General features: G+C 42.1%; 1 pseudogene; it reads right to left on the minus strand.

Annotated features, from left to right (window-relative positions):
- Nucleotides 1-7,101: 7,101 nt before the first annotated feature.
- On the minus strand, nucleotides 7,102-35,619 carry LOC125518379 (annotated as a pseudogene).
- Between the last annotated feature and the right edge of the window lie 36,470 nt (nucleotides 35,620-72,089).

Here is a 72,089-nt window from a genome sequence, read left to right on the forward strand (position 1 = left end):
GATTGGACCATGGACATATCACGCGGATCATGCTCAACCACCGTCGGATGCTTCCGGATCCAACGGCCCAAACCCACCCGAGCCGAAACCCTAGGTCTGTACTATGGACATTTTCCACCCACCCACCCACCCCCCCGCCTCCACTATTTCCCTCATTCCTCCCTCCCCCGCCTCCATTCTTTTGCTCCAGATCCGCCACCCACCCCAATCCCTCTCCCCGATCCAGATCGACGACGACGGCCCCCCGTCGCCGCCCCCCCCCCCTTATCCCCTTCGCCGCTGCCACTCACGCTCCCTTTTCCCCATCGCCGCCGCCACCTCTGCTCGCTACACCACAGCCACATGGCCATCCCCATCCAGATCGAACCGCCGCTGCACGTCGACGAGGCGGCGGGCGGGCGGGGCGCGCCGGCGCGGCCCTCCGTGCGTGCGCATCGGCAGGCCCTCGAGGCGGCGCCATCGGGGTCCGTCTTCGGCTCGACCTCGGCCGCCTCAACCCCTCCCGCGCCGGCGGCTCGCTCCGCAAGGTCGCTGCCGGACCCGCTGGATGAGGAGGACAGGGCCAAGTGCCCGCACTTCATCATGCTTGCCGGCGACGAGTTCCGGGCCCGGGGGCGGACCGTTGAGCTGCCGTGCTTCCGTGCGGGCTCACGCTGTACCCCAAGATCGCGCAGCTCAGGGAGGGGGAGGAGCCGCTCCTGGTCTCCCAGTTCATGATGGAGCTGCAGGTCGGCGGAGGAGGATTTGGCTGCAGGTCTCCTCGTCCCACCCACCCGCCGTTGTTGGCCTCCTGCATCACCCGTATCCAGCCGTCCAGCCTCTGCCTCGCCCGCATCCAGCCGCGTGGTGTCGTGCCGCTTCGTCTCGCTGCGGGTGGAGCTTGAGAAGTGCCATCTTCATCCTCATCCAAGGGAAGAAGCGCCGGGGACCGAGCGAGCCGTGCAGGGGCGCCTCCTCTACTCCCTCCACACTCCCGCCAATGCTCTCTTTAGCTCCTCCTCCGTCCTCCACCTCCTCTTCTTCCCCGGGTAAGCAAGAACCCCCCGCTCCCCTGGATTCGTAGCCTTTTGCTTGTGCTAAGATATACTGGAGCATACATTCTCTATCTTTGTGCTATGTGCTATTGAGTCTTTCTTCAAGAACAATTCACATTTGGCTGATTGGTGCTTAACCGGATTGAATGTATCACCAAATAATCGTGTAATGAGTAGGTTTGCTAGGAGAAGTACCAGTACCATTTTATGGAGTCCGTCAGTTCATAGGCTGAGCAGCTTTGTTCCAATGTGTGCCTCCTTTTATGCTGAAGTGTACGTTTCCCGTTGCACGAATAGTAAGACTGCGTAGAAGCACAGAATGATCTGTTTTAGCAAAATACACTGTCAAGTCAGTCCTCAAGTAGTCTTTTACGGCTACATAACTTTTACTCCATGTCTTGGTCCATATGTTGCAGAAAACTGCGGCTCTGTGTTTAATTTATTTCTTATACATCTCTATTAATTAGTAATAGCAGTTTGGATTGCTCTGTCTTCACAGTGCTCGAATGGACTAGATTTACAAATCAATGGTGAACACTAATCTAGTGAACGAAATAATGGAACAAAAACATGTCCCCTTTTTCTTCAGAAGACATACTGAAGTAAAACCAAACTGAAGATGAACTGTTCATGTTGAGGGATTAAACACAGCACGCGCAGTTTTCTGCTCCGTTTAATATACTTGTGCATCGTGTGCTTATACTACCATTTGCTTGGTTCTTAACACAGGTGAAGTGTCCAGCTATGCTTCTCACTGACCAGTCACACTGGCAAGTCGAACGTGCAGGGTGAGAGGTGAGACGACCCTCGTTACCACTCTGTATGCTGATCCTGATTTGAGGTATGGCTAATGTTTCCCCTCCCTGCTCTTAGTTCTTCCTTGGATCTTGTGTTTGTGTGATGATTTTTTGAGTCTCTTGCAGACTGGGGTGTGCAGTACGTCCGCAGGTGCCACCGATCCGGAGCCTGATGTTGCTGCTGAAGAGTAGAGCGATCAAAGCTGCCCCAAAGGGACATCTGGAGGGCCTTACTCATCAGGTGAGCTGATGTTTGCCCGAGCGCTTTGACTAGCGATGTTTTTTTATGAGAGAGAGGGAAGTGATATTGATGTTGTGGTTGCTGTTTCGTGCTTCGTGAGATGGTAGTTGGTAGTGGGATAGGCTGTTGTCCTCGTTGGGTAGAATGTCTGCCTCGCTGGGATAGGCTACTTGTTACTACAAGCATGTGGAGTTTTACTTCGCCTGATCTCATATACATAGATTACATTCCTCTGGTTATGCTTCCCTGAATCAACCATTTCTTATGTTGTTTCTTTTGACTGACCGGGTCAGTTCCTCGTTGTAGAAGATGAACAAGTGCCTGGCCTGCTATATAATTCCTGTTTGTTCTAAATTTTTGTTTGTTCTAGAGTATAACTGTTTGTCCTGTCTCCTCTCTTTTCATCTTGAGTATGACTTGGTCAATGTCTATATAGCCTGAAAAAAATCTGGCTCGCCTTTGGTTTGTTGCGATCCCAAGCATGGAGTTGTTGACGTTATTACTCCTACTTGTTACTATATGGAAAGGGAGCATCTTGTCCTGACTACTTAACTGAATTTCGACCTGTCTGAATATAGTATGTTAGTATGGGCAAGCGTAGCATTTTGTGTTAATGGCACAGCCCATGCACTGAAACCTGAAGATCAGCCAAAACTTATGTAATAGTACAAATTAACTGGGATGGCCATTACATTGACTTACCAGTACTTATTACATTGACTTCCCAATACTTATTTATGTAAACATGTTCTTTTTACTGCTACATTATGGTTGAAATGTCAATATATTTAAACTCACTGTTTAGATTCTGCAATCATAAGCATCACTTGTATTCTGGTCTTAGACAGATTATTGTTTGAGCTATCTTCTCCGACTAGATAAGTGTACGGTCTATCCCATTATTTTCTTTTGTTACTTGGTCTATGAGCCATGATGGCATGACATATATTATTGTGTTGATTCCCTATGTGATGCAAAAGCTATGGTGTTTTGTTTCGAGTCTGTTGTAAATTGTAATTGATAATGATTTGTGTAAAATTAGTGTAGAACATATGTCTTGTTATCTTAAATCGTTCGTGCCGTGCTCAATGAACCATCTAAGATTGAACCATTTTCTGCATTCAACATCTAGAACCATTATGGGAGTTTTGTTATTCACACAACAACTATGTGTTCTTATCTCTTGTGTTGTTTCCTTGAGCTAATCTTTGTGGTTATTACTGTTACATGTTACATGTAGAGATGCTTCATGATTTAGTCCCTAGCTGCTTTCTATATTTTTTTTTATTTTGTTTCTAACTCTTTTGATTTATTGGTAGGTGCCTTCGTTCAGCCTGTACGAACATATCTAGAAATGGTGTTTCCTCTCACTTAAGAAGCTCCCGCCTGAAAGTGAAAGTGAAGAAGTCAGGAGTATAGTTGTAGTAGTTATATGTTGTGATAGTATCACATGTAATGGTGAAATGAATTATGTAAAGATTGTGCTCTTAACCAAAATTGGCATGTGGTTTGAAAATGTTCATTTCTTTGCTGTTCTGACTGAAATAATTGTGTGGAAATTGAAACCTGGATTGACTTTAATTATAACCTGACAAGTGGGACCTAATAGTATTTGGCATCTAAAATGGGCATTTTCCAAATGATATTCATAGGGAAAAAACTAAAAATTAAGGAAATGGACCGTAAAAAGGCTGAGGCCCAATTGAGAAATAGATGCGACCCAAAAAATAAATGGTCTAAAAAAGGATCACTCCCTGGAAATAAAAAGGCTGCAATGTTGGGCTTGGCCCATGAAGTCAACCCAAAATTAATAGAAAAAATACATTAAAAAGGCCGAATTGTTGGGCTAGGCCCATGTAAAACACCGAATTGGACCGGGCTGATTCTTGTGCCACGTCAGATTGCCACACTGGATGCCTACGTGGCCTGGGGAGGTTGCTAGTGACCAAAACGCCACAGTAGACGTATTTTGGTCATAAACGTCTTCGACCATTCCAGAAGAAAGGTCGCTATAGTCAGTTTATGACGGCCAGCTTTTGACCTTATGTTTTTGGTCACAAAAAGGTCATAAATGGAAATTTTTGACCATTCAGTGACCAATAGTGGTGGTCACAAGTTGACATATTTCTTGTAGTGGAGGAATGCGGCCTCCAGATCTTCCCAATAGCTAATGGACTCTGCTGGCAAGCTGTTAAGCCAATGCTGCGCTAGTCCTTTGAGCTTTAGTGGGAGGTATTTGATGGCGTGTAAGTCATCACCGCAGGCCATGTGGATGTGAAGGAGGAAATCCTCGATCCATACTGCAGGATCTGTAGTGCCGTCGTATGATTCAATATTTACAGGTTTGAAACCTTCTGGGATTTGATGATCCATTACTTCGTCTGTGAAGCATAAAGGGTGTGCGGCGCCTCTGTATTGGGCTATATTGCGACACAGCTCGAATGGGTCTTGCCCGCTGTGTTCGGCCCGGCCGGATTTACTTTTACTGTATCCGGCATGACGTTTATCGTCTCGCATGGTGGCGCGCCCTCGTGATCCGTAGATCGACCTTGCATGCTTTGCTTTGTCCTTCAATATGTCTCGCAGGTCTGGCGTATCTCCCTATGCCTTTTTATTTGAATGGCGTCGGAGTGCGGCTGAGTTTTTGGCTGGAATGCCTCTCTATCGCGGCCACGAGGTGGCCGATCAGCCGCGTCATATGCTTCTTCCTCCAGTCGGGGTAGCAACCTGCATTTTGGGTAACTCTTGGAGGGGCACTCGAGTTTATATTCCTCGGCCGTGAGGACTTCAGTCCATCTGTCAGCTAGCACATCTTGATCAGCTTGAAGCTGCTTCTGCTTTTTCTTCAGGCTATTTTCCGTGGCCATAAGCCGGCGCTTGAAGCGCTCTTGTTCGACGGGATCCTCTGGTACGGCGAATTCATCGTCGCCGAGGCTTGCCTCGTCTTCGGAGGGGGGCATGTAATTATCATCCTCCTCTTCTCCGTCTACCACTCTCTCAGGAGGGCTGGCTCCTCCATCCTCCTGCTCTAAATCTTGCTGGAGGGGATTTTTGTTGTCTTCGGCACTATCCGGAGTGTTATTATCTCCTATGCCAGTATCACCACTTTTGCTTTGGCAGGACTTAGAGCGGCACCGCTGACGTCGGTGCTTGGGTTGCTTCTTGGAGGGGTCATCCTCCACTATCTCGTCGCCATTGCCTTCTTTGGGTGTATCCACCATGTATATATCGTATGATGAGGTAGCTGTCCATTGCCCCGTAGGCAGTGGTTCCTCTTCGTCTCCCGCATCGTCGTCCATACCATCGATGTCTTCGGAGTCGAAGTCGAGCATGTCGGTTAAGTCATCGACTATGGCTACTAAGTGGGTGGTGGGTGGGTCACGAATTTCTTCGTCGTTCGCATCCCAGTCCTGCCGGACATAGTTCGGCCAAGATCCTCCTGATCAGGAGAGAGACCTTAACGAGTTCAGTATGTCGCCAAAGGGCGAGTGCTGAAAAATATCCATGGAGGTAAACTCCATGATCGGCGCCCAATCAGATTCGATAGGAACGGGCGGTTCGGAGTCTGTGGTCGGAGAAGGATCCGGCAGTTTATCAACACTGCTCTCGTGCAAGGTAAGGTCCATGTTCGGCTTGATCGCCGCTGAGGATAAGGCCTCCATCCACCCGTCCGCGGAAGGCGCAACTAGCTCCGAATTGAGGGTCGGAGCGGCTGCCGGTGCGATCTCCTGAACATTGTCCGATGGTAGAGCTAAATCGTACTCATCGTGACCGCGTGACGCACAAGGCAGAGGCTTGAATCCGTCGAAGATCAAGTCTCCGCGGACATCGGCCGTGTAGTTTAAGCTTCCAAACTTGACCTGGTGGCCAGGGGCGTAACTTTTGATCTGCTCTAGATGGCCAAGCGAATTGGCCTATAGTGCAAAGCCGCCGAACACGAAGATCTGTCCAGGGAGAAAAGTCTCACCCTGGACTGCATCGCTATTGATGATAGTAGGAGCCATCAAGTCTAATGGCGACGACACAGAGGAACTCTCAATGAAAGCACCAATGTCGGTGTCAAAACCGGCGGATCTCGGTTAGGTGGTCCCGAACTGTGCGTCTAGGCCGGATGGTAACAGGAGGCAGGGGACACAATGTTTTACCCAGGTTCGGGCCCTCTTGATGGAGGTAAAACCCTACGTCCTGCTTGATTAATATTGATGATATGGGTAGTACAAGAGTAGATCTACCACGAGATCAGAGAGGCAAACCCTAGAAGCTAGCCTATGGTATGATTGTATGTTGTCCTACGGACTAAAACCCTCCGGTTTATATAGACACCGGAAAGGTTAGGGTTACACAAGGTCGGTTACAAAGGAGGAGATATACATATCCGTATTGCCTAGCTTGCCTTCCACGGCAAGTAGAGTCCCATCCGGACACGAGACGAAGTTTTCAATCTTGTATCTTCATAGTCTAACAGTCCGGCCAATAGATATAGTCCGGCTGTCCGGAGACCCCTAATCCAGGGCTCCCTCACTCACTAATAGCAAATCAACCATCATGCATAATATTTATTCATATCACTAATAGCAAATCAACCATCATGCATAATATTTATTCATACTTTCAAAATTCTAGATGCATTATACTCTACTCTACTCACTATTGTGAGCCGCTTTGCAAAGGTATTGTTTCACGGGGGTTGGTCTAAGCGCATATTTATTGATAACGAATGAATGGTAGCTGGTTTTGGCCAGGTGGATAAGACACATGAAACATATTTGTGTAATGCCCCTTTGTGCGGTCAATGGAATTGAATATAATGAAATGAATGATGATATGCAGACATTTTCATGTTGAACACATAATCATGAGTTCAGGTTTCCTCGTTCTGAATGAAAGATCCAAGAGATGCTCCAAGAAAAAATTATTTATATTATAAAACAATCAAATGACACATAATTACTTACAAAGTAACAACTCCTCACACGTCACAATAAAAAAGCACACATGTATCGCACAAATCAAAGGTAAGGTAACCCTCTCAAACATCACTCTTCACCGAAGAACTGTAGCCATCTTGGTCATCATAGTATTTGGACCACAACATGATCCCTCCATACTTCCCTGTGCTCTTAATCAATGGGAGAACATCTGACTTTAGATCATTAGCTGGGATGAATCCACTCCCGGTAGCATGAGGTGACGCCGGCAGGCCGAGGAAGATCTACTTTGCTGGAGCTGTCAACCACTGCTTCCATGCGTCAGCTAGATTGATGGTGCTACCTGAGGTGTACTGACAGGGTGCATTGTTGTAGAATTGCACCCACACATAGTCAAAGAGGTCGGTGTTAAGTGCGCCACCCACTCACGCGTCAGGGAAAGGGCATTGTGGTGCGGCAGTCAGGTAGACTCTCCTGCCGAAGTTGCTATGTCCTTTGAGGAACCTCGCAAGATCGTCCTAGTGGAGGGGTGTGCCGCCTTCAATGTCGAAGTCGATGCCATCGAGGACTGCATCGTTGAGAGGTCGCGAAGATGACTTACCTCCCAAGAAGTTGTTCCACAGGTATGTCGCGACATTCTTGGCATCCTGGGTCGAGGAAAGGTAGTAGCTGCCCGCCCCGCCACCGATGGAGAGTATGACCTTGACACCACGGCTCTGGCATGACTTTATGTCGGAGCTCAGGTTGGCGTAGCCACCGTTGGTCGGGTCGCAGTGGCCCGCCAAATTGAGGACTGGCGGTTGTCCATTGCCAAAGGCGGAGAGGAAGGCGATGTTAACGAATTTGCAGTTGCCGGTGGCGCGGGTCTCCGCAAGCGTGCCCTCGCCACCATTCTGACCCCAGTAGATGAAAATGCCGCCGGCTTCTGACCCAAGGAACTGCGCCGCCGCTATTGCCGGTACCAGCGGTCGCAGCAAGGATGATGATATGCTAGCCCTTTGTGGAGCAATCCGTATTGCTTATGTGTATGCCTTCTGCTTTTGCTTCTGTGTATGTTGATCTGAGTTTGGGCTCGGGTGGGCTGGCCTATATACGAGGGGATTCGTAATGTGAAATTCACATATTGTTTATGCACATACGTGGCTTGTTGGGCACATGGATGGATGAACATGTGAATGCGTTGCGCTCTCAGCTTCGAATCAACGGCAACGTAAGAGATTCCTTGTTCTAGAACGGAATAACGTGCAAGGCAACAGTGTAGAATAAGAAAAGGCGACCGGGCTGTTGATTTATTATTGAACACAAAAAGCCAAATGGAAAGGTGATGGCGATCGATCGTACGAACGACGCCGGACGGTGACGTCGACCAACCGGGCACTCGCAGGCTCGCGAGCGGAGCAGAGCACGTAACGACTGCCAAAAGTTTTCCACGCTAGTTTAGGATCTAAACCACGTTACACTCTCTCTGTTCCCAAATATAAGTCTTTTTTTAGAGATTTCAACAAATGACCATATACAAAACAAAATATGTGAATCTACACTTTAAAATATGTCTACATATATCAGTATATTATAGTTTTTTGAAATGTCTAAAAAGACTTATATTTAGGAACGGAGGGAGTATTAGTTTACAGAGAGAGTATTTATTTTCTCTTTTGAGCAACAGTTTTGCTTCATTGTCCGCTGGCGAAAGCGAGCTCGACGTACTCCTATATATTCTACGCTTGAAGCGTAGGATAGGAGGGCAAATCGCACGCCCCACTCATATATGGGCTGGACCAGTTACTGTGTACAAGTGCTTTCTGTCGGTTTTTATTCCACAGGTTTTCCACTTCGTTACGCAAAAAAAAAGGTTGTCCACTTCGTGGTTTTGCAATTCTGCACATTTTCTATCTCGTTTCCAACTGTTTTCCTTTTGGTTTGTTCATTTTTGGAAAAGGTAATTAATGTCTATGAATTTAGAAGGGTCCAAATTTAAAACTCTTCATATTTTGTATAAATCACGAGTATCAAAAACTAATTGCAGATTATTTAAAAATTAATTGTTTCTTCATATTTTCAGAATATGAATTTATTCTAAAATGAACATAAAATATTAAAATGTCTAGAAAATGTTCATCTATTTCTACAAAACACGTATTTTTAAAAATCATGTATTTAAAAATCATGATAATTGAAAAACTAAAACACAGAAAATAAAAAAAAGGGGAAAGAAAAATAGGAAAAATACTAAAATAAAAAATCCAGAAAATAATGGCAAATCCTCTTAGTCGCTTATGCGACAAGATGTCAGCATGTCAGACACCCCCTAGCTGCTATAGGTCGGCCCATATACTTGGGTTATTTTTTCCGTCTGTTTCCTTCGTTTTCTAGCAGTTTTCTTATTTCCTTTTGATTAATTATTTTTAGTTTTTTCTTTCTGTTTTTCCTTCTCTTTGTTGTTTTTAATGCATAAACATGTTCTTAAATTCATATGTATTTTTGTAAATCACAGAGCATTTTCTAAAACACATGAAAAAAATTCACATTTTGTAATTTTCATGCACATTTTGAACTTGTTGCGGGTTACCCATGGTAACCACCTCCAGAGACACGGATGGGGCGGGCCTGGAACGTGGTGCTTATTAAAGGGTGCGCTTTTGGGAGGAGAAATTTGTGAGTTTTCCTATATTTTCCCCTCTTGTTTTTCCTTTTTTTTCTCCTGTATTGGTAGCACCTGGAGTATGAGTTGTACTGTCCGTGGAGTACAAGTTACACCATCCAAGAAGAACTGGTTGCACCACATGCAAGTCAAGGTTGCATCAGGGATACACGTTGCACTGGAGGGAACACATGTCGCACCTGTCAGGAGTACAAATTACACGAGAGAGTACAAGTTTGATGTGTAGGAAGCGCAACCTGCATTACGTGGGGGAGTACAAGTTACATCTGAGAGTACATGTTATGCCGGGGAGTACAGATTGTATTACACGATGATAACATGTTGCATTGTGCGGAGAGTACAAGTTGAGGACAACAATCGTAAGAAGTACATGTATGTTATATTGGGAGTACAATATGTTATTTTGGGGAGCGCGAGTTTGTTATATTTGAAAGCACAAACTGTGTCCAACAAAATGTTTGTTGAAACCTACCAACACCGGATCAAATTTCAAATTTCGAAGATATCGACGCATGGAACGCAAACGTGACAATGATTAATATTTTGGACGCCCAATTTAATAAATTTCCATTATGGAAATATATCTAAAAAGAGGACGTACAACAACCCTCACATCCCCTCCAATGAAAAAACCTTACCAAAATCATTGGTGGTGACAAGTGGCGCACATACGATGCACCACTTGTCACCACCGAGGAATTTGGAAGCAACATTTGCAAGTGATATCCCTCAAGTAGTGGTTTCATTTTTTTCATGATTTTCTAATCTTTTAGTTACTTGTTTTTTTAAAATATGCAATAGAATACTACAACCGGTTTTTTTCTGAAAGAAAGTGGAAGAACTGAAAGAAAAATGCAATGTCCTACCTTCAAAGTAGGCCAACCTAGCCACTCGCCTCCTATGTGATTGTTCGCCAATCTATTGAAACATGCAATGTATAGGAAGACTCGAAGATCACGTATGACAAACCCTATTTGACGCTCCCTGCGTCAAAGGGTCGACAAATCACACACGCATGGTCGATCTTTTGAGTAATTGGGCCGGCCCAAGTCTCACTTTACACATAGATCCCAGTTCAGGTTTGGGAGCCTTCTAGAAGATCCCCAGCCATTTTTACCAGTTTTGGGAACCTTCTATAAGGTTCCTGAGCCCTTTTTCACTTTTTTTTCTTTTTTTCTAGCTCCTACGGTGCCTGGGTGGACACACCTTGTCGACAATTGGGTGCCTAGGGTCTCCGATGACTTGCTCACAGGGAAATAAGGATGTATGTGTTAACTCCATGATGCTATCTTAAATAGAAGTTTTAACTAGTATATGTTTGAAAGGATTGGCATAGTCAACTAGAGGGGGGTGAATAGGTGACTAACAAATTTTAACTTCTTTTCCAAATTAAGGGATACAACAAGAAAGTAGTTTGTCTAGATATGCAACTAGTTGGATAACCTATATGACAAGCTTAACAATAAGCACAATCTGGAGAGTAAACAAAATAATACACGTTTGCACAAAGTAAGTAAAGGATATAAGTAACCGCAAGTGGAGACAAAGATGTTGTTTCCGAAGTACTCTCCTTTGGGGAGATATGTCTCAGTTGGAGGGGTGTGGTGGCATGATGCTCCCCAAGGGCCACAATGAATCTCTCTATTCACCTTACACCCTTGCACAGCGCAAGGTGCCATGAATACACTATACAATGCCCTTGAAGGTGGTAGCTGAAACCTTTACAAACAAGGTTCAACACTTTTCACAACTTAATTAGAGGATCCCAACACCAGCACGAAGCTTCACCACAATGGAATGTGGGTCTGAGGTGACCCCTACAGTCTAGGGTGCCTAAACAACCTAGAGTAACAAAATCCACAAGAGAAAGTAGGGGGAATCAAAAATTTCTTTCGTGGAAGTGTAGATCTAGGTCGCCTCTCTCAATCCCTAGCAAATCAACAAGTTTGGTTGGCTAGAGAAGGAGATCAGGCACAGAAAAGTTTGGGCATTATATTAATAGAGGAGAGAGAGGGAGGCAAGAAGTAGGTGGGAGAAGGGAGAACCCCTCCTTTTATAGGTCCATCCAATTCTAACTGTTATGTTCGTAGAATAATACTAAGAGTTAGTACCGCTCCTGAGAGTGGTACAACCGATGTGCCATAGAGCAGCCAAACCAGCGAGAGCGGTACAACCACCTGGGTGCCCGGTAGTACTGGCTATATAAATATGGTATGAATAACTGATGGGCTACCGCCCTTGTTCTGCTCCGTATCCAAGGGGAATGCTCCCTCGCATGGATGGTTTGCCTGGTACATGGAGCGGTAGTGCCGCTCCAAAGTGAGAGCGGAACTACCGCCCATGTAGGCGTTACAACCGGTTGGGTGACCAGCAAGAGTCTCGCTCCACAAGGGAGTCGTACTACCGCTGGGTCAAGCAGTACAAATGGGCTTGTAGAATTTTTTTCTTTCCTCTAAACCATATAGGAAGACTATGTAGGTGCAATATGAGTTTTGTGTACGTGATTTGATTTAACCTATACCTTCCAACGCGGACCCCCTCTTAATAATATGAATTTCCTATGACCAAAGAAATAAAAGCATCATAAATGATGTCTTAGATCTTTTCCTTCCAGAGGGGTACCTAGCCATCTTGTGCCACTTGAATATGCATGTGTAGCTCAAGCACACGGCTAGTCCACAAATCACGTTGTCATCGACACCAAAACACTTAGGGAGGAAAATGCCCTTTCAATGTTCATGGCTTCATGCCCTGGACACATTTTTAAGATTGGCATTCCCTACATTAGTACATTTGACAAAGTTAACTAGTGGAAACTAGAGAAAAAGAAGGTGAACAAATATCACCGGCGGTAAATTGAGTGCCGTGCATAGTACTTATGCATACTTTCAAAATCCTAGATACACTATACTCTACTCTACTCACGGGATTGTTGGCTTTGCAAAGGTATTGTTTCTCGGGGGTTGGTGTAAGCACATATTTATTGATAATGAATTAATTAGGGGTTGCTAGATCTGGCCAGGTGGATAAGACAAATGAAACAAAGTTGTGCAATGCTCCGTCATGCGATCAATGGAATTGAATGTAATGAAACCATTGAACAAAAAATGATTGGCTCCGCTTTCCTCGTTTGGAATGAAAGATCCAAGAGATGCTCCAAGTAAAAAATATTTATATTGTATACAAAAACCAACAATCAAATGACACATAATTACTTACAAGTAACTATGAAAATGGATGAATCCTCAATTCGTCATACATCACAATGAAAAAAGCACACATGTATCTCACAAATCAAAGGTGAGGTAACCCTCTCAGACATCACTCTTCACCGAAAAGTTGTAGCCATCCTGGTCATCATAGTATTTGGACCGCAACATGATCCCTCCATACTTCCATGTGCTCTTGATCAATGGGAGAACATCTGACTTTAGATCGTCAGTTGGGATGAATCCACTCCCGGCAGCCTGAGGTGACATCGGGAGGCCAAGGAAGATCTGCTTTGCTAGAACTGTCAACCACTGCTTCCATGCGTCAGCTAGATTGGTAGTGCTATCTGAGGTGTATTGACAGGGTGCGTTGTTGTAAAATTGCATCCACACATAGTCAAAGAGGTCGGTATTGAGGGCGCCACCCATGATGAAACGTGAAAGGCGAACCAGTAATCCTGGGGACGAACGATCAAGGGGATCGAGAAGACAACGTTCTGCTTATACAACCGAAAGGAACGAAAGTATAGCTAGGAACGCGTATTCCGGCCGTGCTATTCCACGTCCACCCGTACGCAGCTATGCCGCAACTACATGAGCTGAAATCTTGTTATCCCACGAGCTCCCACAACACCTAATCTAACTAACCTAAAACTGAGCCAAGACGTGGACATGCTCACACATGCACACGTTTAGTTCGTCAGTTAAATATGTGCTATCAAACTTTCAAAAAAATCAGTTCGTCAGTTTCAGAAAATTCAGTTTGTTAGTATCGTCAAACTTTTAGCTGTTAGTTAGTTTCTCACGCTCGTCCACTTCATCAGACTAGTCGCGCACAATCACCGATCTCTTACATATGCTCATCCTCTCCTTTGCACAGCTACCTCCGCTTCTTGTTGCCTCTACAGGCAATAGCGAGCGTCATGAGGCTCGCGTATGATGGGCTCGTCTCGGCCCAGCTCCATGCACCACCTCAACGAGCGCACTTCGCACTTGTCTCGCTGGACTGGGTATGTCCTAAACCCAATTTAGAGCAATTTTTTCTGTTTTCTATTCTTGTTTTTTGCTTTATTTTTGTACTTTTCTTTACACTTTAAAATGTTCTACATATATATATACAAAAATAATCTTCAATAAAAAATGTGAACAAGTATTTAAAGAATGTTGAATAAGTTTAAAGCCAGGGGAGGGGGGCATTGGCCCCCTCATCTTAACACACATAGCTCTGCATGTGCTAAATATATAGATATCTTTTATATATTTTTATGTAAACATTGTATATATCAATTGGACCACCCTGCCCGTTTCTTCCCTTTGAGTATAAATTTCTATTGTTCGTCTGTTGCTGTGCAACAGGATCAGAATGATGGCGTACAAGTTCGTTCAAGAGGTGCTTTGGGCCAGGGGAGGCGTGTGCTTTCTTTCCGTTGTTGCCACCATCTGCACTTTGATGCCGGCTTACCTCAGCTTCTCGGCCATTCTATAAGGTTTCATGCATTACTTATTTCTTTATTGCACCCCTTGGGTAAGGTTGGACAGAACGAGCAAAAACAAATTGGGTTTAGGATGCAGGGCGCCTTTGTGCTTTATTTTTGTACTTTTCTTTATGCATTACTTATTTCTTTATTTGCATTACTTATTTCTTTATTGCCTATTATACAAATAATATTCAAAAACAAATTCGAAAAATGTGAACAAGTATTTAAAAATTGTCCACGAGGGTGCAGGGCGCCCCCCCCCCCGGGGCGCGCCCCCTGCCTTGTGGGCCCCCTAAGGCTCCACCGATGTCAACTCCAACTCTATATATTCATGTCCGGGGAGAAAAAAATCAGAGAGAAGGATTCATCGCGTTTTACGATACGGAGCCACCGCCAAGCCCTAATCTTCATCGGGAGGGCTAATCTGGAGTACGTTCAGGGCTCCGGAGAGGGGAATCTGTCGCCATCATCATCGTCACCATTAACCTTCCTCCATCACCAATTTCATGATGCTCACCGCCGTGCGTGATAATTCCGTCGTAGGCTTGCTGGATGGTGATGGGTTGGATGATATTTATCATGTAATCGAGTTAGTTTTGTTAGGGTTTGATCCCTAGTATCCACTATATTCTGAGATTGATGTTGCTACGACTTTGCTATGCTTAATGCTTGTCACTAGGGCCAGAGTGCCATGATTTCAGATCTGAACCTATTATGTTTTCATCAATATATGAGAGTTCTTGATCCTATCTTGCAAGTCTATAGTCACCTATTATGTGTTATGATCCGTTAACCCCGAAGTGACAATAATCGGGATACTTACCGGTGATGACCGTAGTTTGAGGATTTCATGTATTTACTAAGTGTTAATGCTTTGGTCCGGTACTCTATTAAAAGGAGGCCTTAATATCCCTTAGTTTCTAATAGGACCCCGCTGCCACGGGAGGGCAGGACAAAAGATGTCATGCAAGTTCTTTTCCATAAGCACGTATGACTATATTCAGAATACATGCCTACATTACATTGATGAACTGGAGGTAGTACCGTGTCACCCTATGTTATAACTGTTGCATGAGGAATCGCATCCGACATAATTATCCATCGTTGATTCATTGCCTACGAGATTTTCACGTATTGATCTTTGCTTAGTTACTTTTTCGTTGCCATTGTTACAATTGCTACAAAAACTACAATTGTTACTTTTGCCACTGTTACCGTTACTTCCATACTACTTTGCTACTAAATACTTTGCTGCAGATATTAAGTCTTTCAGGTGCGGTTGAATTGACAACTCAACTGTTAATATTTGAGAATATTCTCTGGCTCCCCTTGTGTCGAATCAATAAATTTGGGTTGAATACTCTACCCTCGAAAATTTTTATGATCCCCTATACTTGTGGGTTATCAATCCACTCCTGGATCACTATTGTACCCTCTTGCCAAACTCATGGTGAGGTACACAATAGTTATGGTACATAGCATATCATACTTTATAGAACCTATGACTGAGGCATAAGGAATGACTTTTCATCCTCTTTTTATTTTCTGCCATGGTCTGGTTTTGAGTCTTTACTCAACTTCACACCTTGCAACACAGGAAAGAACTCCTTCTTTGACTGTTCCATTTTGAACTACTTCAAAAACCTGTCAAGGTCTTTCTATCTCATTGAAAAAAATTATCAAGCGTCTTGATCTATCTCTATAGATCTTGATGCTTAATATGTAAGCAGCTTCACCAAGGTCTTTCTTTGAAAAACTCCTTTCAAATTCTCCTTTATGCTTTCCAAAAAATTCTACATCATTTCCGATCAACAATATGTCTTTCACATATACTTATCAGAAAGGTTGTAGTGCTCCCACTCACTTTCTTGTAAATACAGACTTCACCGCAAGTCTGTATAAAACTATATGCTTTGATCACACTATAAAAGCGTATATTCCAACTCCGAGATGCTTGCACCAATCCATAAATGGATCGCTGGAGCTTACACACTTTGTTAGCACCTTTTGGATCGACAAAACCTTCTGGTTGCATCATATATAACTCTTCTTTAAGATATCCATTAAGGAATGCAATTTTGACATCCATTTACCAAATTTCATAATCCTAAAATGCGGCAATTGCTAACATGATTCGGACGGACTTAAGCATCGCTACGGGTGAGAAGGTTTCATCGTAGTCAACTCCTTGAACTTGTCGAAAACCCTTTTTGTGACAATTCGAGCTTTGTAGATAGTAACACTACTATCACCGTCCATCTTCCTCTTGAAGATCCATTTATTCTCAATGGCTTGCCGATCAGCGGGCAAGTCCACCAAAGTCCACACTTTGTTCTCATACATGGATTCTATCTCAGATTTCATGGCTTCAAGACATTTTGCGGAATCTAGGCTCATCATCGCTTCCTCATAGTTCGTAGGTTCGTCATGGTCAAGTAACATGACCTCCAAAACAGGATTACTGTACCACTCTGGTGCAGATCTTACTCTGGTTGACCTACGAGGTTCGGTAGTAACTTGATCAGAAGTTTTCATGATCATCATCATTGGCTTCCTCACTAATTGGTGTAGGAATCACTGGAACTGATTTCTGTGATGAACTAATTTCCAATAAGGGAGTAGGTACAATTACCTCATCAAGTTCTACTTTTCTCCCACTCACTTCTTTCGAGAGAAACTCCTTCTCTAGAAAGGATCCACTCTTAGCAACAAAGATCTTGCCTTCGGATCTGTGATAGAAGGTGTACCCAACAGTTTCTTTTGGGTATTCTATGAAGACACACTTCTTCTATTTGGGTTTGAGCTTATCAGGTTGAAACTTTTTCACATAAGTATCGCAACCCCAAACTTTAAGAAACGACAGCTTAGGTTTCTTGCTAAAACACAGTTCATATGGTGTCGTCTCAACGGATTTTTAGACAGTGCCCTATTTAACGTGAATGCGGCTATCTCTAATGCATAACCCCAAAACGATAGTGGTAATTCGGTAAGAGACATCATAGATTGCACCATATATAATAAAGTACGGTTATGACGTTCGGACACACCATTACATTATGGTGTTCCAGGTGGCGTGAGTTGTGAAACTATTCCACATTGTTTCAAATGAAGACCAAACTCGTAACTCAAATATTTGTTTCCGCGATCAGATTGTAGAAACTTTATTTTCTTGTTACGATGATTTTCCACTTCACTCTGAAATTCTTTGAACTTTTCAAATATTTCAGACTTATGTTTCATGAAGTAGATATACCCATATCTGCTCAAATCATCTGTGAAGGTCAGAAAATAACGATACCCGCCACGAGCCTCAACACTCATTGGACCGCACACATCAGTATGTATTATTTCCAACAAGTCTATTGCTCGCTCCATTATTCCGAAGAAAGGAGTCTTAGTCATCTTGCCCATGAGGCATGGTTCGCAAGCATCAAATGATTTATAATCAAGTGATTCCAAAAGTCCATCCGCATGTAGTTTCTTCATGCGCTTTACACCAATATGACCTAAACGGCAGTGCCACAAGTATGTTGCACTATCATTATCGAGAGAATTCCTTATTTAACACCGTGTCTAAATTTTATGCCCTATTTAACATCGACGAATAATTTCTTCCCTATTTAATAGCGAGTCTAAATTTTATGCCTTTTATGACACTTCTGTCCATTTTAAGCCTAGATGATGCATGAAAAGACCATTTTACCCTCATGTGGTATGTTTGAGTGCGTGTGTACGTGTACTATTGCGCGCGTGTGTGTGTGCACGCGTACATGTGTGCTATTGCCGCGGATGTGTGTGTGTGTGCTGCGTGTGGGTTGGCTATTGCGTGTGTACATGTGTGTGTGCGCGTTGCGTGCCTGTGTGCATTAATCTTGTCATATGTTATACAGTGCAAGTGTGGATCATGGGTGTGTTGGAACTTGCATGCCACGTTGAGCAGTAGAGATAACGTGAGTTAGTTAGTCTATCTTACTTCCAAAAAAACGTCTGATAGTGCTTGACCGCGTTTGTACGCGTTGCATGCAGGTCAGATTGTGTGGCCATTAGGGGAAAAAAAGTTAAAGTAAAATGCACTAGTGACCATTGAACTTGTCTTTTATGCTTATTTTGGTCATTGTACTTTAAAATACGGCTACTATATACGTGTTGAGATGATTATACAGTCAGATCATATAGCTCCATATTCCATCTATTTGACCGGTCAAACAATCCATAGACACCTACCATGTAGAGCCGAACTCCAAACCTCGCAATTGGGGGCGACCACGCTAACCAGCTGCACTTATCTCATCTAATGGTTGACTGGAGGGAGTAACCTTTTTATATTATTCAAGCATTCACGTGACAGCCATTGGGATTTTTTAATTTTTGCGTGACAGCTATTTTACAGATGACGCGTGCCACCTTTTCTGAACATATCATGGTGTATATAGATGTACATGTACATTCCCGCTGGCCGTCGACGTTGTACCAACCCCTCTTTCTCTTGTTAACCCGATCTGTACATGCAAAATAAGAGTAATAACGCAAACTTTGAAAAAAAGTTGTACGGATAAAATCTAAAGACCATCTTTAACCATGCAAAGTGTGCGTGTGTATGTGCTGCTACGTGTGTGCTACTGTCATCGCACTGATGTTGCGTGTGTGTGCTACTGCCCCGCACACACACATATCACATGAGGGGCAAAAGGGTCCTTTCAAATCCTATTTAGGCTTAAAATGGACGAAAGTGTCGTAAAAGGCATAAAATTTAAACTCATTGTTAGATAGGGAAGAAAAAGTTTTTAGTGTCAAATAAGGAAACATAATTTAAGATAGTGTTAAATAAGAAATTCTTTCATCATTATCAACTTTGCATCTTTTGGCATCAATATTATGAATATGTGTATCACTACGATCGAGATTCAATAAACAATTTATATTAAGTGTATGACCATAGAAGGTTTTATTCATGTAAACAGAACAACAATTATTCTTTGACTTTAAATGAATAACCATATTGCAATAAACATGATCCAATCATATTCATGCTCAACGCAAACACCAAATAACATTTATTTTAGGTTCAATACTAATCCCGAAGGTAAAAGGAGTGTGCGATGGTGATCTTATAAACCTGGAATCATTTCCAACACAAATCGTCACCTTGCCCTTAACTAGTCTCTGTTCATTTGGCAACTCCTATTTCGAGTTACTAATCATAGCAACCGAACCGGTATCAAATACCCCGGGGTTACTATGAACACTAGTAAAGTACACATCAATAACATGTATATCAAATATACTTTTGTTCATTTTGCCATCTGTCGTGGAATTGTCACGACAGATATCCTTAGTGTCAGGACTTAGTCACGAGGCCAACGCATCTATGTGGTAGCTTGAGAGGGGTTGAGCGGGACGAGAGACGCGATGTTTTTACCCAGGTTCGGCCCCTCACGGTGGAGGTAAAAGCCTACATCCTGCTTCATTGATATTGATGATGATGATCACAATTACAAGAGTGCTCTATCTCGAGAGCTATTGTCTAAACCTAACTTGTCCAACTTGTGGAACTTGTTGATCTCCTCCCTTTTGGGGAGCCCTGCCCCTCCTTATATATGTTGGAGGGGCGTGTTACATGTAGAGTCCTATTAAGATTAGGACTAGTCTATCTCTAATACAAACCAGATATAAGTCCAGGTCTTAACTCCTTGTAGGACAAATATTCCTCATGCCTTTCCTCTTAAACCGGCCCACCGTTAAATGTGAACCGGCCTTCTGGGCCTTGGGCCTTGTCATCCGTCTGTCCCGCACGCCGGATCACCAGTGAGTCATAATGACCAGGTGGGTTGCTTGTAAACTGCCAGGTCAGGGCGGGCCGCTAGTAACTCGCCAAGTATCAGCGGGGTCTTCAGATAAACCGCCAAGTCCGGCCGGGTTAACTTCCGGCCGGTTTACACCGCGGGGTATATCCCCGACATTAGCCCCCAAGTTTAGCTTGGATTTATTCATGGTAAACTTATGCTGCAAAATAAACACAAGAACAAATTTGACAGGCTATGCTCCGGGTTAAGAATTTTTGTAAACCGGTACCTGATCATCCTTAAGTCCTTGTTATTTCCTCCTTCTAGGAAATCTGGGTCAACAGATCAGCTTCATAATCAATTTGCCGACATTGGTTTCTCACAGAGAAATATTGTGAAGAATAATCCACTTGAATCGGCTTCCAAAGCGCCGGTTTAAAAAATATGGGTCTTGAAATACTTATCTGATATTCAGCCGTCTTGAAGATGTAAAACTTGCCGGTTTAATATTACCAAACTGGTCGGTTTATAAATATTGATGGCACCGGGTCATAATTGTTGTCGACACTGGGTCATGTAATTGATCTTCCTGATTTGCTCAAAACTGATAACATGAAGATGTTCCCCCTTATATATGCATAATACATGTAGCCCCCAAGTCTTAAGAGGACAACATAGTGATAACTTAAGACTTGCTCCAATAAGTGTTTCAACCTTGAAGAAATCCGGTTTGTTCATCTCAATCATATAAACTGAATACTCCGTATATGTAGCCCCCAAGTGCCGGGTTGTCATGCTTGCAGCAACCTGGGACTTGTAATTGCTTATAAAAACTTCAATCAGTGTAGCCCCCAAGGGCCGGGTCAGTAAGATAATATTGAGCTGGGACTTTATATATACTTCATTGAAAATGACATCATATGATGTAACTCCCATCATAGGGCTTGAACCCACGTCCACAAGGTTAAGAGCTTTGTGCTTTATCAACTGAGGAGTGGACCCTTCAACATAATGGATAAAAACTTGTGTACCTTGAATTGTTGACAGGAGCAATTGGTAGCCCCCAAGGGCCGGCTCATTACAATGTGATGAGTCAGGTCTTCAATGAGCAAAAAATGATTTTGCATTAGCCCCCAAGTGTCATGGTGCATGCTTGCAGCGACATGAGACTTGCATATTTGATGAAATCTCAACGTGAATAATGTAGCCCCCAAGTGTCGAGTCGTAAGCCTGCAGCAACTCGGGACTATTCCTTCAATAAATCATATCCATTGATAATATAATAGCCATTGCGCTAACGCGACTTTGAAAACCTTAATCATAATACTGGTTACTGATAACCATAATAAAATCCAGCCATGTTGGCTATTTAAGATAACATAATCCGGTGAAAACCTTATTCATTCAATATCATAATGAAAATTCAGCCAAACTTGGCTATTTGAATAATATAACCCAATGATTTATGAGCGCATGATTCTAATGGCGCAATCCAAATATATATATACTAGCGACTTATAGTCCAAAGCCAGGCCGGTTTAACGAACCTGTTTCTGCATACAACAAGTTTAAAGTGTCCTGGCAGTTTACCGCCGGACGGGTCATAATGCCCAACATATAACCCGGGTTTATAACCAAGGCTGCACTAAAGAATAATCAAATATGAAATATATCATACCTGTGACATTGAATCACATTGTTGGTTTTACCAACTTTTTGTAGTAAGGGTGATAACCCAAATCTCGAGTACTGATAACTCCTTCCATATTGTGCCGGTTTATGATAAAACCGTGCCAGTTTGTGATAAACACCGTGTTACTCCATAAGAGGATGTTAACAACAAGGATCAAACCGGGCAAATAGTCTCCGGATTGACGTGAACTGTGTTCCGTCAATTGATTGGTTGAAAACTTTGTTGGTTTAAAAAACGCAATAAAAAGAAAGCAAAATCTTTCAAAGAAAAGTGTGAAGCAAAGGCAATGACAAAACCGTTTGCAAAAAAGGTTTATTTGAGCTGATCAGATGGCGTTACCATGGCCGAACACGACCAAGCTCCCGTTAGGTGTAACTATGGTTCTAGTCAGCCAGGTCCCCAAATGAAACCGTGGCATTTATGCCGATCAAGTGGCATGACAATGGTTCGGGTTCGACCAAGCCCCCAAGTGAGTCTATGGCCTTAAGTCGATCAAGAGGCATGACTGGTTCAGACGTGACCAAGTCCCCAAGTGATCTGGTGGCTCTCGCCTATCAAGAGGTATGGTATTGGTTCGGACACGACCAAACCCCCAAGTGATATAACATGATGCTTTTAAAAAGCTAACTCAAGGGGTAAACCGGAGGCCGCTTTAGAACAACTCCGTGTAACCACACATGATGTAAAAGAACAGAGACCCCGCTTTATGAAGTAGAAGCCCCCATGTGATCAATAATATGTCAGGCCAGTAAGGCGGGATACCCATGTTTGAACCGCGCATCGTGGCAGCAGGTCCTCTTCCGCAATTTTTAACTTTTGCAAGAGATAAATTCTTCTTGAACCGGGATCTTGAACCGGATATTGAGAGCTTCAAAGCTTTGTGGGAGACATCTTTCCCTTGAACCGGATTTTAAACCGGAATCTTCATTTTTAGCCGGAAATTTTTTTGGCGGCCTTTAAACTCGAACTTGCGAGAAGTTAATTCCTTTTTGAACCGGAAATTCTTAAACCGGATTTGAGAGCTTCAGAGCTTTGTCGGAGAACAAATTTCCCTTGTACTGGATTGTAAACCAGAATCCTTTTCTGATGACCTGAAACTTCTTTATTGAGCCGGGATTTTGTAACTATCATATACTTTCTAATCCGAAAATCTTCTGACAGCATGATGTGAATCCGGGACCGGGTTATCTTTCCCTCCAACGTATTGGGGTTCTTGACTTCACTGAAAACCGGCAACATTTGCTAAGTCATATCATTGTAGCCCCCAAGTCTCAAGGTGACTCGAGGAGTTGGCTTGAGATTCTCCATATTTGACCGTGATATAAACCGGCATAACTTGTATATCATTGGTGTTGATAGCACGATGTGAATCCACAGAAGGTTGAGGTGACTGTGGCGGGTTGTAAATGATCCCGTATGAGCCGTGTCAGCAACTCGGCCAATGGTTCCTTCCAACTGGTGATTTGAAGTTAACCAAACTGTAGTGGCGGCGATTTGTGCGCCTGCCCATTGAACCATCCAGTGCAGACGGTGGCTGAATGATAATTTGCCTTCAATTTATTGAAAGAAATCCAGGCTACGCAAGCAGTGACTTGCTCATACTCAATAAACAGTTCATGCAAACAGGTGCGGTCCCGTATGTCGATGTAGACCGGGCCATGAGAGACGGACAACAAAGATGACCGCAGCATCAGAGGTAGTTCCGACAGATGAGTCGGCCGCGGCACTGTAAGCCGGTGCGGACGGAGAAGATCAGCACCAATGTCGTAAACCGTCACAGACGGGCGAGTTAACCGCGGGCGCGGTCCCAGCAAGCTGATGTAAACCGATCCAGCTGGGACAGTAACTTGCGCACGTTCATTCACCGGGTGGTTGATACAGACGAAACGCCGGTGCAGAGCATTGCTAGCGCGTGCTACGTGCCCGTAATATAACGCCTCATTTGTAATGAACAATTGTCCTGCGTCAAAAAATATCACATGCCAAAGTAATTGTTCTTTGATAAAAATGATATATATAAAAAAATAATCAGAAAAAATAGCACCTGATATTTCTTGTCGGATGAACGTGGATACTGGATCAAAAATATATTCAATGTACGATGTGGCCCTTGCACCGTATCCCCTTTTCTGAGTAATGACCGCGTTTGAGTGCTTTGAAATACTGAATGCACCTCAAGTGTTCCTTGCTACTTGGTACATGCAAACAGTACTGCTACCAGTGCTAGAGAGAATATTTTAAACGAGAATGCCCCGTATCCCTTAGTCTGTCTTGTCCCCACAAGCTCAGCTCAAGTTTGACAAAACGAATCCAGTGTGGTAGAGAAGCAGTACATAGCGCGCATATACATCAAGCGGGCCATCAGGTGCGATGGCAGCTCAGCAGTGCCAGCAGGTTAGAGGGGGTGGAGCTCCCGCGAGTCACAGCACATCATAGCGGTAGCGGTGGTAACAGGTTTGCGGCGATTTTGTAGTCGTATAAAAAGGCAGCAGCATGAGTAGCGGCTTCGGAGGACGGCTCCGGTGGCGGGTTGAAGAAGCGTGGCTGCGAGTCAATGATGACGACCCAAAGGAGGCAAGGCGCGGCTTGAACCGGCGACGGGTTGGAGTGGCGCGCCTGCGGGTTAATGATGACGACCCAGAGGAGGCGAGGCACGGCTGAACCGGCGACGGGTTGGAGTGGAGCGGCTACTGCCGTTTCAGCGGGCACGGGCGCCGGCAGGCACGACGGATTAGAGCAGCGGCGACTCGAGGACGCTCTAGCAACGGCGGCGCGTGGGGGATACAAGCAGCTTGAGTGTAGCGGCTTGAGGCCAGTCGTAGGGGCGCAGACCAGCGGACCGATCGTGACACGAGGGAGGGCCACAACGGGTTGATGAGTTTGGAATGCGCCGGCAGCTTGGCAGCGGAGGCGCGCTAGCGATAGCGGCTCGAAGCAACACGCTGATGATCCGGCAGCGACAGCTTGAAGGCAGACTCGGCTCGAGGCGGACGCAGAGCGACACCGAGGCCGGGTTGCTGTGGCCGCGGCCATCCACGGCAAAAGGTAGCGGTCCGGAATCGAGGTGGAGGTGACGGGACATCGGACTAGCAGGCGGGTCTGGCGTTGGCGAATCCGGGTCGGCTCGGTTGACTCTTTCCGAGTCCTTATAATAGTCTTCTTTTCTTACTTGGTAATCCAGCCAGGCTCCTGTCTCATCGAGACTTGTAAAAAATTTGTTGTTGCGATGGTAGTCTTTTTGGCCGAAGATCATAATCCTGAGCCTGATTCGAACAACTTTATTATCAGCATACCTATTCAACCCAGGTGAACCGGCAGATGTCCTTAGTGTCAGAACTTAGTCGCGAGGCCAACGCATCTATGTGGTAGCTTGAGAGGGGTTGAGCGGAACGAGAGACGCGACGTTTTTACCCAGGTTCGGCCTCTCATGGTGGAGGTAAAAGCCTACATCCTGCTTCATTGATATTGATGATGATGATCACAATTACAAGAGTGCTCTATCTCGAGAGCTATTGTCTAAACCTAACTTGTCCAACTTGTGGAACTTGTTGATCTCCTCCCTTTTGGTGAGCCCTGCCCCTCCTTATATATGTTGGAGGGGCGGGTTACATGTAGAGTCCTATTAGGATTAGGACTAGTCTATCTCTAATACAAACCGGATATAAGTCCAGGCCTTAACTCCTTGTAGGACAAATATTCCTCATGCCTTTCCTCTTAAACCGGCCCACCGTTAAACGTGAACCGGCCTTCTGGGCCTTGGGCCTTGTCATCCGTCTGTCCTGCACGCCGGATCACCAGTGAGTCATAATGACCAAGTGGGTTGCTTGTAAACCGCCAGGTCAGGGCGGGCCGCTAGTAACTCGCCAAGTATCAGCGGGGTCTTCAGATAAACCGCCAAGTCCGGCCGGGTTAACTTCCGGCCGGTTTACACCGCGGGGTATATCCCCGACACCATCCTTCTTATCCGCCAAGTATTTGGGGTAGTTCTGCTTCCAGTGACCATTCCCTTTGCAGTAGAAGCACTCAGTTTCAGGCTTAGGTCTAGCTTTGGGCTTCTTCACGGGAGTGACAACTTGCTTGCCATTCTTCTTGAAGTTCCCTTTCTTTCCCTCGCCCTCTTACTTGAAACTAGTGGTCTTGTCAACCATCAACACTTGATGCTTTTTCTTAATTTCTACCTTCGCCAATTTCAGCATCGTGAAGAGCTTGGGAATTGATAACCCACAAGTATAGGGGATCGCAATAGCTTTCAAGGGTAAAGTATTCAACCCAAATTTATTGATTCGACACAAGGGGAGCCAAAGAATATTCTCAAGTATTAGCAGCTGAGTTGTTAATTCAACCACACCTGGAAACTTAGTATCTGCAGCAAAGTGTTTAGTAGCAAAGTAATATGATAGTGGTAGTAACGGTAACAAAAGAGTAACGGAAGCAAAGTAATGTTTTTGGTATTTTGTAGTGATTGTAACAATAGCAACGGGAAAGTAAATAAGCGTAAACTAGTATATGGAAAGCTCGTAGGCGTCGGATCAATGATGGATAATTATGCCAGATGCGGTTCATCATGTAACAGTCATAACATAGGGTGACACAGAACTAGCTCCAGTTCAACAATGTAATGTAGGCATGTATTCCGAATATAGTCATACGTGCTTATGGAAAAGAACTTGCATGACATCTTTTGTCCTACCCTCCCGTGGCAGCGGGGTCCTTACGGAAAATAAGGGATATTAAGGCCTCCTTTTAATAGAGAACCGGAACAAAGCATTAACAAATAGTGAATACATGAACTCCTCAAACTACGGTCATCACCGGTAAGTATCCCGATTATTGTCACTTCGGGGTTAACGGATCATAACACGTAATAGGTGACTATAGACTTGCAAGATAGGATCAAGAACACTCATATATTGATGAAAACACAATAGGTTCAGATCTGAAATCATGGCACTCAGACCCTAGTGACAAGCATTAAGCATAGCAAAGTCATAGCAACATCAATCTCAGAACATAGTGGATACTAGGGATGAAACCCTAACAAAACTAACTCGATTACATGATAAATCTCATCCAATCCATCACCGTCCAGCAAGCCTACGATGGAATTACTCACGCACGGCGGTGAGCATCATGAAATTGGTGATGGAGGATGGTTGATGATGACGACGGCGACGAATCCCCCTCTCCGGAGCCTCGAACGGACTCCAGATCAGCCCTCCCGAGAGGTTTTAGGGCTTGGCGGCGGCTCCTATCGTAAAACGCAATGATTTCTTCTCCTTGATTTTTTTCTCCCCGGAAGCAGATATATAGAGTTGGAGTTGGAGTCGGGAGGTCTCCAGGGGGCCCACGAGGTAGGGGGGCGCGCCCTAGGGGGGGCGCCCCCCACCCTCGTGAACAGGGTGTGGGCCCCCTGGTCTTCATCTTTGGCGAGGATTTTTTATTATTTATTGTAAGGTATTCCGTGGAGTTTCAGGTCATTCCGAGAACTTTTGTTTTCTGCACATAAAATAACATCATGGCAATTCTGCTGAAAACAGCGTCAGTCCGGGTTAGTTCCATTCAAATCATACAAGTTAGAGTCCAAAACAAGGGCAAAAGTGTTTGGAAAAGTAGATACGACGGAGACATATCAGGAATCGTTTCTGTTATCCCTTGCATATTATAGTTCATCACGAAGCTCTAGTAACTTGTTGATAGTGACTAGAGAATTCTGTCAATCACTATCTTATCTGGAAGATTAACTCCCACTTGATTCAAGTGATTGTAGTACTTAGACATTCTGAGCACATGCTCACTAGCTAATCTATTCTCCTTCATATTGTAGGAAAAGTACTTGTCAGAGGTCTCATACCTCTTGACTCGAGCATGAGTCTGAAATACCAATTTCAACTCTTGGAACATCTTATATGCTCCGTGGCGTTCAAAATGTCTTTGAAGTACCGGTTCTAAGCCATAAAGCATGGCGCACTAAACTATCAAGTAGTCATCATACCGAGCTTGCCAAACATTCATAATGTCTGCATCTGCTCCTATAATAGGTCCGTCACCTAGCAGTGCATCAAGGACATAATTCTTCTATGCAGCAATGAAGATAATCCTCAGATCTCGGAGCTAGTCCGCATCATTTATACTAACATCTTTCAACATAGTTTTCTCTAGGAACATATCATAAATAAAATGGGGAAGCCATATGCGAGCAATTGATCTACAACATAGATATGCAAATACTAGCAGGACTAAGTTCATGATAAATTTAAGTTCAAATAATCGTATTACTTAAGAACTCCCACTTAGATAGACATCCCTCTAATCATCTAAGTGATCACTGATACATCTCCAACGTATCTATAATTTTTGATTGCTCCATGCTATTATATTATCTGTTTTGGATGTTAACGGGCTTTATTTTACACTTTTATATTATTTTTGGGACTAACCTATTAACCGGAGGCCCAGCCCAAATTGCTGTTTTTTTGCCTATTTCAGTGTTTCGTAGAAAAGGAATATCAAACGGAGTCCAAACGGAATGAAACCTCCGGGAGCGTGATTTTTGGAACAAACATGATCCAGCGGACTTGGAGTGGACGTCAAACAATCAATGAGGCGGCCACGAGGCAGGGGGGCGCGCCTAACCCCCTGGGCGCGCCCTGCACCCTCGTGGGCCCCTCATTGCTCCACCGACCTACTTCTTCCTCTTGTATATATATATATATATATATATATCTACGTACCCCGCAAACATTCAAGAGCACCACGAAACCCTATTTCCACCGCCGCAACCTTTTGTACCCAAGAGATCCCATCTTGGGGCCTTTTTCGGAGCTCCGCCGGAGGGGGCATTGATCACGGAGGGCCTCTACATCAACTCCATGGCCCCTCCGATGATGTGTGAGTAGTTTACCTGAGATCTTCGGGTCCATAGTTATTAGCTAGATGGCTTCTTCTCTCTCTTTGGATCTCAATACAAAGTTTTCCTCGATTCTCTTGGAGATCTATTCGATGTAACTCTTTTTGCGGTGTGTTTGTCGAGATCTGATGGATTGTGGGTTTATGATCAAGATTATCTATGAACAATATTTTAATCTTCTCTGAATTCTTTTATGTATGATTGGTTATCTTTGCAAGTCTATTTGAATTATCAGTTTGGTTTGGCCTACTAGATTGATCTTTCTTGCAATGGGAGAAGTGCTTAGCTTTGGGTTCAATCTTGCGGTGCTTGATCCCAGTGACAGAAAGGGAAATGACACGTATTGTATTGTTGCCACCGAGGATAAAAAATGGGGTTTACATCATATTGCGTGAGTTTATCCCTCTACATCATGTCATCTTGCTTAAGGCATTACTCTGTTCTTATGAACTTAATACTCTAGATGCATGCTGGATAGCGGTCGATGTGTGGAGTAATAGTAGTAGATGCAGGCAGGAGTCGGTCTACTTGTCGCGGACGTGATGCCTATATACATGATCATACCAAGACATTCTCATAATTATTCACTTTTCTATCAATTGCTCGACAGTAATTTGTTCACCCACCGTAATACTTATGCTATCTTGAGAGAAGCCACTAGTGAAACCTATGACACCGGGTCTATTCTCCATCATACAAGTTTCCAATCTATTTTATTTTGCAATCTTTACTTTCAATCGATATCATAAAAATACCCAAAAATATTTATCTTATTATCATTATGTCTATCAGATCTCACTCTTGCAAGTGGCCGTGAAGGGATTGACAACCCCTTTATTGCATTGGTTGCGAGGTTCTTATTTGTTTGTGTAGGTACGAGGTGACTCGCACGTGGTCTCCTACTGGATTGATACCTTGGTTCCAAAAAACTGGGGGAAATACTTATGCTGCTTTGCTGCATCACCCTTTCCTCTTCAAGGGAAAACCAACGCATGCTCAAGAAGTAGCAAGAAGGATTTCTGGCGCTGTTGCCGGGGAGATCTACGCCAAGTCAAGACACACCAAGTACCCATCACAACTCTTACCCTTTGCATTACATGCATTATTTGCCATTTGCCTATCGTTTTCCTCTCCCCCACTTCACCCTTGCTGTTTTATTTGCCCTCTTTTCCTTTCGCCTTCTCTTTCCGTTCGCTTTTTCTTCGCTTGTCTGCTTGTGTGTTGGATTGCTTGCTTGTCACGATGGCTCAAGATAATACTAAATTGTATGAATTTTCCAATACCAACAATAATGATTTTATTAGCACTTCGATTGCTCCTCTTACCGATGTTGAATCTTGTGAAATTAATACTGCTTTGCAGAATCTTGTCATGAAAGATCCGTTTTCTGGCCTTCCTAGTGAAGATGCCGCTACCCATCTAAATAACTTTGTTGATTCGTGTGATATGCAAAAGAAGAAAGATGTGGATAATGATATTGTTAAACTTAAGCTATTTCCGTTTTCGCTTTGAGATCGTGCTAAAGCTTGGTTTTCGTCTTTGCCTAAAAATAGTATTGATTCTTGGAATAAGTGCAAAGATGCTTTTATCTCTAAGTATTTTCCTCCCGCTAAGATCATCTCTCTTAGAAACGATATTATGAATTTTAAGCAACTTGATCATGAGCATGTTGCACAATCTTGGGAGAGGATGAAATTGATGATACGTAATTGCCCTACACATGGTTTGAATTTATGGATGATTATACAATTTTTTTATGCTGGATTGAATTTTGATTCTAGAAATCTTTTAGATTCGGCCGTGGGAGGCACTTTTATGGAAATCACTTTAGGAGAAGCTACCAAACTCCTATATAATATTATGGTTAATTATTCTCAATGGCACACAGAAAGATCTACTAGTAAAAAGGTGAATGCAATTGAAGATATTAATGTTTTGAGTGGAAAGATGGACGAACTTATGAAATTGTTTGCTAATAAGAGTGCTCCTATTGATCCTAATGATATGCCTTTGTCTACTTTTATTGAGAATAATAATGAATCTATGGATGTGAATTTTGTTGGTAGGAACAATTTTGGTAACAACGCATATAGAGGTAATTTTAATCCTAGGCCGTTTCCTAGTAATGCCTCTAATAATTATGGTAATTCCTACAACAATTCTTATGGAAATTATAATAAGATTCCCTCTGATTTTTAATCTAATATTAAAGAATTTATTAATTCGCAAAAGAGTTTCAATGCTTTGATTGAAGAAAAATTGTCTAAGATTGATGAGTTGGCTAGGAACGTGGATAGAATTTCTCTTGATGTTGATTCTTTGAAACTTAGATCTATTCCACCTAAGCATGATATCAATGAGTCTCTCAAAGCTATGAGAATTTCCATTGATGAGTGCAAAGAAAGAACCGCTAGGATGCGTGCTAAAAAAGATTGCTTCATAAAAGCGTGTTCTTCTAGTTTCCATGATAATAATGATGAAGATCTAAAAGTTATTGATGTGTCCCCTATTAAATATTTATTTTGCAATATGAATGTTGATAATGATGGGACTGGAGATGAGTCAACTTTAGTTAGAAGGCGTCCCAAGAATTCAGAGTTTTTAGATCTTGATGCAAAAATTGGTAAAAGTGCGATTGAAGAGGTTAAAACTTTAAATAGCAACGAACCCACTATCTTGGATTTCAAGGAATTTAATCATGATAATTTCTCTTTGATAGATTGTATTTCCTTGTTGCAATCCGTGCTAAATTCTCCTCCTGCTTATAGTTAAAATAAAGCTTTTACTAAACATATCGTTGATGCTTTGATGCAATCTTATGAACAAAAACTTGAGTTGGAAGTTTCTATCCCTAGAAAACTTTATGATGAGTGGGAACCTACAATTAAAATTAAAATTAAAGATCATGAATGCTATGCTTTGTGTGATTTGGGTGCTAGTGTTTCCACGATCCCAAAAACTTTGTGTGATTTGCTAGGTTTCCGTGAATTTGATGATTGTTCTTTAGACTTGCACCTTGCGGATTCCACTATTAAGAAACCTATGGGAAAAATGAATGATGTTCTTATTGTTGCAAATAGGAATTATGTGCCCATAGATTTCATTGTTCTTGACATAGATTGCAATCCTGCATGTCCTATTATTCTTGGTAGACCTTTCCTTAGAACGATTGGTGCAATTATTGATATGAAGGAAGGGAATATTAAATTCCAATTTCCATCAAGGAAAGGCATGGAACACTTCCCTAGAAAGAAAATTAAATTAACTTATGAATCTATTATGAGAGCCACTTATGGATTGCCTACCAAAGATGGCAATACCTAGATCTATCTTTGCTTTTATGCCTAGCTAGGGGCGTTAAACGATAGTGCTTGTTGGGAGGCAACCCAATTTTATTTGTATTCCTTGATTTTTGTTACTGTTTAATAATAAATAATTTATATAGCCTCTGTTTTGGTTGTGTTTTTTGTGTTTAATTAGTGTTTGTGCCAAGTAGAACCGTTGGGAAGACTTGGGGAAAGTCTTTTTGGTCTTGCTGTTAAAAACAGAAACTTTAGCGCTCATGAGAACTGCTGCCATTTCTTTTTGAAGATGATTAATAGATAAATTCCTCACGTCCATAAATTTATTTTATAATTTTTGGGGTTCCAGAAGTATTCGAAACCTACAGATTACTACAGACTGTTCTATTTTTGACAGATTCTGTTTTTCGTGTGTTGTTTGCTTATTTTTGATGAATCTTTGGCTAGTAATAGAGTTTATGAACCATAGAAAAGTTGGAATACAGTAGGTTTAACACCAATCTAAATAAATAATGAGTTCATTACAGTACCTTGAAGTGGTGGTTTGTTTTCTTTTACTAACAGAGCTCACGAAGATTTTCTTTTAAGTTTTGTGTTGTGAAGTTTTCAAGTTTTGGGTAAAGATTTGATGGATTATGGAACAGGGAGTGGCAAGAGCCTAAGCTTGGGGATGCCCAAGGTACCCCAAGGTAAAATCCAAGGGCACCAAAAATCCTAAGCTTGGGGATGCCCCGGAAGGCATCCCCTCTTTTGTCTTTGTTCATCGGTAACTTTACTTGGAGCTATATTTTTATTCACCACATGATATGTGTTTTGCTTGGAGCGTCTTGTATGATTTGAGTCTTTGCTTTTTAGTTTACCACAATCATCCTTGTTGTACACAACTTTTGAGAGACAAACACATGAACCGGAATTTATTAGAATACTCTATGTGCTTCACTTATATGTTTTGAGCTATATAGTTTTTGCTCTAGTGCTTCACTTATACCTTTTAGAGCACGGTGGTGGTTTTATTTTATAGAAATAATTGATCTCTCATGCTTCACTTATATTATTTTGAGAGTCCTTTACAACAACATGGTAATTTTATTTTGTTAATAATAAAAACTTTAACATAAGTGCATTGAATACTATGAGAAGTTTGATACTTCATAATTGTTTTGAGATATGGAGATGGTGATATTAGAGTCATGCTAGTTGAGTAGTTGTGAATTTGAGAAATACTTGTGTTGAAGTTTGTGATTCCCATAGCATGCACGCATGGTGAACCGTTATGTGATGAAGTAGGAGCATGATTTATTTATTGAATGCCTTCCTTATGAGTGGCGGTCGGGGATGAGCGATGGTCTTTTCCTACCAATCTATCCCCCTAGGAGCATGCGCGTAGTACTTTGTTTCGATAACTAATAGATTTTTGCAATAAGTATGTGAGTTCTTTATGACTAATGTTGAGTCCATGGATTATACGCGCCCTCACCCTTCCACATTAGCTAGCCTCTCTATTACCACACACTTTTCGCCGGTATCATACACCCACCATATATCTTCCTTAAAACAGCCACCATACCTACATATTATGGCATTTCCATAGCCATTCCGAGATATATTGCCATGCAACTTTCCACCGTTCCGTTTGTTATGACACGCATCATCATTGTCATATTGCCATGCATGATCATGTAGTTGACATCGTATTTGTGGCAAAGCCACCTTTCATAATTTTTCCATACATGTCACTCTTGATTCATTGCACATCCCGGTACACCGCCGGAGGCATTCACATAGAGTCATATTTTGTTCTAAGTATTGAGTTGTAATTCTTGAGTTGTAAGTAAAAAGAAGTGTGATGATCATCATTATTAGAGCAGTGTCCCAGTGAGGAAAGGATGATGGAGACTATGTGTCCCCCACAAGTCGGGATGAGACTCCGGACAAAAAAAAAGAGAAAAGAAGCCAAAAGAAAAAAATAAAGAAGGCCCAAATAAAAAAATGAGATAAAAAGAGAGAAGGGACAATGTTACTATCCTTTTTCCACACTTGTGCTTCAAAGTAGCACCATGATCTTCATGATAGAGAGTCTCCTATGTTGTCACTTTCATAAACTTGTGGGAATTTTACATTATAGAACTTGGCTTGTATATTCCCATGATGGGCTTCCTCAAATTGCCCTAGGTCTTCATGAGCAAGCAAGTTGGATTCACACCCACTTAGTTTCTTTTGTTGAGATTTCATATACTTATAGCTCTAGTGCATCCGTTGCATGGCAATCCCTACTCACTCACATTGATATCTATTGATGGGCATCTCCATAGCCCGTTGATACACTTAGTTGATTTGAGACTATCTTATCCTTTTTGTCTTCTCCACAACCAGCATTCTATTCCACCTATAGTTCTATGTCCATGGGTCACGCTCATGTATTGTGTGAAAGTTGAAAAAGTTTGAGAACATCAAAAGTATGAAACAGTTGCTTGGCTTGTCATCGGGGTTGTGCATTATTAATATTTTGTGTGATGAAGATAGAGCATAGCCAGACTATATGATTTTGTAGGGATAACTTTCTTTGGCCATGTTATTTTGTGAAGGCATGATTCCTTAGTTAGTATTCTTGAAGTATTACTATTTTTATGTCAACAATAAACCTTTATCTTGAATCTTTCGGATCTGAACATTCATCCCACAATAAAGAAAATTACATTGAGAATATGTTAGGAAGCATTCCACATCAAAAATTTTGTTTTTATCATTTACCTACTCGAGGACGAGCAGGAATTAAGCTTGGGGGTGCTTGATACGTCTCCAACGTATCTATGATTTTTGATTGCTCCATGCTATTATATTATCTGTTTTGCATGTTAATGGCCTTTATTTTACACTTTTATATTATTTTTGGGACTAACCTATTAACCGGAGGCCCAACCCAAATTGCTGTTTTTTGCCTATTTCAGTGTTTTGTAGAAAAGGAATATCCAACGAAATGAAACCTTCGGGAGCGTGATTTTTGAAACAAACGTGATCTAGAGGACTTGGAGTGGACGTCAAGCAATCAATTAGGCAGCCACGAGGCAGGGTGGCGCGCATACTCCCCTGGGCGCGCCCTCCACCCTCGTGGGCCCCTCGTTGCTCCACCGACCTACTTATATATATAGGACAGCACTATTCTAATCCCAGGATTAGAATAGTTATTTGGATCACAGCTGCCCCTATATAGGGCCCGACAGGGCCCTCCCGAACTTCCCTGAACTGCCCGGTCCGACCCGAGTCGCCCTGACAGGATCCCACCCGATCCGAGACGCCTTGACAGGATCCACCTGATCCCCTCGATCCCGAGCCGCCCCAGCCCCCCTCCTCGCCGCTCCTCCCCTCCTGGTCGCCGATCTTCGCCGGATCCGCCGCCTCCTCCCCGTCTACAACTCCTGGCCGACCGGATCCGCCGCCTCCCCTCCTTCCCCAGCTCCTGGCCGACCGGGTCCGCCGCCTCCCCTCCGTCTCCAGCTCCTGGCCGGCCACCGGCGCGGGCGAGCGAGCGACGGTGGACGCCGGCACGAGGGAGCCCGCGTCGCCTGGACGCGGCGAAGCCGCCATGGACTTCAGGAAGCCGCATCCTCGTCCCATCGCCACCGCCCGAAGCCTTGGCAGACCAGATGACGGGCCCGACGCAAGCTACGGCGAGCGGCGCGACCAACGGAGCAACTCCTCCGCAGAGGCGGCATCTGTCGCGCCCTCAAATTCAGCGGCAACAGCACATGAACTTCCTCCCAATTTTGCCTTCTTCTTCAATATTGCCTACTCTGACATTCTTGCTTCGTATAGATGAACTTCACGCCCTCTACAAGACATGGATTGCCATGGAATTCCACTCATACCTCCACAACGAATTGTTCTCAAGGTGGCCTATCAGCTGCTGGAAAAAGGTTGGCCGAACTTATAGCCAGGGTATGGTTGAACTTCTTCCTTCCTTCGGTTTATTATTTGCTTATAGCTATGTGAAGTTCAGGTGGTGTGTGAGCATCAGTCCAGGCTACAAAAACTTTTTTAAAATCTGCCTCCTTACAACCATGTGAAGTTCTGGTAGTGTATGAGCCTCAGTCCAGGCTACAAAACAGCATTTTAAAATTTGCCTGCCTGCTTACAGGCATGTGAAGTTCAGGTAGTATGTGAGCCTCAGTCTAGGCTACAACCACTATAAATTTTTCCTGCATTCACATTCACATGTGGAAAAGCCATGTGAAGTTCAACTAGTAAGTGTGCTAGAGTTCAGGTTGGTATGTGTCTGGTTCTGTGCAAAAAAAATAAAAGGAAAATAGAGCATGCATGTGATATGACATGAAGGTCAGGTTGGTATGCACTAGCAGTCCAACCATTCAAAAACTTCATGAAGGTTCAGGTTTTTTTAACTGTAGACAGTATTTCCCCTTTGCAAAACAAGAAGTTCAGGTTGTGGAGAGTGCTAAGTTCAGGTACATATAAGTAATCAAATATTGTAGAATTAAAAAACATGGTGTGAAGTTCATTCTGTGAAGGGTGCTCAGTTCAGGTATAAAGGCATCGGCAGATGCTCAGCTCAGTGCATAGTGTGATGACTCTCACCACTTCTATATGAGAAGTTCAGGCTGTGAATAATGCTAAGTTCAGTTACAAAGGTATATGCAGATATAACTTGTGTGCTAATAGACATTTTTTTCTTTTATGTCAGCAAGACGAGAGACGCATGAAGAAGCTTAGAAGTTCCCAGCAGCAAGTACACAATCCAAAGCCTGTACGCGTTGCACCACCCCCTCAATGGGTCACACCTCAAACGCACCAACAACATTACCAACCTACTCCAGACCAAAAATGGATGACACCCAAAACACACGGATACTTCCAAGATGCTGGGTCACAGCCCTATCCGCACAGGTTTGCGCCTCCACCTGATTGGGTGACGCCGGAAATCCCCCGTGGATTCTTTGTTCCACCAGCAGACTCCCAAGCACGCCGATGGAGGAGGGGGTTAGCTCAAGTCCTGCGTGTAACTCTGGAGGTTATCCTGGTGTCCCTCATCAATGCCAAAGCGAAGCAACTAAACCGGATCCCAGGACAAATCCAACAGCAACACACACACGGAGGAGAGTGATCTGCACACTACCACCGTTTGATCCTGTTGCTGCTGCTGCTACAGGTCAGAATTCTACGGGGCATAAGGTAGATGGATTGCTTCACAAAACAAAAGAGCAAACCAAGACCAGGATCACAATACCTCCACAACCACCGCAAGCAAAAAGGACGCAAACAAGAGAGAGGCCATCTTCAGCCCTCCTTCCTCCTCGTGATCCACTGCTGCATCCTGCTATGATTACTCCGCCATGCCCCATCCTAGAGGGACAACAGCCGACACCGCCGGAGTTGCGATCATACATGCACGTAAGTGAAACAAAAAATATTTATATACGCATCTTGTATTATCTGCACATTTTCTGCTCCCTCCAGGATAACAAGTTCATAAACTGCATTTTCAGGTGCTGTTTGGATTAATTTTTTTCTTCTTCTGCAGACGCCAGATCTACCGGATTATCTAATACCAAGACTAAATATGTGATTCAAAGATGTAGAGAAAGCAAGGGAATTTTATAACAGATACGCCAGACACGTTGGTTTTGGAATCAGAAACAGGAAGACGGGTGGAAATGACAACCACAAGTATTTTGTTTGCGCCTTCCAAGGGATACCCACATCTTCTGTTTCAGAGGCCAGCACGAAGCGAAACAAAACATCGCAGAGGACGGGCTACAATGCAAGAATGAGGGTGAAGGTGCAGGAGGATGGCACATGCGTGGCAGTGGACATTGAGTACAATCATAATCACGAGCTCATGCAAACTGATGACATGCTGGTATTTTTGTACTCACACAAGAATTATGACCCCACTATTTTGGAGTACATAAAGCTCCTGCAGTACCATGATGTCAAGCACACAACAATCATGTCCATGCTATCTGAAAATGAAGATGGAAGCTACTTCCTAAGCATGACCGAACGAGACCTGCTAAACCAGTAAGTATTCAAACACCCACATACTGCAATGTGAAATAGCATCCTAGCTCACAACCCTTTGCTAGCAAAAAATAAACAAATGCATGTTTGCATGTGATTTGCAGGAAAGCCATGAATGCAAGGAAAGATGATTTGGACGATGTATTGAAACTTTTTTCATTCTTCAAAGACATGAAGGCAATAAATGATGAGTTTTTCTATGACATCCAAGTGGACAAGGACAAGTCAATTAAAAACATTTTCTGGTCCAATGCAAGCTGCCGAGGAGCCTATCAAGACTTCGGTGATTGCGTAACATTCGACACGACTTACAAGACCAACAGATTTCATATGCCCCTGGGAGTGTTTGTTGGAACAAACCATCACTTGCAGTCAACGATATTTGCTGTTGCCCTGATAAGAGACGAAGATGCAAATTCATTCAAGTGGCTGTTCGATACATTTCTACGGTGCATGAACAACAAGCACCCAACTTGCATTCTAACAGGTGAGTTCAAAAAAAACTCCTCAAGTTTCATCATTTTTTCAGTCTATGGGTCTGTGTTGGTTGGGTACATTGGTTTTGTCTGAAAATAATGTAAAGAATGTAGTTCAACCACTGTAAGCACAGAAGTCCAACTAGCAGTACAAGAAAGCAAAATTATCTATCACATGTTTACAAAAAAATTAGTTATGAATGTGAAGTTCAAATACATGAATCATAGAAGTTCAAGGACAAATCTGTAAGATAAATATATGTAGCATGTTCAGAAAAATATAGTTATTTACGTGAAGTTCAAGCACTGCTACCACAGAAGTTCAACAACAATGCTTTAAGAAAAATTTTGATTGCGACACTACTAGTTTGTCCTACTACTAACTGTGAAGTTCAAGCACTGGTACCAAAGAAGTTCAGCAACGCTGCTGTAAAGAAAAAAATACATGTGACATTCTTAGATACCATACTTCCAAGATGTGTAGTTCAAGTACTTGTACAACATAAGTTCACCATCAGTACAAAAAAAGAATCAAGTTTCATTTTTTTTAATTCATGCAGACCAATGCCCATCGATGGCGAAAGCTATACCACAATCATTTCCAAACATCGTCCACAAGCTATGCCGTTGGCACATCATGAAGAAGTACAGGGAATAACTTGCGTTGCTATACAAAAAGTATAAAACATTCAAAGAGGAGTTCACGGCTATATTAAACTGGCCACTGATGCCAACGGAGTTTGAAGATGCCTGGGCTAAAATCATGCACAAATACAACCTGGAGAACGACCAGATGATGATGCAGCTCTGGAGTGATAGAAAGATGTGGATTTCAGCATATTACAAGAACATTTTCTGTGCTAGAATGACTTCCACATAATGAAGCGAGAGCATGGACCATGTGCTAAGGAAAGGGTTTGTCAAGGGGACCCAGAACCTACACAAGTTTGCTAGGCGGGTCAATGCTTGCATACAAACTCAGATGCAGAAGGAGAACGAGCAAACAATGACCAGCATGGTATGATGACAAGTTCAAAACACCCCCATCATGTTCTGTTTTACCTTCAACATGTGCACTTCGAATTTAAAAAAATGAAACCCATGACTCTGCTTCGACTAATATCTCACTTTTTGACATGTGCAGACCAATCCTGTGACAAAAACAACTTATGGCTACGAGGAAGACATGTCTATCAAGTACACGAGAGCCGTGTACACTGAGATGAGGAATAGGATGCGAAAGGCCACACTATTTCGCGCAAAGCGTACAGCAGAGCCCACTAAGTACCTTGTGTACTACCACAACAAGCTTGGCAATGATGATGAAGAAAGATTTTCCTGGTCAAAGCATGAATTCCAGGTTGTAGCTGACCCAGAGAAGGAAATATACGAGTGTGAATGCAAGCTCTGGACACACACAGGTGAGCGAAAAAACAAGATCATTAAATAGCTAGACTAGTAGTATCATATCAAAATTTATGAAACTCATTGCTGGCTCACAAACTATGTATTTTGCATTCATGACAAAAATGCAGGCCTGTTCTGCCTTCACATCATGAACATACTGGACTACATCAAGCCTGACAAATTTCCAAACAAGTATATCCTCAAACGGTACACAAAGACTACAAGATCACAACCAACCTTTGATACAAGGGACTACAACACAACCGCATCGGATGGCAGCTCAAGGCTATCGAAGCAAGACATCTTGCTGCAGCTGAATTTGATGGTTAACAAGAAAGCGATGAGATGTGACCAGCAATATGACAGAGCCTACTATGTTCTCAAGAGGCTTGTGGAAGAGCTTGATGCAATACATTCAACAAATTAAGCGGATGCTGACAAAAGGATGGCTGAAGAGGACGCTGAAATTGAAGATGACCTTCATTATTATGCAGCTGAAATGCTCAACGCCGCCGCTGGAGCCAACCAATGCAAGCAGGGTGATGGCCAATCAATGGAGCAGCGACAGCAAGAGATGATGAAATTGCCGTTGTATTCTGAAACAAAGGGTAGGAAGAAAATTACTGCAGCAAAGAAAAGTGACAAGAGAGCTCAAATGAAGGCACCACCTGCAGGAAGAGTTGTCGTGCACGATGAGAACGGAGTGCCACTTGGACATAGGAAATGCAGTGTGCGCAACCAGGTTGCGGGACACAACAAGCTGACCTGTCCAACACTATTGGAAAGAAACAATGCTGAGGAGATCAAGCAAACCAAATCTCAAAAACAGCAGCCCAAAGTTATGGAACAAAAGAAGGGACCACACCCAAAGAAAGCAAGTAGCAGACTTTGTATCATATGCAAGGAGTATGAACCACATAATGCAAGAACATGCCCGAAGCACCTAGATGCTGAAAAGACAAGCAAAATGCCAGAGAAGAAACAGAAAGCAAGACCTAGAGCCAACAACAAGAAAGTGGTGGAAGATGAAGAGGAAGACGAAGATGAAGACACCATCGAAGAAGAGGAAGAGGAAGTGGAATGCGACGATGAAGAGGAAGACGACGATGAAGAGGAAGAGGACGATGAAGAGGAAGAGGTACATGTCAAGCAAAAACCTCTACCACCAAAGCCTAGGAGGAGCGCAAGGCTCCTGAACAATTAGAATAGGTCAATTAACACAATGTAAACTTGTGTCATGTCAATGTGCAGAACATTATGTCATCCCCTGGTAACATACACTGTGAAGTTCAAGTAATATTACTGCAGAAGTCCTGGTATGTTATGGCAGGAAGTGATGTGCTGGTGTTGTATTGCATGAAAGAGCAAGCAGTAATAAATTGAAAAACATACACTGTGATGTTCAAGTAATATTACTGTAGAGGTCCTGGTATGTTATGGCAGGAAGTGATGTGCTGGTGTTGTATTGCATGAAAGAGCAAGCAGCAAATAATCATACAGTTTTGAAGTTCATGTCAGCTTACAGAAGAAGTTCTGGTATGTAAAATCGATGTAGGAAAAGAATATGCTTAAAAATAAAGTTTCGCCGCATAAACTAAGGTTAGCAAGCCTAAGACAACGCATTCAAATGTGAAGTTCTGCTTGGATACGTGCAGAAGTTCATGTACAATGCAACAAAGATAAAGAAACGTATGATTATTACATATCAGGACTTGAAAAAACACAAAAACACAAATATAGATTCTACGCAAAAGCATACATATTGGTTGGGTTGAACATTATCAATACATTACACAACACAAAATATCCTCTCCATCTGAAACCAGCAGCCCAGCCACATCTCAAAGCAGAAGTTCAAGTCTACGATCATATGTTGGGAGCCCAAAAATAAACAACACAAAATATCAAGCAGTTCAACCAAAACCGAGGCAGAAGTACAGGTACATCTGTTGGGGCAAAAACATTCAACACATGGATACTGAAAAATGACGCAGTACATTGAAATTCACAAAGCAAAATCATTCTTCACACCAAATGCATTTGTCCACAATATCATAAGTAATAGTGCTGCACCTATAGATACACAAATCACTAAAAACATTCTTACAACCAAATCTTTACGGAATTGTTCCAATCATTAGCAAACCTAAAAATCTGTATGAAATCAAATATACAATGAAACTAATGCTTCGAATTCACGGGCCAAAGGACTGGATCTCTTTAGGGAGCTCTGAACGCACGACTTCATTCTTCTCGCTAAAAATCAGAGTGTGCATGAACTCAGCCTTCCAGTCATCTGCAGCAGCCTGCAAACAAAGAAAGGTGAAAACGATGGTTTAGTAACAGATATCTAAAACCACAGCAGGAGCGTCTCAGCAAAAACACACAAGAATAATCAAAGGATGATGAGACAAGAACAAAGACAGAACATACTTCCACATCACCAAAATCTTCAACAATCTCATCGCCATCATACGAAGAGCTGAACTTCACGGCAAAGAAACCTCAATCATTACTCTTCTGCTTCGGAACGTCGATGAAAGTCGGCCTCTTTGCAATAGTCACCCAGTTAGGCTGCTTGCTCGCCTTGTATGCAGCCTTGCCGTACACCTCCTCGAGCAACCCAACAAATCTCTTCATCTGCCGGAAATAACAAAATTAGATGAAGTCAAAAACATGTTAACCAAAATAGTTAAGTTCAGGTACATAAAAAAGCGACACTTGCATAAGATCCACCTAAACAAAATAGCAGAAGTTCAACTTCTAAATGACAGTCAGTTCAAGCAGTATTACCAAAATAGAGACAGCAACATATTTTGTCAACACAAGGCATAATAAACTTCGTGTCAAACAAGAGAATGTGAAAGGAGGTTCAGGCTAAGAAACACTCATGATATTTTGGCAGTCCCCGTGGAAACTCGTTCGCGACGTTTCCATATTAGCGTAAGAAAATGAATCAAGGATGTCAATGCTCCCACGATATCTATTCACCACGTACACACTGTAGTGCGCCATTGTGCCAATTGGCTTGAATAGAATCAAGAAAACCTGCCAAGAATGAAAGGACCGGTGAACACAAACTATAAAAGCATATGTACTGAAGAACCGACATGAACAAAAACTTCTTGACAGACTCAGCAAAAGGATGCACATGAAATTAAAAAAAGCAAGAGTTATGAAAACCTAACCAGCTTTGCGTTAAGAAGGTCTTCTTCCTTGCGAACAAACATTGGGAGGAGACCAGCAGATTTTTTGCATCAAACTTTGGAACTGTTGCACCGAAGAAATCATACCCCAGGCAGTACTGTGCATTCACAAAAACACAATTAAAACACCTCCCAAATGCTACTACAACAAAACTAAGGCAAAAAGAAGGAGATAGGGGTGCAAAGAACTAAAACCTGTATGAAGTAGGGACTAAGTACAACCCTGTCAGCACTAATGAATATCTCAGAGGTCTCCGGCTTATCCTTCCACAAATTTATGAGATAATCCATTATGTCTCCTTCGATCTGCTGCCCTTCACCGAAAATCGTATAAAGGACACGTCATGTGAGGTCAATCACATTCGCAGGGATGGTAAACATGCAGTAGCTTGTCCTGCAGAATACAAAAGGATGGTAAAAAAATATATTAGAAGTTCAGATACAACAACAAACAGAAGTTCAGACACTATAACTCAAAAGGCAAGAGGAGACATAAAACAGAAGTTCAGATACTACAACAACGGCAGTTCAGACAATACAACAACAGAAGTTCAGACACTACAACTCCAAGGCAAGGGAGCGACAGATGAGGGTAACTCACTCAGAATACTTCTCCAGACCGTCTTTACTCAACACATACTGTTTCAACTTCCGGGCCTCGGATAGATGAGGGTAACTGTATTTTTTCAGGGGAGCGACAGGAGAACGCCACTTCAAAGGCAATCTTGATGCTCTCTTGGAGGAAGTTATGTTCCCAGACTCAACTTCTGGTTTCCTCCTGGTGATCACAACATTCTTCCCACCTCTACCAGCAACAGTACCAGTAGCACATTTAGCATTCTTCGGGTAAGCAATCTTCTCAAAATCATCATCGGACGAAATCACTTCTGCTTCGGCTGCTTCGACTGCATCAGCCTTCCTGTAGCAAGGGGTTTTTGGAGTACCACGAATACCACCAGCCTGCTTCCCCAACTTGGAAGGAATAAGGGTCCGAGGTCTATCATCTCCTATCGGAGCTGTACTCATCGGTTCCTCCCTAGGCTGGTATTCCTATGACCCGAGGAATGAGTAGTGGTAATCGGTCAGCTCCAATGATTCCACTGTCAAAGAAAAAAGGAAGAGAAAACATCACCATTAAATACAACTGAAGTTCAGGAACATCACAATGTGCAGTCCAACTAATAAAGATGACATGGTTACTACTCAAGCTGACCTAAAAAATTAGTTGCAGTAAAAAACTAAATGAAGTTCAGGCACAACCAGAGGCACAGTTCAAGATAAACCTATGAACTGTAAATCATTCAACTACAGCTAACAAAACCATAGAAAGGCATCATCTCTGAAGTTCAATTAGAAAAAGAAAATGCTCATGTCCATTTAAGCAAAACAAAACACACAAGCAAAATTTAAAAAGATAGAAATGAAGTTCATGTACAAAGAAAATGCTCCTCTCCTTCCGAAACCAGAAGTCCAAGTTTTAGAGAAAAATATGAAGTTCAGGTAGAATAAAAGATGCAGTGCAGGTAAGCAGTACAAGTTCCAAAATACTTACATGTGTAGTAACGAAACAGAGCTTGGAAGTCTGTCTCAAACAGGTTAGAAGAAGCGATTGAGTACAGCCACGTCTTCCTGATATCCCCGATATTCTCATGGGAATAATTTGCAAGAACCCCGTCATGATACGAATTAACATTCGTAAGCATGAAGAATCCGCAGTCGATACTGCCATCAAACGAAGTAAAAGAAAATAGTGTTAGGACAGAAAAAGAAAGCCAACGAATTAAACACGTCACAGCTTAAGTACAACTACAGTTAAACAGATGTGATAAAGAGAAAAAGTCGAACTCATACTTGTTTTGCTGCTGGGGGACATCAATCCAATCCAGAGGGAAATTGTCGATGCTAAGAGGACTGAAGGGCGTCTCCCTGTCGTTGCTGGCATCCTTCCAAAGCCTCTTGATGTTGTCGGTCATCTACCGAAACAGGCGTACCGCACATTCATCTTTTGGTCCATAGTAGGAATCGAGAAGCTGGAACCTTGAATTCTTCAGGTCAAGGAATACCGACACCCAATGGCCGACACCACCCATGGAAGCAGGAAGCTCAGGCGGGTCAAAAGTAGGGAAAACAACCTGAAGCATCATAAAACACACGAATCATTAAAAATGAGAATTAATATCAGAACGGTACAAAAGAAAAATAAAACAAATATTAACACAGTGGATCGCACTGCAAAACTAATACAGAGGCAAAGAACAAGATATTGCATATCGAATCATGTGCATCCATGCTATCTGGACCACTCGCCATGAAGTACTTCCTCACACGGGAATCAAATTGACCTCTGAAAATCTTGTCCTAAAATAATGCAGACAACACCAACATATGAAAAAAAATACAAAAATGAGACGAACAAGTTTTAGCTAAAATGGTAAGGAACAAAACAGAAAAGAAATCACTGTATGGTTGACTTACACAAACCCAATACGGCAGGATGAGTTTATCCAATCCCTGGTACTTCGCACGAAGACAGTAGAGTGCACACTCAGCCACATTAGATGTAAGCATTCCGCCAGGACCAAAAGATATTGCGACTTCTTGAACATAAGCTTCACACTCCTTGTTTCGGAACATAATCATTTCTCTAAAACAAGCGAATATAAAGTAAAACAAGTTCAGCAGCAGGAACTCAGGAAGTTCATAACACATGTTAGCACAGAAGTTCATCTATATCACAACAGGCAGTACAGTGCAAAAAGAGGCCAGAAGTTCAGCACCAGAGAAGCAAAAAAAAGAGAAGTTCAGGTACATAGAGTTGGGAAGTTCAGGTAAGAAACTACAAGCAGTTCACAGGGGGTACATGGATGATGTAAATATTGAGGATGCACAGAAGTTCAGCTATATCACAATAGGCAGTGCAGTAAAAAAGAGGCCAGAAGTTCAGCATGAGAGAAGCAAAAAAAAAATAAGTTCAGGTACATAGAGTTGGGAAGTTCAAGTAAGAAACCACAGGCAGTTCACAGGGGGTACATGGATGATGTAAATATTGAGCAGGCACAAAAGTTCAGCTATATCACAACAGGCAGTCCAGTACAAAAGAGGCCAGAAGTTCAGCACCAGAGAAGCAAAAAAACAAGAAGTTCAGGTACATAGAGTTGGGAAGTTCAGGTAAGAAACCACAGGCAGTTCACAGGCGGTACATGGATGATGTAAATATTGAGTAGCTGCACTCACCTCTTGGAATGATCATTCCTAAGCCTAGTTACACTGTAATAAAAGTCATCAACGTTCTTTCGGACGACAGCAAGGTCGCTATCTGCTCACCAAAAAGAAAATAGCAATCAACACTCAAAGCACATAGATTCACGACAGTTTCAATTAAGACCAACATTCAAGCACAAACATTCAAAACATAAGCACATCTCAGCTGCTACATCAGAAAAGATAAAACCACAGCATCATAGACATCACAACCCATGCATTACAAACCTCCACCCACATAGAAAACAGGTCCACTTAACATTCTTTACAACCCACACGACAAACAACAAAACCAGAAGTTCAACTTAGACCACACAGGTAGTTCACAGGGGATATCATGGACTAAACCAAACAACGAAGAGGGAAGGGGATGGGGAAAGAAGAGAGAAGCATGCTCCTCTCTTCATGGATCCTTGCCTAGACCACTGGCATCACTGGAATGATCAACCTCCTCTCCATAGCTATTGCTTTCGGTATCTTCATCATCGTCTCCAGTAGACGTTGCAGCATCGTCGGGAAGGACACCAGCAGCAGCTGGAGCAGCTGGAGAATCTGAAACAAGAAAAACGTTTGGTTGTGCCTGTACAGCATCAACATCAACTGATGGCTCTGTTGCAGGAGACTTCTCCGGGCTTGCAGCAGCACTACCACGAGTTTGTACAAAAGACTCAACATGATCTTTCTCCAAAATGGTGTCTCCATTTGTCTTGCCCTGCTCAGCATCAGAAACCTTAGCGCCAATGGATGAAAAAGGTTCAGTCAGGACCACCCCGTCGGAGCAGCCGGTGCCTGAGACAAACATGTCTGCAACCTTCTCTGGAGCAACACTAACATCATCATTCTGCTGCTGCAAAAAAGAAACAAGAAATCATTACAAAGGGCTGACTGAACCTCCTGCACAGGGGCATCAAGTCCGTCTCAGGGGCAAACAAGACAAATGGACAAGAAAAAATGGTACCTTATTTTCACTACCATGAACCTCATCAAGTATTACGCCACTAGCGGGAGCAGGTTCATGCACAGGGGCAGCCTCATGCACAGGAGCAGCTTCATGCGCAAGTAAAACATCCTCCTCAACCCTAGCATCATCATCAACAGCCTACAAAAAGAAATCATGTAGAAAACAAAATACCTAATCAGCAGAAGTTCAGATTGCATAATCAGTGAAGGTCGGCTATCACAACTGACATATAATGGAAGTCCAAATACAGTAAACATAGCAGGTCAGATATCAAACTACTCTTAAGATACAAAAGGGAACAAAAAAGGGCGAGTCATGGAAGTTCAGGTGTTGTACCAGTTGAAGTTCAAGTTCTATAAGCAGAGAAGGTCACATAGGAACACTTGTGCTAAAAAACGGTTTACGACACATGAAATCAATAACGGTCGCCTATGACTACAAACAGTAATAACTGAAAGCTAACATTGAACATTATTGCAAAGAAATATCAAAAGCCAACATAAACAAACCTCTTTGGTACGCTCCACATGGCCTTCTTCACGACCCGAACGAACAGAATCCTGCCTCTGAATCTGTCTCACAACAACACTTGCCTCATCTTCAAAAGGCTTCCAACGAGCATCCTGCATTTCCTTGAACAACCCAACGCTAGTCCGGAGGTGGGAAGTGCTCTGACGAAGCTCTTCAAGAAATTTAGCTTCAATAGATAAGACCCCCTTCGAAGACTCAGCATCAAATCCGTGTCCGGGAGGAAGAATCCCATCAATGCGACTAAGACGCTCAGAGTTGAAGGAACATGAGCCAACTCCCCACAAACAGTTTCAAGAAGACTGTCAATCCTAACCAGAGAAAAATTGGCAGCTTCAAACAAATTCTTGGAAGAAACGCCACCTGCAGCACTCACATGAGCAGAAGAACCTCCTGGATCTACAGGGGGGCACCGGTATTAACATCCTGGGAGAATTCAAATCTTGGGGAAGTTCCACTCACTAGGCCGGCAGAACGAGGCATAGTTAGAACAGGACGTTCAATAACCCTAAAGAACACAACCTCAGCCTGTGTCTTCCACTGCATACAAAAACAAAAGTCAACGCGTCAGAAAACAAATGAAGGAACACGGGGACAAAAAATATACAAGACAATACCAGAAGTTCAAGTGAAACTACACAGGAAAGAATAATGCATAGAAACACTCACAGGCAGTCTCCCAAACACCCAGTTGGCTGGGTCATCATCACCCTTCGTGACCAAATCAGCCGCAGCAAGCTCAAGAAGCTTGGCCTGATCCATGAAATTGATGCGAGGGGTCCTCAAGTCAATATTAGGCGTCTTGCCAATGATAAGGCAGTCCATATACATAAGCAGCAGCGCGATGGCACAGCCTGTGATAGCTTTTCCTCTGCTAGTCCCTTCCTGATACCTAACAACAGCACTCCGAATATCGTCAACAACCAACTGGCAGTGGTCCATGTCTGCCATGTCCTCAAACACAAGGTTCTCGGCCATTGCTGCCTCCCTGGACACTCGCATAGACGTTCCAGGGATAACCACCTTCATGAAAACAATAAGGTAAAACACCTGCAGAGCAAGACCATCCTTCATCTCATCCTTCACAAGTTCACCGAGGATATTCCGCAAATCCTTTGTCTTGATGTCCTCACTCCTAGCATACCCAAGCTTGCCCTTCAACCTCATAACAGCATCATCGAAACCATCATTCGAGGGCCTAGGGGGGGTATGATTACCTTGAGGGAACCCAAAGAGATGGTGAATAGCATCACTTGTAATACGTATAACCGTGTTCGCCTCACTCATGTCCAAAATCATGGTTGAAGGGTCAATCCTTGTGTAGATGTTGCCCATCAAAGGACGAGAAATGTTGGAATCAACCTTCAAGTCAAACACACAACCCAAACCAGCCTTGATAACCCTTGCCTTGTGCCTATCTTATAGCATTTTCGCACACGTCTTGACCTCTCCTAGTGAGCAGCGAACCGTCTTGTTAAAACGTTTCGCCTCACCTCCTCCTTCGCCACCTTCTTCGGGCGCTTTGCCTCCTCTCTTCCCCCTCTCAGGCCGCTGCACAAGCTGATACTGAAAAAATACATTGACAAGGAAAAAAGGCAGAACAATGAGACACACAAGCTTCACCAAAAATTCCACTAATGCCTACATACGCACCACATCTCAGAAGTCCAACTATGTCTACATAGGCAGTACAACCATGTATGACCAGAAGTTAACATGCTTTCAAAAATGTTGGAAATTTACAAAAGCAGAAGTTCAACCATATATACCAAGGCAGTAATCAAACATGTATCTCAGAAGTCCAACCATGTCTACATAGGCAGTACAACCATGTATGACCAGAAGTTAACATGCTTTCAAAAATGTTGGAAATTTACAAAAGCAGAAGTTCAACCATGTATACCAAGGCAGTAATCAAACATGTATCTCAAAAGTTCAACTATGTCTACATAGGCAGTACAACCATGTATGAACACTTGTCAACATGCTTTCAAAAATGTTGGAAATTTAAAAAGCAGAAGTTCAACCATATACACTAAGGCAGTAATCAAACATGTATACAAAACAAGTTGAGCTAATTTCTTCATGTATATACCCAGAAGTCCAACTATGTACACAAAGGCAGTAATACCATAAAAGCAAAGCACGTCGGCTAATTTATTCGTCTATATTGAGATGGAGCAGAAGGTCAGCTATGTACGCCAAGGCAGTGCTAAAAACAATAAAACTACAGCAACAGCGACAAATGCTCTAAAAAACAATAAACATGAGACATTCATACCTGATTAGCGGCATCATCATCATCGATGTCGTCCTCGTCATCAGCATTGAAATCAGCATCATCCTTGTCCTCTGGATTAACACGAGAACGCTTCTTCACACCCTTGTTGACCTTTGCAGGTGGAACCTTGCGCTTCACGCTGCATTTCTTCCCCTTACCAGATGCACCAGCACCAAGCGGAGAAGGTGTAGGCGCGATAGTGGCAAGTACACGAGGACTACGGCATGGCGTACCACCAAGGCCTAACCCTTCATCTTCAACAACTTCTGCAGGCCTTGAAACACGTGGGCTCCTCCGAGGAGTAACTTCACCAACTACTAGCTTCCTCGCAGTAGTCTTCTTGATTTTCTTCTTAACAGGGACAACCGTGCCATCACTACCACACGGCACGTCTTCCTCAATAGTGAGCTCAGCTGCATGAACAGATCCAGGAACATCAGAACCTTTCTCAAGGCGGGCCGCCCTCTTCTTGTCAAAATTTTCTTGCTTCTTCCTCTTACGTTGGTCCTCCAGGAGAAGCTGAAAAGGCACATCCTCGGGTTGCGTGACAGGTTCAGTGCCATCAACAGACTGCGACTGCGTCTCTAACATCTGAAGAGAGCACAAAGGATCCAGAACGGAATCACAAACTTTGACTAACGGAGTCACCTCCTCAGCAGCAGCAGGGGTTTCTGATAAACCCAACTCAGATAAAACATCGTTGATGGTGTTCACAGCTTCCTCCTCTGTGGACACATCTGCAAAGAACACAAAAAATCGAAGCAAAAAATAAAAAAAGTCAGGAACAAAAACAAACAACAAGAACAAGCTAAAAAAACATGGCTCAAAACTTTAAAATGAAAAGAAAAAGGGTTTCACATACTAGGTGAAGCAAGAGCTGCAGAAGCAAGATCCTCAAGGCTCGAAGCAACCTCGGCAATCACAGTCAAAGGGATAATGGGTGATTTAGCCGCATCAAATATTGGAGCATCAGTATTAACCTCTGAAGCTCCATCTTGATCGCAGGCATTTTTTTCAGAACTATTCAACTCATCACCAACTACAAAAAATGCAAGTAGAAAAGGCAGCTGAGTTCTAATCCGCAATCCTACACCAATGGGACTTCTACTTTTACAACAATGTCCAATACCCAGAAGTTTAACAATACCTAACAAAGCAGTAAACACAAAAAACAAACTAAAATCTACAAACTAAATATAAAAACAATCTACAGCAGAGGGGCTACTACATATGTCATGAATGTCCAGAAGTTCAACAATACATAACAAAGCAGTAAAATAAAATGTGCATAACAGAAGTTCAACCAAATTTCATTACAATCAAACAATAATTAAAACAAGAATTTCAACTATGTGACCCAAGCAAGTAGCACATAAAAAAGATGTAGCATGACCACAAACAGTATTTCACAGGCAAACTAAATATCAATGCCATCAACATGATAACAAAAAAAACAAAGATATAAACTACAAAAATGAAACATCTGGGAAGTCCAACAAAACTTGGTGACAAAGTTTCACCTGCAAAATCATCAACTACAAAGTAAGCAAACACTCTACTAACTCAAACTAATGGTAAAAAGCATACACATAACCATTACTAGAAGTTCACACTATTAAGAATGGCAGTCCAACATGAATACTAAGTGAAGATATGGGCAGACATATATGAGAATAATGCTATTTAAAATACAAGATACAACTACATTAAGATACCTGGAGAAGGTTTTGAAGCCATGACAACACAACCGCCCTGATGAATGCAACTCCAAACACTAGAACAACCTGCTAAAAACAGGGGATTGATTGCATATAGTTAGCAAGTACAAAATCATACAACAAAATACAAAAAGAAACAGAATCAAACCCTAGGATGAAACAACCAGAACATACCAACAAAGGATGAACAGTAGCACATCTAGGCAAGCACAACAAAAAAATGTATCCATAAACTAAATACAATGTCACAGACATAATATAGACTTCGAAATCCATAGCACTAATGCAATTAAATACATCAGATCCAGCATCAACCATCCATCACAGCACACCCTCTCTTGCATTCATCTGACAGCTAAAATCAACAAAGGGGAAATGAAATCCACACAAGTATGAAGGGACAAATAGCACACACAAGCATCTCACAAACAAATCTGACCACGGGGAATTGAAATCCAACCACCACACGCACAAGAACCCTACCTAATCTACCACCAAACCATCAGAAGAAGGGGAGGGAGGAGGACGCGAGAGCACACAAAAGAAACAGGCAGGCCTCGACAGATCTGGCGAAACTAGAAGCAAGCATTAGGAGGGGGCAGAACTTGTACCTCTCCAGACGACTCCCGCACGCACGAATCCGCATCGGTTCTTCCACTCCCCACGACGCCACGCACACCTTGCAACCGCGCACGCAGTTGCCGCCCTCGCTTCAGAGCAGAAGAGAGCGGGCTGGGCGAGAGAGAGCGGGGCGTGGGGGAGAAATAGGAGCGGGGGCGTGCGCCGGTTACTCCAGCACGAGGGTAGGGGACAAGGACGAAGAAATCGAGGGGAGTTGGAGGAGAGGAAGGCAGCGGAGCGACGGAGAGGGGGGAGAGAGCGAGCGACAAGGGGAGAGGAGTTTTCTAACAGGTGGTCGCGAGGCAGATGCTCACTTAATGCCTCTCTGTCGTGGGACTTGCAGCGCCACTGAATTTACAATTTTACCCCCCCAACAGCTAAAATAGTAAATACATGTGTAGATAAATAAATGCACCATTTGAATGCATCTATTATAATGAGATAAGATCACAAAACAGCACAGCTGATATCCTCAAAACCAAAAATAGAGGGCAAATACAGTACTAAAGGAAGAAACATACATACATAAATATGCCCCTAAAAAGCAAGAGAAAAGAAGTTCAAAAAATAAAGAATAGAAGTTCAAGTACCCTAATAAAAGAAGTAAAGGAATAAGAATAAATAAACCATAAAGAAACAAAAAGAATAAGTTCAACTACAAAAACAGATGAAGTTCACCCTAAACCCTAAAAACCCTAAGATAGATAGTGGGGTCACGGATGTGACGGACTCGCCTCCGCATGCGACGACGCGGCACGCCGCGTCATCGCCTGCTCCGGCTCGTTCCTGTCTCGGCCTCGCAGGGGGAGGGGAGGGGGGGTCCCGACCCCCCTCCCCCCTGCTCGGCCTCGCGCTACCGCATTGCTGCACGCTAGGATTTGATAGGACGCAATGCGGTTATTCTGTTTCCACCCCCACAGCACGCACCCTAAACCCTAAAAACCCTAAGATAGATAGTGGGGTCACGGATGTGACAGACTCGTCTCCGCATGCGATGACGCGGCACGCCGCGTCGTCGCCTGCTCTGGCTCGTTTCTGTCTCGGCCTCGCAGGGGGAGGGGAGGGGGGTCCCTCCCCCCTCCCCCCTGCTCAGCCTCGCGCTACCGCATTGCTGCGCGCTAGGATTTGACAGGACGCAATGCGGTTATTCTGTTTCCACCCCCACCACACGCACTCTAAACCCTAAAAACCCTAAGATAGATAGTGGGGTCACGGATGTGACGGACTCGCCTCCGCATGCGACGACGCGGCACGCCACGTCGTCGCCTGCTCCGGCTCGTTCCTGTCTCGGGACCCCCCCTCCCCCCTGCTCGGCCTCGCGCTACCGCTTTGCTGCGCGCTAGGATTTGAGAATTAAAAATTACAAAGAAAACCAAACAAACAAAATATAGAGCATCATGCACCTTCGCCTTCCAATGTGGAGTGCAAATCTCCAAAACCAGAAGTTCAACCATTAACAAAAAAGAAGTCCAGATCCTACTGAAGATAGTGCTTGTGAACCAGCTCCACACTTACACACTAGTTACAACAAATTGCAGAAGAAATATACTAAGGGTTTTTGATTTCTGGAATGTAATATGTCCTGGAATATCAATGTCAAAAAGATGAACCTGCATTCAAGAAAAATTTTGCTGTGACATAAAAAACCAAGAAAGAAGCACCTGAGGAATAATAATGTTTAGTGTCGAAGAAACAAAATGCACAAGGCGTAAGTTAACTAATAAAATGTTTCTAAATAAAGGTAAGTTCGGCGTTTGGAAAAAACATCAAATGAACATGTAGAAAAGACAAATTACACAGAAGCAAAAATCTTGTAAGTTCACGTTAAACACAAACTGAAGTTCTACCACTGTTTGAAGTATGCAAATGTGTTACAAAAAAATAAGTAAGGTGTGCATGCGTATTTGGGAATAATCCCATAGTTGCCACGGAACAAACTAAAACCCAAATTAGAAAATTGAAAATTAGAAAAAAAAACAAAAAATAGAGCGCGATGTTGCACCACCTTGCAATGTGGAAATCAGGAAGTTCAATCACTGATAGCATAGAAGTCCAATTACTACCACAGAATGTGGATAATCCAAAAAACTAGCCCCGAAGACAGAATACATATAAAAAGGATGATTTGTGTATCTATGGACCACCTCCACTTTTACGTATATGAGTACTCTGAAAAACAAAAAAAAACGTACACAAAATTTTTATAACAACACCAACGGAACAGATCGTATTGCAGCATCAACCAAAAAACATGCATTAAAACGAGGGAAGTTCAACCACAAAAGGTGCAGAAGTCCAACTCTGTAACACAGACAGTAGAATCACTGAAAAAACGCATTATCGAATTTGCTTTTCAGATTTAATCACTTGGGTGACTACACCTTCTTAGGCCGCGACCTCGAACGATATCATATTGTGCCCTGACATCAAAATGATAAATCAAACCAAGCTGTCTCATTGAAGAGCGGAAAACCAGCACGGGCGGACACGAGATCCAATCGCCCGATTTCATCGGTGTATTCGCCTTCCCGATGGAATTAACAACGCATGAACGGTCCAATCTCACTACTGCAATCAAATCCGCCCTCTATACTCAAATAAAAATAACAAATTTACAAAAGCGGCGGAACTACTCCCGCGGACGAAGAACACATAGCCTCAAATCAAATCCATTGAAATTAACGACAAATTGCCCACGAAACTCGTACTTAAACCAAATTACCATCATGTTAGAGTTTCCAGAACATCCACTGAATGCATTAAACTTATAAACAGACACGAGTTCATCCGCCCCTAGAGTGAATCCGCCAAAATGCAAAATTACAAATCAAAACGAGCATTTAGATGCAGGTATGAGTATCTGGATTACAGTCACATCCCACACAACACTACCGACCGGAATAATTCGCGGGGGAAGCCACGGTTGCGAAGATAGCCCGAATTTCCGGTTTGTACAGAGGGAAGTTCAGGCGCGTTACTCAGGAAGTTAGGTTGTGATCAGAATATTATTCTGATCCCGTGATCAGAATAGTGTTTATGTATATATATAGGCACACTAAACTAGGCCTGAGCGCATATTGCTTATTCTGCGCTCCGGCCACACCGCATGGTCGGTGCCTCGCTACACAAGCCAGCGTGCTGAGTACATTTGGCTCCCACTTGATCTTAATCATGAGTAAAATATAGTACAACATAGTAACCGCTTTACTACAAGCATGCTTCTAATTTGGTGGTAACTGATGGTAACCCATGTCAACTTGTTTACGATGATGCATGGTAATCCAAGGTGGTAGCTCTAGTAATTCATTCATTTCTAGTAATTCATCCACGTTGCGCTCTCTTGTGAGTGTATAGTAACTTCAAGTGCTAATCCTAGATTCAACTAGCACATCGTAATTCAATTACGTAGCAATTGGCTCGTACCAAAGCCGTCTGGCTCAGCTAATTACCAAAACAAAAGCTAGTGAGGTAATCCTTTTACTATACTCTTGCAAATAGTTATGAGCATGTAGACTAAAGGAAAACTGGCGAACTAAATCCACCCGTGCACAACTCCTCTATGTAGTTGGTGGTGGTAAAAGAATCCATTAGGTTTACTGCTGAACATGAAGTGGATTACCATCAAATCTCAACACACTAGAAGTAGTAAAAGAGTCTACCACCTTTACTATAAATCATAGGGTGTGTTACTTTCAAGTTTCATGTTGATTTTGATTTAGACTTGGAGCATTACTATGTGTCTCATTATTTTACGATCACACGTGCGAAAGAAAAAAATGGTTAGTTATTTTGCATGGAGGAGGGTGGTGTGTGGCTGACGGTAACACAATTAATTAAATTACTATATTTTCTAGCAATTTTACCATGCTTAATAGGATGACCTTGCGAGGCAGAGAAGTTGTCCGTGACATCTAGTAACAGATTAAATGGCATTACTTTTTTTTGCATGTGGTTTTACCATCATTAGTAATCACTTTATTGGTGGAGTGGCACGTGTTATGGGCATAGCGGCCGGAGCGCACGATTAGGATTTTGCGCGCTCGCGCATAATAGCGCTACCATATGTATGTATATATATACACACACACATACCCCGCAAACATCAAGGAGATCCACGAAACCCTATTTACACCGCCGCAACCTTCTGTACCCAAGGATCCCATCTTGTGGCCTTTTCCGGAGCTCCGCTGGAGGTGGCATTGATCACGGAGGGCCTCTACATCAACTCCATAGCCCCTGCGATGATGTGTGAGTAGTATACCTCAGACCTTCGGGTCCATAGTTATTAGCTAGATGGCTTCTTCTCTCTCTTTGGATCTCAATACAAAGTTCTCCTCGATTCTCTTGGAGATCTATTCGATGTAACTCTTTTTGTGGTGTGTTTGTCGAGATCCGATGAATTGTGGGTTTATGATCAAGATTATCTATGAATAATATTTGAATCTTCTCTGAATTATTTTATGTATGATTGGTTATCTTTGCAAGTCTCTTCGAATTATCAGTTTGGTTTGTCCTACTAGATTGATCTTTCTTGCAATGGGAGAAGTGCTTAGCTTTGGGTTCAATCTTGCGGTGCTCGATCCTAGTGATAGAAAGGGAAATGACACGTATTGCATTTTTGCCATCGAGGATAAAAAGATGGGGTTTATATCATATTGCATGAGTTTATCCCTCTACATCATGTCATCTTGCTTAAGGCGTTACTCTGTTCTTATGAACTTAATACTCTAGATGCAATATGGATAGCGGTTGATGTGTGGAGTAATAGTAGTAGATGGAGGCAGGAGTCGGTCTACTTGTCGCGGACGTGATTGATACATCTCCAACGTATCTATAATTTATGATTGTTCCATGCTATATTATATTCTGTTTTGGATGATAAATGGGCTTTGTTATACACTTATATTATTTTTGGGACTAACCTATTAACCGGAGGCCCAACCCAAATTGCTGTTTTTTTGCCTATTTTAGTGTTTCACGGAAAAAGAATATCAAACAGAGTCCAAACGGAATGAAACCTTCGGGAACGTGATTTTCGGAACAAACGTGATCCAGAGGACTTGGAGTCCACGTAAAGCAATAAACGAGGAGAGCACGAGGTAGGGGGCGCGCCCACCTCCCCCAGGCGCGCCCTCCACCCTCATGGGGCCCACGTTGCTCCACCGATGTACTTCTTCCTCCTATATATACCTACGTACCCCCAAACCATCATAGGCATCCACGGAAACCTAATTCCACCGCTGCAACCTTCTGTACCCTTGAGATCCCATCTTGGGGCCTTTTCCGGCGTCCTGCCGGAGGGGGCCTTGATCACGGAGGGCTTCTACATCAACACCATAGCCTCTCCGATGATGTGTGAGTAGTTTACCTCAGAACTTTGGGTCCATAGTTATTAGCTAGATGGCTTCTTCTCTCTCTTTGGATCTCAATACAAAGTTCTCTCTCCTCGATTCTCTTGGAGATCTATTTGATGTAACTCTTCTTTTTGCGATGTGTTTGTCGAGATCCGATGAATTGTGGGTTTATGATCAAGTTTATCTATGAACAATATTTGAATCTCCTCTGAATTCTTTTATGTATGATTGGTTATCTTTGCATGTCTCTTCGAATTATCAGTTTGGTTTGGCCTACTAGATTGATCTTTCTTGCAATGGGAGAAGTGCTTAGCTTTGGGTTCAATCTTGCAGTGTCCTTTCCTAGTGGCAGCAGGGGCAGCATGGCACGTATTGTATTGTTGCCATCGAGGATAAAAAGATGGGGTTTATATCATATCGCATGAGTTTATCCCTCTACATCATGTCATCTTACTTAAAGCATTACTCTGTTCTTATGAACTTAATACTCTAGATGCATGCTGGATAGCGGTCGATGTGTGGAGTAATAGTAGTAGATGCAGAATCGTTTCGGTCTACTTGTCGCGGACGTGATGCCTATATACATGATCATACCTAGATATTCTCATAATTATGCTCAATTCTATCAATTGCTTGACAGTAATTCGTTTACCCACCGTAATACTTACGCTATCTTGAGAGAAGCCACTAGTGAAACCTATGGCCCCCAGGTCTATCTTCCATCATATTAATCTTCCAACACTTAGCTATTTCTATTGCCGTTTATTTTACTTTGCATCTTTATTTCACTTTATCATAAAAATACCAAAAATATTACCTTATCATATCTATCAGATCTCACTCTCGTAAGTGACCGTGAAGGGATTGCCAACCCCTTTATCGCGTTGGTTGCGAGGTTCTTATTTGTTTGTGTAGGTGCGTAATTGATACATTGGTTCTTGAAAACTAAGGGAAATACTTATGCTACTTTACTACATCACCCTTTCATCTTCAAGGGAAAACCAACGCAGTGCTCAAGAGGTAGCAAGAAGGATTTCTGGCGCCGTTTTCGGGGAGATTCGTGCCAAGTCAAGTCAAGATTTGACTCCCAGCAACGAGCCATTTCTGGCGCCGTTGCCGGGGAGTCTACACACAAGTCAAGACATACCAAGTACCCATCACAAACTCTTATCCCTCGCATTACATTATTTGCCATTTGCCTCTCGTTTTCCTCTCCCCCACTTCACCCTTGTCGTTTTATTCGCCCTCTCTTTTTCCGTTCGCCTCTTTTTCACTTGCTTCTTGTTTGCTCGTGTGTTGGATTGCTTGCTTGTCACGATGGCTCAAGACAATACTAAATTGTGTGTCTTTACCAATACCAACAAAAATGATATTCTTAGCACTCCGATTTCTCCTCTTACCGATGCTGAATCTTGTGAAATTAATGCTGCTTGGTTGAATCTTGTCATGAAAGATCAATTCGCCGGCCTTCCTAGTGAAGATGCTGCTACCCATCTAAATAGCTTTGTTGATTTGTGTGATATGCAAAAGAAGAAAGATGTGGACAATAATATTGTTAAATTGAAACTACTTCCGTTTTCCCTTAGAGATCGTGCTAAAGCTTGGTTTTCGTCTTTGCCTAAAAATAGTATTGATTCATGGAATAAGTGCAAAGATGCTTTTATCTCTAAGTATTTTCCTCCCGCTAAGATCATCTCTCTTAGAAACGATATTATGAATTTTAAGCAACTTGATCATGAACATGTTGCACAAGCTTGGGAGAGGATGAAATTAATGATACATAATTGCCCTACATATGGTTTGAATCTTTGGATGATTATACAAAAAAATTATGTCAGATTGAATTTTCCTTCTGGAAATCTCTTAGATTCGGCCACATGAGGCACTTTTATGGAAATCACTTTAGGAGAAGCTACTAAACTCCTAGATAATATTATGGTTAATTATTCTCAATGGCACGCCGAAAGAACTATTAGTAAACAAGTGCATGCGATAGAAGAAATTAATGTTTTGAGTGGAAAGATGGATGAACTTATGAAATTGTTTGCTAATAAGAGTGTTACTTCTGATCCCAATGATATGCCTTTGTCTACTTTGATTGAGAATAATAATGAATATATGGATGTGAATTTTGTTGGTAGGAATAATTTTGGTAACAACGCGTATAGAGGAAAGTACATTAATCCTAGGCAGTTCCCTAGTAATTCCTCTAATAATTATGGTAATTCCTACAACAATTCTTATTGAAATTTTAATAAGATTCCCTCTGAATTTGAGACTAGTGTTAAGGAGTTTATGAATTCGCAAAAGAATTTCAATGCTTTGCTTGAAGTAAAATTGCTTAAGGTTGATGAATTGGCTAGGAACGTTGATAGAATTTCTCTTGATGTTGATTCTTTGAAACTTAGATCTATTCCACCTAAGCATGATATCAATGAGTCTCTCAAAGCCATGAGAATTTCCATTGATGAGTGCAAAGAAAGAACCGCTAGGATGCGTGCTAAGAAAGATTGCTTTGTGAAAGCGTGCTCTTTTAGTTTCTATGAAAATAAAGATGAAGATCTAAAAGTTATTGATGTGTCTCCTATTAAATATTTGTTTTGCAATATGAATCTTGATAATGATGGGGCTGAAGATGAGCCACCTTTACCTAGAAGGCATTCCAAAAATTCGGAGTTTTTAGATCTTGATGCAAAAATTGGTAAAAGTGGGATTGAAGAGGTCAAAACTTTAGATATCAACGAACCCACTATTTTGGATTTCAAGGAATTTAATTATGATAATTTCTCTTTGATAGATTGTATTTCCTTGTTGCAATCCGTGCAAAATTCTCCTCATGCTTATAGCCAAAATAAAGCTTTTACTAAACATATCGTTGATGCTTTGATGCAATCTTATGAAGAAAAACTTGAGTTGGAAGTTTCTATCCCTAGAAAACTTTATTATGAGTGGGAACCTACTATTAAAATTAAAATTAAATATCATGAATGCTATGCTTTGTGTGATTTGGGTGCTAGTGTTTCCACGATTCCGAAAACTTTATGTGATTTGCTAGGATTCCGTGAATTTGATGATTGTTCTTTAAACTTGCACCTTGCGGATTCCACTATTAAGAAACCTATGGGAAGACTTAATGATGTTCTTATTGTTGAAAATAGGATCTATGTGCCTGTAGATTTCATTGTTCTTGACATAGATTGCAATCCTTCATGTCCTATTATTCTTGGTAGACCTTTCCTTAGAACGATAGGTGCAATTATTGATATGAAGGAAGGGAATATTAGATTCCAATTTCCGTTAAGGAAAGGAATGGAACACTTCCCTAGAAATAAAATTAAATTACCATATGAATCTATTATGAGAGCCACTTATGGATTGCCTACCAAAGATGGCAATACCTAGATCTATCCTTGCTTTCATGCCTAGCTTAGGGCGTTAAACGATAGCGCTTGTTGGGATGCAACCCAATTTTATTTTTATTCGTTGCTTTTAGCTCCTGTTTTTATCTAGCCTCTATTTTGGTAGTGTTTTTGTGTTTAATTAGTGTTTGTGCCAATTAGAACCGTTGGGAAGACTTGGGGAAAGTCTTTTTGATCTTGCTGTAAAAAACAGAACCTTTAGCGCTCACGAGAATTGCTGCCATTTTTTTTACTGGAGAGTGATATTTAGTTAATTCTTTTTGAAGATGATTAATAGATAAAGTCCTCATGTCCAGAAATTTATTTTATAATTTTGGGGGTTCCATAAGTATTCGAAACCTACAGATTACTACAGACTATTCTGTTTTTGACAGATTCTGTTTTTCGTGTGTTGTTTGCTTATTTTGATGAATCTATGGCTAGTAAAAGAGTTTATAAACCATAGAGAAGTTGGAATAAATTAGGTTTAAAACCAATATAAATAAATAATGAGTTCATTACAGTACCTTGAAGTGGTGGTTTGTTTTCTTTTACTAACGGAGCTCACGAAGATTTTCTTTTATGTTTTGTGTTGTGAAGTTTTCAAGTTTTGGGTAAAGATTTGATGGATTATGGAACAAGGAGTAGAAAGAGCCTAAGATTGGGGATGCCAATGGCACCCCAAGGTAAAATGCAAGGACACCAAAAAGCCTACGCTTGGGGATGCCCCGGAAAGCATCCCCTCTTTTGTCTTTGTCTATCGGTAACTTTACTTGGAGCTATATTTTTATTCACCACATGATATGTGTTTTGTTTGGAGCGTCTTGTATGATTTGAGTCTTTGCTTTTTAGTTTACCACAATCATCCTTGCTGTACACACCTATTGAGAGAGACTCACATGATTTGAAATTTATTAGAATACTCTATGTGCTTCACTTATATCTTTTGAGCTATATAGTTTTTGCTCTAGTGCTTCACTTACATCTTTTAGAGCACGGTGGTGGTTTTGTTTTATAGAAACTATTGTTCTCTCATGCTTCACTTATACTATTTTGAGATTCCTACAAAACAGCATGTTAATTTGCTTTAGTTGGGAAATTAGTCCTAATATGCTAGGTATTCAAGATTAGTAAAAACTTTCTTATGCGTGTGCTGAATACTAAGAAAAGTTTGATGCTTGATGATTGTTTTGAGATATGGAGGTAGTGATATTAAAGTTGTGCTAGTTGATTAGTTGTGAATTTGAGAAATACTTGTGTTGAAGTTTGCAAATCCAGTAGCATGCACGTATGGTAAACGTTGTGTAACAAATTTGAAACATGAGGTGTTCTTTGATTGTCCTCCTTATGAGTGGCGGTCGAGGACGAGCGATGGTCTTTTCCTACCAATCTATCCCCCTAAGAGCATGCGCGTAGTGCTTGGTTTTTGATGACTTGTAGATTTTTGCAATAAGTATGTGAGTTCTTTATGACTAATGTTGAGTCCATGGATTATACACACTCTTACCCTTCCATCATTGCTAGCCTCTTCGATACCGTGCATTGCCCTTTCTCACCTTGAGAGTTGGTGCAAACTTCGCCGGTGCATCCAAATCCCATGATACGATACGCTCTATCACACATAAACCTCCTTATATCTTCCTCAAAATAGCACCATACCTACCTATTATGGCATTTCCATAGCCATTCCGAGATATATTGCCATGCAACTTTCCACCGTTCCATTTATTATGACACGCATCATCATTGTCATATTGACTTGCATGATCATGTAGTTGACATCGTATTTGTGGCAAAGCCACCGTTCATATTTTTTTCATACATGTCACTCATGAGTCATTGCACATCCCCGTACACCACCGGAGGCATTCATATAGTGCTTTGCCGTCAGCCGTCCCTGCCTTTGCCATCCGCCATGGCAGACGGCAAAGTACTGGATTCCTGTAGTGAGAGTCATATCTTGTTCTAGTATCGAGTCTAATCATTGAGTTGTAGATAAATAGAAGTGTGATGATCATCATTAATAGAGAATTGTCCCAAAAAAAAGAGAAAGGCCAAAATAAAATAAAATAAAGAAGACCCAAAAAAAGAGAATAAAAAGGGGCAATGCTACTATCCTTTTTCCACACTTGTGCTTCAAAGTAGCACCATGATCTTGATGATAGAGAGTCTCTTATTTTGTCATTTTCATATACTAGTGGGAACTTTTCATTATAGAACTTGGCTTGTATATTCCAACAATGGTCCTCCTCAAGTGCCCTAGGTCTTCGTGAGCAAGCGAGTTGGATGCACACCCACTTAGTTTCTTTTGTTGAGCTTTCATACATTTATAGCTCTAGTGCATCCGTTGCATGGCAATCCCTACTCCTTGCATTAACATCAATTGATGGGCATCTCCCTAGCCCATTGATTAGCCGCGTCGATGTGAGAATTTCTCCTTTTTGTCTTCTCCACATAACCCCCTTCATTATATTCTATTCCACCCAAAGTGCTATATCCATGGCTCACGCTCATATATTGCATGAAAGTTGAAAAAAGTTTGAGATTACTAAAGTGTGAAACAATTGATTGGCTTGTCATCGGGGTTGTGCATGATGAGAGCATTCTTGTGTGACGAAAATGGAGCATGACCAAACTATATGATTTTGTAGGGATGAACTTTCTTTGGCCATGTTGTTTTGAGAAGACATAATTGCTTAGTTAGTATGCTTGAAGTATTATTATTTTTATGTCAATATTAAACTTTTATCTTGAATCTTTCGGATCTGAACATTCATGCCACAATAAAGAAAAATTACATTGAGAAATATGCTAAGTAGCATTCCACATCAAAAATTCTGTTTTTATCATTTACCTACTCGAGGACGAGCAGGAATTAAGCTTGGGGATGCTTGATACGTCTCCAACGTATCTATATTTTTTTATTGTTCCATGCTATATTATATTCTGTTTTGGATGATAAATGGGCTTTGTTATACACTTTTATATTATTTTTGGGACTAACCTATTAACCGGAGGCCCAACCCAAATTGTTGTTTTTTTGCCTATTTCAATGTTTCGCAGAAAAAGAATATCAAACGGAGTCCAAACGGAATGAAACCTTCGGGAAAATGATTTTCGGAACAAACGTGATCCAGATGACTTGCAGTCCACGTAAAGCAATCAACGAGGAGAGCACGAGGTAGCTACGGGGGCGTGCCCACCTCCCACAGGCGCGCCCTCCACCCTAGTGGGGCCCAGGTTGCTCCACCGACGTACTTCTTCCTCCTATATATACCTACGTACCCCCAATCCATCAGAGGCATCCATGAAAACCTAATTCCACCGCCGCAACCTTCTGTACCCGTGAGATCCCATCTTGGGGCCTTTTCCGGCGTCCTGCCAGAAGGGGCATTGATCACGGAGGGCTTCTACATCAACACCATAGCCTCTCCGATGATGTGTCACTAGTTTACCTCAGACCTTCGCGTCCATAGTAATTAGCTAGATGGCTTCTTCTCCCTCTTTGGATCTCAATACAAAGTTCTCCTCGATTCTCTTGGAGATCTATTTGATGTAACTCTTCTTTTTGCGGTGTGTTTGTCGAGATCCGATGAATTGTGAGTTTATGATCAAGTTTATCTATGACCAATATTTGAATCTCCTCTGAATTCTTTTATGTATGATTGGTTATCTTTGCAAGTCTCTTCGAATTATTAGTTTAGTTTGGCCTACTAGATTGATCTTTCTTGCAATGGGAGAAGTGCTTAGCTTTGGGTTCAATCTTGCGGTGCTCGATCCCAATGACAGAAAGGGAAACAGCACGTATTGTATTGTTGCCACCGAGGATAAAAAGATGGGGTTTACATCATATTGCATGAGTTTATCCCTCTACATCATGTCATATTGCTTAAGGCGTTACTCTGTTCTTATGAACTTAATACTCTAGATGCATGCTGGATAGCGGTTGATGTGTGGAGTAATAGTAGTAGATGCAGAATCGTTTCGGTCTACTTGTCACGGACGTGATGCCTATATACATGATCATACCTAGATATTCTCATAACTATGCTCAATTCTATCAATTGCTCGACAGTATTTCGTTTACCCACCGTAATACTTATGCTATCTTGAGAGAAGCCACTAGTGAAACCTATGGCCCCCGGGTCTATCTTCCATCATATTAATCTTCCAACACTTAGCTATTTCTATTGCAGTTTATTTTACTTTGCATCTTTATTTCTCTTTATCATAAAAATACCAAAAATATTACCTTATCATACCTATCAGATCTCACTCTCGTAAGTGACCGTGAAGGGATTGACAACCCCTTTATCGCGTTAGTTGCGAGGTTCTTATTTGTTTGTGTAGGTGCGTGGGACTCGAGCGTGATCTCCTACTGGATTGATACCTTGGTTCTCAAAAACTGAGGGAAATACTTATGCTACTTTACTGCATCACCCTTTCCTCTTCAAGGGAAAACCAACGCGGTGCTCAAAAGGTAGCAGTGATGCCTATATACATGATCGTACCTAGATATTCTCATAATTATTCGCTTTTCTATCAATTGCTCGACAGTAATTTGTTCACCCACCGTAATACTTATGCTATCTTGAGAGAAGCCACTAGTGAAACCTATGGCCCTCGGGTCTATTCTCCATCATACAAGTTTCCAATCTATTTCATTTTGCAATCTTTACTTTCAATCTATATCATAAAAATACCCAAAAATATTTATCTTATTATCATTATCTCTATCAGATCTCACTATTGCAAGTGGCCAGGAAGGGATTGACAACCCCTTTATCGCGTTGGTTGCGAGGTTCTTATTTGTTTGTGTAGGTACGAGGTGACCCGCGCATGGTCTCCTACTGGATTGATACCTTGGTTCTCAAAAACTGAGGGAAATACTTATGCTACTTTGCTGCATCACCCTTTCCTCTTCAAGGGAAAACCAACAGATGCTCAAGAGGTAGCAATCACGTGATCCATATCAACTAAACCATGTCCGGTCATCACGTGAGATGGAGTTATTTTCAATGGTGAACATCACTATGTTGATCATATCTACTATATGATTCATGCTCGACCTTTTGGTCTCAGTGTTCCGAGGCCATATCTGCATATGCTAGGCTCGTCAAGTTTAACCCAAGTATTCTGCATGTGCAAAACTGGCTTGCACCCGTTGTATGTGAACGTAGAGCTCATCACACCCAATCATCACATGGTGTCTCGGCATGACGAACTGTGGCAATGGTGCATACTCAGGGAGAACACTTGTACCTTGAAATTTAGTTAGAGATCATCTTATAATGCTACCGCCGTACTGAGAAAAATAATATGCATAAAGGATAAACATCACATGCAATCAAATAAGTGATATAATATGGCCATCATCATCTTGTGCCTTTTGATCACCATCTCCAAAGCACCGTCATGATCACCATCGTCACCGGCTTGACACCTTGATCTCCATCGAAGCATCATTGTCGTCTCGCCAACTATTGCTTCCACGACTATCGCTGCCGCTTAGTGATAGAGTAAAGCAATTACATGGCGATTGCATTTCATACAATAAAGCGACAACCATATGGCTCCTGCCAGTTGCCGATAACTGTGTTACAAAACATGATCATCTCATACAACAAATTATATAATCATATGTCTTGACCATATCACATCACAACATGCCCTACAAAAACAAGTTAGACATCCTCTCTTTTATTGTTGCAAGTTTTACGTGGCTGCTACGGGCTTCTAGCAAGAACCGTTCTTACCTACGCATCAAAACCACAACGTAGTATAGTGATTGCTTTTTGATCTTCAGAAAGAACCCTGTTCATTGAAACTGATTCAACTAAAGTTGGAGAAACAGACACCCACTAGCCACCTGCGTGTGAAGCACGTCGGTAGAACCAGTCTCGCGTAAGCATACGCGTAGTGTCGGTCTGAGTCACTTCATCCAACAATACCGCTGAATCAAGAATCAACTAGTGACGACAAGCAATATGTATATACCCACGCCCACAACTCCTTTGTGTTACACTCGTGCATATAACATCTACGCATAGACTTGGCTCGGATGCCATTGTTGGGAAACGCAATATTTCAAAAAAAATCCTACGATCACGCAAGATCTATCTAGGAGATGCATAGCAACGAGAGGAGAGAGTGTGTCCACATACCCTCGTAGACCGAAAGCAGAAGCGTTAAGTAACGTGGTTGATGTAGTCGAACGTCTTCATTATCCAATGATACGTCTCCAACGTATCTATAATTTTTTATTGTTCCATGCTATTATATTATCTATTTTGGATGTTAATGGGCTTTATTTTACACTTTTATTATTTTTGGGACTAACCTATTAGCCCAAGGCCCAGTGCAAATTGCTATTCTTTTTACCTATTTCAGTGTTTCGCAGAAAAGGAATATCAAACGGAGTCCAAACGGAATGAAACCTTCGGGAGCGTGATTTTTGGAACAAACATGATCCAGAGGACTTGGAGTGGACGTCAAGAAATGAACAAGGTGTCCACGAGGCAGGGGGCGAGCCTACCCCTTGGGCGCGCCCTCCCCCTTGTGGGCCCATTGTGGCTTAACCGACCTACTTCTTCATCCTATATATGTTCACATACCCCGAAAACATCCAGGAGCACCACAAACCCTATTTCCACCACCGCAACCTTCTGTACCCAAGAGATCCCATCTTGAGGCCTTTTCTGGAGCTCCGTCAGAGGGGGCATCGATCATGGAGGGCCTCTACATCAACTCCATGGGCCCTCCGGTGATGTGTGAGTAGTTTACTTCAGACCTTCGGGTCCATAGTTATTAGTTAGATGGCTTCTTCTCTCTCTTTGAATCTCAATACAAAGTTCTCCTCGATATTTGATATCTCTCCAACATATCTATAATTTTTGATTGCTCCATGCTATATTATCTACTGTTTTGGACTATATTGGGCTTTATTTTCCACTTTTATATTATTTTTGGGACTAACCTATTAACCGGAGGCCCAACCCAGAATTGCTGTTTATTTGCCTATTTCAGTGTTTTGGAGAAACATAATATCAAACGGAGTCCAAATGGAATAACACCTTCTGGAACGTGATTTTCTCATCAGATAAGACCCAAGAGACTTGGACCCTCCGTCAAGAAAGCCACAAGGCGGTCACGAGGGTGGAGGGCGCGCCCACCCCTAGGGCGCGCCCCCTAGGGGGCCCCTCGAAGCTCCACCGACGTACTCCTTCCTCCTATATATACCTACGTACCCCAAACGACCAGGGACGGAGCCAAAAACCTAATTCTACCGCCGCAACTTTCTGTATCCATGAGATCCCATCTTGGGGCCTGTCCCGGAGCTCCACCGGAAGGGGAATCGATCACGGAAGGCTTCTACATCATCATCCAAGCCTCTCCGATGAAGTGTGAGTAGTTTACCTCAGACCTTCGGGTCCATAGTTAGTAGCTAGATGGCTTCTTCTCTCTTTTTGGATCTTAATACAATGTTCTCCCCCTCTCTCGTGGAGATCTATTCGATGTAATCTTCTTTTTGCGGTGTGTTTGTTGAGACCGATGAATTGTGGGTTTATGATCAAGTCTATCTATGAATAATATTTGAATCTTCTCTGAATTCTTTTATGTATGATTGGTTATCTTTGCAAGTCTCTTCGAATTATCAGTTTGGTTTGGCATACTAGATTGATTTTTCTTGCCATGGGAGAAGTGCTTAGCTTTGGGTTCAATCTTGCGGTGTCCTTTCTCAATGACAGAAGGGGCAGCAAGGCACGTATTGTATTGTTGCCATCGAGGATAACAAGATGGGTTTTTATCATATTGCATGAAACTATCCCTCTACATCATGTCATCTTGCTTAAGGCGTTACTCTGTTTTTAACTTAATACTCTAGATGCATGCTGGATAGCGGTCGATGAGTGGAGTAATAGTAGTAGATGCAGGCAGGAGTCGGTCTACTTGTCTCGCACGTGATGCCTATATACATGATCATACCTAGATATTCTCATAACTATGCTCAATTCTGTCAATTGCTCAACAGTAATTTGTTCACCAACCGTAGAATACTTATGCTCTTGAGAGAAGCCACTAGTGAAACCTATGGACCCTGGGTCTATTCTCATCATATCAATCTCCATCACTTTATTATTGCTTTTCCTTTTACTTTTCACTTTGCATCTCTATACCAAAAATACCAAAAATATTATTTATCATCTCTATCAGATCTCACTTTCGTAAGTGACCGTGAAGGGATTGACAACCCCTAAGCGCGTTGGTTGCGTTGAGCTATTGTTTTTGTGTAGGTACGAGGGACTCGCGCGTAGCCTCCTACTGGATTGATACCTGGGTTCTCAAAAACTGAGGGAAATACTTACGCTACTTTACTGCATCATCCTCTCCTCTTCGGGGAAATCCAACGCAGTGCTCAAGAGGTAGCAAGAAGAATTTCTGGCGCCGTTGCCTGGGAGTCTGCGAAAAAGTCAACATACCAAGTACCCATCACAATCCCTATCTCTCGCATTACATTAGTTGCCATTTGCCTCTCATTTTCCTCTCCCCCACTTCACCCTTGCCATTTTATTTGCCCTCTCTCTCTCTATCCTCCCTCTCTTTCTCTATTTGCCTCTTTTTGCCTGTTTCTTGTTTGCTCGTATGGTTGGAATAGTTGTTTATTTACTACTAAACAGAGAACCTAAGATCTATGGATCCTCATACAGTTGCTAATCTTTTTAAGAGATCCAATTATGATGAACCAATTGCTAGTGAGTTTTGTGCACTAGATTATCTTTATGAAGTTTTGCTTGAAATTCATGAATCTGAAAAGTGTGATGAATTACTTTATGAAGCGATTCACGATAGATATTTGAATAAAAAGTATGATTGCAATGATTTTACTATAAATTCTCTTGATGTCAATTGTGCTAATAATATGCAAAACCCTAAGCTTGGGGATGCTACTTTTGCTATGTCTACTACTTGTTGTAATGATCATGATTGATGTGATTCTTCTTATGATATTGAAAATTTATTTAAGCCCCATGATGAATATGATATTGATAATAATGTTTGCAATATTATTGAAAGTGAGTTTGTAAAGGACATGACTTTAGTTAATGTTAATCCCACTATTTTGGAAGAGTGTCAACTTTGCATGCATATGGATCGTGTTGAAAATATTTTGTTTGATAGCTATTTTGTTGAATTTGCTTATGATCCCTCATGCAATTATTATGGAGAGGAAAATATGGTGGTAGAAATTTTTCATGTTACTAAATTACCTCTCGTTATGTTGAGATTGCTATTGTTTCTTTCTGCTTCCTTGCATATGCTAGTTTTTGCTTGCCTTGACAATTTGTTTGCCTATAAAATGCCTATGCATAGGAAGTATGTTAGACTTAGATGTGTTTGTCACTTTTTTTATGATGCTCTCTTTGTGCTTCAATTCTTGTCTTTCATGTGAGCATCATTAAAATTATCAATGCCTAGCTTTAAGGATTTAAAGAAAAGCGCTTGTTGGGAGACAACCCAATATTTATCCTTCCTGTTATTCAATAAATAATTTATCTAGCCTATATTTTGGTTGTGTTTTTTGTGTTTAATTAGTGTTTGTGCCAAGTAGAACCGTTGGGAAGACTTGGGGAAAGTCTTGTTGAACTTGCTGTAAAAAACAGAAACTTTAGTGCTCACGAGAACTGCTGTCATTTTTATTTGGAAAGTGATATTTAGTTAATTCTTTTTGAAGATGATTAATAGATAAATTACTCACGTACAGAAATTTATTTTAGAATTTTTGGGGTTCCAGATCTTGCGCTAGCTACAGATTACTACAGACTGTTCTGTTTTTGACAGATTCTGTTTTCCGTGTGTTGTTTGCTTATTTTGATGAATCTATGGCTAGTAAAATAGTTTATAATCCATAGAGAAGTTGGAATACAGTAGGTATAACACCAATATGAATAAAGAATGAGTTCATTACAGTACCTTGAAGTGGTTTTTTGTTTTCTTTCGCTAACGGAGCTCACGGGATTTTCTACTTTAAGTTTTGTGTTGTGAAGTTTTCAAGTTTTGGGTAAAGATTTGACGGATTATGGAACAAGGAGTGGCAAGAGCCTAAGCTTTCGGATGCCCATGGCACCCCCAATATAATCTAAGGACACCTAAAATCCAAAGCTTGGGGATGCCCCGGAAGGCATCCCCTCTTTCGTCTACTTCTATCGGTAACTTTACTTGGAGCTATATTTTTATTCACGACATGATATGTGTTTTGCTTGGAGCGTATTTTATGATTTGAGTCTCTGCTTGTTAGTCTACCACAATCATCCTTGTTGTACACACCTTTTGAGAGAGCCATACATGATTTGGAATTTATTAGAATACTCTATGTGCTTCACTTATATCTTTTGAGCTTTATAGTTTTGCTCTAGTACTTCACTTATATCTTTTAGAGCACGGTGGTGGATTTGTTTTATAGAAACTATTGATCTCTCATGCTTCACTTAGATTATTTTGAGAGTCTTAATAGCATGGTAATTTGCTTAAAATCCTAATATGCTTGGTATGCAAGGTTAATAATAAAACTTTCTTATGAGTGTGTTGAATACTAAGAAAAGTTTGATGCTTGATGATTGTTTTGAGATATGGAGGTAATAATATCAAAGTCGAGCTAGTTGAGTAGTTGGGAAATTGAGAAATACTTGTGTTGAAGTTTGCAAGTCCCGTAGCATGCACGTATGGTAAACGTTTTTTTTGACTATTTACTGCAAGGCAACAGCCTCACAGTCCTTTATTAATAAAATGCGAGAAAGTTACAAGCTTAGGAT

This window comes from Triticum urartu, chromosome 7, assembly GCF_003073215.2.
Source record: "Triticum urartu cultivar G1812 chromosome 7, Tu2.1, whole genome shotgun sequence".
Taxonomy (NCBI): Eukaryota; Viridiplantae; Streptophyta; class Magnoliopsida; order Poales; family Poaceae; genus Triticum; species Triticum urartu.